The sequence below is a fragment of the Lolium perenne genome, chromosome 6 (genome assembly GCF_019359855.2).
Source record: "Lolium perenne isolate Kyuss_39 chromosome 6, Kyuss_2.0, whole genome shotgun sequence".
Taxonomy (NCBI): domain Eukaryota; kingdom Viridiplantae; phylum Streptophyta; class Magnoliopsida; order Poales; family Poaceae; genus Lolium; species Lolium perenne.
In genome coordinates this window covers 184,725,556-184,797,644 of record NC_067249.2, presented here as the reverse complement: position 1 = coordinate 184,797,644, position 72,089 = coordinate 184,725,556, and the positions used below count along the sequence as shown (strand labels likewise).

The 72,089-nt window shown below is 44.3% G+C and overlaps 3 protein-coding genes across 4 annotated transcripts; 1 reads left to right on the top strand and 2 right to left on the bottom strand.

The window, feature by feature from the left end:
• The first annotated feature begins 33,118 nt into the window (after positions 1-33,118).
• On the top strand, positions 33,119-37,688 carry LOC127306707 (probable serine/threonine-protein kinase WNK4). Of its 2 annotated transcripts, XM_051337395.2 has the most exons (7): positions 33,120-33,735; positions 34,126-34,163; positions 35,015-35,242; positions 35,325-35,545; positions 36,093-36,250; positions 36,330-36,720; positions 36,793-37,688. In XM_051337395.2, the coding sequence occupies exons 1-7, from the start codon at positions 33,658-33,660 to the stop codon at positions 37,515-37,517; spliced, it is 1,839 nt and encodes a 612-aa protein (XP_051193355.1). In that variant the 5' UTR covers positions 33,120-33,657; the 3' UTR covers positions 37,518-37,688. The 2 variants fall into 2 exon arrangements, with proteins under 2 accessions (XP_051193356.1, XP_051193355.1); XM_051337396.2 differs by lacking the exon at positions 34,126-34,163 and having other exon boundaries at positions 33,119-33,735.
• A 2,219-nt stretch (positions 37,689-39,907) lies between these two features.
• LOC127306709 (uncharacterized) lies at positions 39,908-41,815 on the bottom strand. Its single transcript, XM_051337397.2, has 3 exons — positions 41,614-41,815; positions 41,372-41,504; positions 39,908-40,265 (listed from the first exon to the last, which is right to left on the bottom strand). Exons 1-3 carry the CDS (start codon positions 41,725-41,727, stop codon positions 40,258-40,260), a joined length of 255 nt encoding a protein of 84 aa, XP_051193357.1. The 5' UTR covers positions 41,728-41,815; the 3' UTR covers positions 39,908-40,257.
• A 427-nt stretch (positions 41,816-42,242) lies between these two features.
• Positions 42,243-52,514, bottom strand: LOC127306710 (probable N(6)-adenosine-methyltransferase MT-A70-like). Its single transcript, XM_051337398.2, has 7 exons — positions 51,359-52,514; positions 44,842-44,940; positions 44,058-44,141; positions 43,625-43,974; positions 43,066-43,282; positions 42,748-42,827; positions 42,243-42,656 (listed from the first exon to the last, which is right to left on the bottom strand). The coding sequence occupies exons 1-7, from the start codon at positions 52,466-52,468 to the stop codon at positions 42,464-42,466; spliced, it is 2,133 nt and encodes a 710-aa protein (XP_051193358.1). The 5' UTR covers positions 52,469-52,514; the 3' UTR covers positions 42,243-42,463.
• Positions 52,515-72,089: the final 19,575 nt, after the last annotated feature.

Sequence of the window (72,089 nt, the reverse complement as noted above, 5' to 3'; positions counted from 1 at the left end):
CACTTGGATTGATATTGTTCGCTGCAAATTCTCCATCATGGGTAAATCTCGTGATCCTAAAGTCGCCATATTACCATCCACTACAAGAAAAGGTACAACTCTGAGTACCTATGCTACTCTTGATTCACCATCTGTGATAAGTCAACTTGTTTCACCACCACAAGCTTCACTTGCTGGTACTTCTGCTGAATCTGAAAATTCTTATAATATTGATAATGTTTCTGCTGTACTTGATGATAGTGGTTCATTGGGATCTTTTCTAGATGCTACAATTACTAGGTCTAGACAAATTGAAAATACTGAAACTCCTAATGAAAATGCTGCTACACCTGTTAATTCACCTGAGCTTGAATACTCTAGTGATGATCCTGATGAGGATTATGTGGAACTTGATGATGGTTTTATTGGTAGATGCAATCCTACTATTGATGCAAGAAAAATTAAAAAGTTTCTCGCACAACATACTGTTAGATATAAGTTGTCTCCTGATCCTAAATTTGTCACATCTCCTATAAGCATTAAGGATAAAGATTATGATTTTTCTCTTGATCTATCTCATATAGCTATTGTTGAGAAAACACCCTTTTGTGGTACTGAAAAAGAAAGTGCTGTAGAACACATGAATGAACTTTCTACTTTGAGTAGCTTGTTTTCTGATGATGTCAAGATGCGTACTTATTTTGTTGCTAAAAATTTTCCTTTCTCATTAAAGGATGATGCTAAAACTTGGTATAATAGTTTGCCTCCTGGTTCTATTAATAGTCCAGGTGATTTGCTTGATGTTTTCTTTCGGAAATACTTTCCTGCTAGTGCTCAACATGCTGCTTTACAGAAAATTTATAGATTTGACCAGGAAGATGGAGAGAAATTGCCTGAAGCTTGGGCAAGATTTTGCTCTCTTATCAGAGCTCGACCTGGACATGATTTGGAAAAGCATGATTTACTTGATATATTTTATAGTGGACTAACCGTTGATTCTAGAGCATATTTGGATAGTTGTGCTGGTTGTGTTTTCAGGAAAAGAACTCCGGAAGAAGCTGAAGAATTATTGGCTAAAATAGGCCGGAATCATGATGATTGGGCTACACCTGAACCAACCCCGACGCCGATATTGAAGAAGAGGGGTTTAATTAAATTAAATGATGAAGATATGAGGGAAGCCAAGAAATCTCTTAAGGAGAAGGGTATTAAATCCGAAGATGTGAAAAATTTACCTCCCATAGAAGATTTATGCAAGATAATTCCCCCTTCATCCATGATTGAGGTAAACTCTCTTCAACACTTTACTAGGGAAGATATTCCGTATTCAAAATCTCCTGCTCAATGCTTAGATGAGTTTGATAATTATATTGTTAAGCAATAAAATTTTAATATGAGAGTAGAGAATCATTTAATGGAAAATTCTCAAGCTATTAGCAATTTGCATGATATTGTGGACAGAACCTCCAATGATGTTAAGATGCTTGTTAAACATTTTCATATGGTTCAAACTCAAATTGATCAACTCACTAAAGTGCAAAATGACTTGTTAAAAAATAATTCTAAAGAGAAACATGCTTATGAAGTAACAACTAGAGCGGTGTTTCTACCCAGGATCCTCTATATCCTGAGGGGCATCCCAAAAGAGTTGAACAAGATTCTCAATGAATTGAACCTAGTGCTCCTTCTAAGAAAAAGAAAAAGAAACATAAAAAATGTTGTAGAATCCTCTGAACCTGTTAATGATCCTAATAGTATTTCTATTTCTGATGCTGAAACTGAAAGTGGTAATGAACATGATAAAGATAATGATAAGAATGATGCTTCTGATAAAGAAGAGGTTGAAGATGAACCTGAAAAGCATGCTAAAAATAAAAAGTTTACTAAAGAAGATTTTATTGCTAAGAAACATGGTAATGAAAGGGAACCGTGGGTTCAAAAACAAATGCCTTTTCCTGCTAAGAAACTAAAATCAAAGGAAGAAGAACATTATAATAAATTTTGCGATTGGATGAAACCTTTATTCTTGCAAATCCCTTTGACTGATGCTATTAAATTGCCTCCTTATTCAAAGTATATGAAAGATATTGTCTCTAACAAAAGGAAAATTCCTAATGAGGAGATTTCCACTATGCTTGCTAATTACTCTTTTAATGGCAAAGTTCCAAAGAAGTTGGGCGACCCAGGTATACCGACTATTCCTTGTTCTATTAAGAATAATTATGTTAGAACTGCTCTATGTGATTTGGGAGCAGGTGTTAGTGTTATGCCTTTTTCTCTATATAAGAGAATTTATTTAGATAAGTTGATACCGACTGATATATCTTTGCAAATGGCTGATAAATCTACCGTTATTCCTGTTGGTATATGTGAGGATGTTCCTGTTCAAGTTACTAATAACTGCTTGATATTAACTGATTTTGTTGTGTTGGAAATGCCTGAAGATGATAATATGTCTATTATTCTTGGGAGACCTTTTCTTAACACCGCAGGGGCTGTTATTGATTGCAATAAAGGAAAAGTTACTTTCAATGTCGATGACAAGGAGCATACCGTTTATTTCCCCAAGAGGATTGATAAAGTATGTGGAGTTAATACCATTTCTAATGTGAGAACTATCAAAGTGGGAGCTATTGATTGTCCTATATATGAACCTAAAGAAGGATATCAAAATATTATGATTGGATCCATATCAATACAATTCAAGGTAACATGATTGATTTGAGGTTTATTTCTTCTTATGCTATGTAAAATTTATTTGGTGGCAAGACTTGATCAACCTTGTTAACAAATAATTTTTATATGCATAGAGGAGGTAAACAACATCTCTTTCTTCCTCCACTTGTTCTATTTGCTGTAGCACTTTTGTTTTGCAAAGTTCTTTAGTCAATTAGAGATTTCAAAATCTTTTTCTGCCAAGTAATAATAAATTTAATACCCAGAAATGTGCATTTTTCAAAGTTTTCAAAAATTAACAAAAATTATACCGTTGGTCTTATTTTTCGAAGAGGCACCTGGGAGCACCTGGGGATGACCAGTGGGGCACCCCAGGGTGGCACCCCACAGGCCGGCGCGGCCAGCAAGGGGGGCGCGCCACCCTGTTGTGTGGGCCCCTCCTTGCCCCACTACTTCATCTCTTTCTTCCATCTCATTCTCTCTCCCAAAAAAACTCGCACCAGCTTTCTCTCACTCGTGTTTCTGCTCAAGAGCTCAAGATTTCTCGATCTCTTTGCTCAGCCCAGATTTCTGTGTGAAATTTGACACATTTGCTCTCCGGTATGTGACTCCTCCGATTATCCAAGTATAATTTTGTTTGGTTGAGTATATCTTGAATATTTTGCTGCTGTAGGTAACATGTTTAGTGAGCTTGCATGCTTGTTCTAAGTTGTAAAAACTAGTTTTGATGCATGATTAGTACTCTAGCAAGTTCCTATAGTAGTTTCCCTCAATTATATGTCACCAAATCAAATTTTATATTGTTTGTTGAAAAATTTCAGAAAATGGAGTGGAATAGCCATCAACTAAATCAACAAGAATTGGAGGTGCAACAAGTTATGAGAGTTAACCGCAAAGAGGGAGTATTCCCCTCTTACTACCCGTGCACAGATTTCATGAGAAGTGCAGGAATCTTGCGAGATGTTCAAAATCTAATTTCCCGTGCAGGGTTGGATGATTTTTTTGTTGGTGAACCATGCCAATATGAAAAATTGACTATGTCTGTAGTGCAGGATTTTGAATTCAATTGGTCACAATCTAACCCCATGGTTCGGTACAAAATTTATAATAAAACTGTCAACTTGCCTTTCGATGATTTTTGTGCAGCAATTAGAGTGCCGCAATGGGGATCATGCGAGAAGATAAGGGGATCGCCGCAAGAGCTCTTGAATCTCTACAAGATGATTTGTCAAGGAAGAAGCTTCTCAGAGGATGGTGGTAAAATCAGTAGTATTCAACTCCCCGCTATTCGTTACTTTGCTTATTTCATCACCAAGTGCGTTCTTGCTAGAAAGAATGCAAGTAAGTTATCTATCCAGGATTTAGCTTTTCTAGCTGCTGCATTGCAAGGTAATAAGACCTATAATTTGGGTGCTTTGATAACCTATAGACTTGCTACTAACCGTGAGAAGGGCGGAATTTGTGGAGGTCTCATCGCCTCTCGTTTATTAGCTATGCATGGTGTAGAACCTCACCATCTTGATATTCAGCTTCCCATAGAGAAACTTGACATAGTCTCCATGATTAAACATGAATTTGTTTCTGATTCGTCTAATTTGGGGAACCTGTCTTACAAGATAACATTTTACAAGAAAACTTGGAGAACAACTAAGAAAACTGAAAAACTAGTAGGATTGCCTGCACCTGTTCTATTTAACCTTGATTTCAGGGAGGATTGGTCAGTCACGGAAGGTGAACTGAATGCATACATAGAGGGAGGTGGCCATCATGCAAGAGACGACACGGAGGAGGCCGAGGAACACCTCGACTCGTCATCCGATGCAGCAAGCTCTTCGCATCAACATTTTGGGCATGTGGAGCCTTCACCCTTTTCTTCTGCACCGGGACCTTATTATGACTACGCCATGTATGATCCACCGGCGTGGAACAGCGACCCTCGCTGGGGTTGATCTCCACTTAGGCCAAAAGCCTAAGCTTGGGGGGAGGTATACCGGCATCACTCATTCTTTGCATATTATGATTGCTGGATACTTATATATATTTGTTTAGTTTCTTAAAGTGGTTTTCTAATAAGAGGGAGATGATATTTGGGGAAGTGCTGCCTGAAAATAGATTCTGGACTGATACCAAAAAAATTCTCAAAAACAACCAGAACGTTATTTTTTGAAGCCAATATTTGTGCATGTTCCCCAGGTTGTTATCTAACTTTCATTAGTTGAACACTTTTCGATTTGGGCAGCGGAAGAATTTCTTAAAAATCGATTACTGTACTGCTATCAAGTTTGACGAATTCCTGCTGCTTTGTGTTTATGTGACTCTTCTAGTTTTCATTTTCTTGTTTTTACTTTGTTTCTTTCCTAAAACACAAAAAGACCAAAAATATTTCTGTTGTTTCTCTTCACCATTTGCTTATTTTGGTTTCTTGCTTTTATTTTGCTTGGCTTGCTATCGTTGGTTTGCTATAAGAAAATCCAAAAAGATTTTGCTTTGCTTGCTTGTTTCCTCTTGTTCTTGTTTACAATTCGAAAACACCAAAAATATTTGCTGTTCTTCTTTGGTTTTGTAAAGTTCATTTTGGATTTCAATGGTCTTCGGTGGCTGGAGCATGGTTTTTATTCCATATTATTCAAGCTGCACAAGTGAAAGGCAATAATGACGATCTACGATAATTCGACTGTGGTGAGAGGCTGGTATGAACTCTATTTGTTTTCATTTTTGTACATATACTCATCCAAGTGAGCATGCTTAGTTAGTTCATGTGAGGTATATGTCATTTAAGAAAGTCTAGTAGTTCATGATCTCTCATGTTTAGCTCCAGTTTATTAATATGAGTGGCATGTCATGGATGTTTGCTTGCATTGTTTTATTCATAAATAGGTATGACATTGTGGTATCCTCCTCTGAATAATTGATTCGAATCAACTTGGCACATGCTCACGCATGCATATGACTGAACAAAAGTCAATTAAGCCTCGATGATTTACTTTGCCTCAGAGTTCTTGTATCACTTTTATGCCTCCGTTAATTTATTTTGCCGCAAGCATGATTATGACAGTGACTGCTCTCTTGATTGTCGCTCCCCAGTCTATTGCTAGCCTTCACTTGTACTGAGCGGGAACGCTTCTCGTGCTTCCAAACCCCTGAAAACCAAGTTATTCCAAAGTGTCCACCATAAATACATATGCATGGCATTTCAAACCATTCCAGGTAAATTCTCATGTGCTACCTTTAAACCTTCAAAATGCTTCTCAATTTGTGTTAATGTTTTTTATAGCTCATGAGGAAGTATGTGGTGTTTATCTTTCAACCTTGTCATTTACTTTTGACAGACTTTCATAATAAGAGCTGGCAACGGGGTGCCCAGCCCCAACTAATAACTTCATTAATAATTCTCTTCACATGTTTTGCCCTGATTCATCAGTAAGCAACTTAATTTTGCAAATAGACACTCCTCCATGGTATTAGATTGATGGAAGGCACCCCGAGGATTCGGTTAGCCATGGATTGTGTAAGCAAAGGTTGGGAGAAGTGTCACTCATAATAAAAACTAAAGTACATGTGTAAACAAAAGAGAAGAGGGATGATCTACCTTGCTGGTAGAAATAACGTCCTTCATGGGAGCCGCTCTTGAAAGTCTGGTTGACGAGGTAGTTGGTGTACCCATTACCATTCGTTGACAACAACAAACACCTCTCAAAATAATTTTACTCCTATTTTAAAAATGAAAAGCTCTAGCGCATGTTAATCCCTGCTTCCCTCTGCGAAGGGTCAATCTTTTACTTTCATGTTGTGTCACCATCCTTTCTTTGAGCACTTTCTTGAGAGCACAACTGTCATTCTTAGTATAATATGGTTGTCCCAAAATGTGATTGACTGTGGTATAATTTTGATGCTTTTATCTTTGACAATCTCTATTTCTAGTCTTTCCATGAACTTCAGAGGTGCCTGAGCATTTATGTTTTGCTGTTCAAATACGGGCAAGCGAGATACCACTTTATCATATCCTTTTATGAACATTGCAATCCTGCTGATAGACATGATTCATGATGCTTATTATTAATTTGTTGTTACCTTTTCCATGATTGACATAGCTATTAGATGATTTTATTTGCATGTATCTTATTATGAATTGCCTAAGTACTTGTCCATATCATGAGAATATTTACATCATATGAACAAATGTGTTCGTGAAAGTTCTTTTATCGCACTCAGTTGTTAACTAAATTGCTTGAGGACAAGCAATAAGCTAAGCTTGGGGGGAGTTGATACGTCTAAAACGTCTCTACTTTCCCGAACACTTTTGCTATTGTTTTGCCTCTAATTTGTGTATTTTGGATACAACTAACACGGACTAACGCTGTTTTCAGCAGAATTGCTCTGGTGTCTCGTTTTTATGCATAAATTCAACTTTCAGGAAAATCCCCGGAATTTATGTCGAAGGGCCTATTTTTCCAGAAGAATCACGGAGCCAGAAGGGCAGGCCTGGGGGAGGCCCAGGGCCCCCACACACTAGGCCGGCGCGGCCTGGAGGGGGGGCGCGCCGCCCTAGCGTGTGGCCCCCTCGATCAGCCTCTGACGCCCTCCTCTGGACTACTTAAGGGTTTCGATCTAAAAACGCGAAGAGGGAAGTCGAAGTCGCCAGAAACCATCCAGTACGCCGCTACCGTCGTGAAACTCCGTCTCGGGACCAGAAACTCCGTTCTGGCACTCCGCCGGGACGGGGAATTGGAGGAGATCATCGCCATCATCACCACCGACGCCTCTCCATCGACCAACAATGTTACCCCCATCCATGTGTGAGTAATTCCCCCGTTGTAGGCTGAAGGGGATGGTAGGGATTGGATGAGATTGGTCATGTAATAGCATAAGATTGTTAGGGCATAGTGCCTAGTGTCCGTAATTGGTACTTTGATGATATTGTTGCAACTTGTTATGCTTAATGCTTGTCACTAGGGCCCGAGTGCCATGATCTCAGATCTGAACATGTTATTGTTTCATGATGATATGCATTGTTTTATGATCTTACCTGCAAGTTGTATACACATGTCGCTGTCCGGAACCCGAGGCCCCAAAGTGACAGAAATTGGGACAACCGGAGGGGAAGGCAGTGATGTGAGGATCACATGTGTTCACGGAGTGTTAATGCTTTGCTCCGGTGCTCTATTAAAAGGAGTACCTTAATTTCCAGTAGATTCCCTAGAGGCCCGGCTGCCACCGGCTGGTAGGACAAAAGATGTTGTGCAAGTTTCTCATTGCGAGCACGTACGACTATATACAGAACACATGCCTATGGATTGCTTAGTACTTGGACACCGCTTTATTATTATCTGCAAATGCCCTGCTTTGATTGTTACATGAGTTTCTCTCATCCATGCAACGCCCGTTCATCCATCCATGTGCCTACAGTATTTTAATCCTGCTGTTTACTATAATCACTACTGCTGTCTTTGCTACACTGCTGCTGATATTTCACCACTGTTACTGCTATAAAACTGTTACTACTGATAAACTCTTGCGAGCAAGTCTGTTTCCAGGTGCAGCTGAATTGACAACTCCGCTGTTAAGGCTTTCAAGTATTCTTTGTCTCCCCTTGTGTCGAATCAATAAATTGGGTTTTACTTCCCGCGAAGACTGTTGCGATCCCCTATACTTGTGGGTCATCTAGACTATTTTCTGGCGTCGTTGCCGGGGAGCATAGCTTTATTTGGAAGTTCACTTGGATTGATATTGTTCGCTGCAAATTCTCCATCATGGGTAAATCTCGCGATCCTAAAGTCGCCATATTACCATCCACTACAAGAAAAGGTACAACTCTGAGTACCTCTGCTACTCTTGATTCACCATCTGTGATAAGTCAACTTGTTTCACCACCACAAGCTTCACTTGCTGGTACTTCTGCTGAATCTGAAAATTCTTATAATATTGATAATGTTTCTGCTGTGTGATGACGCGTAAAGCACACGCTCGTTGGGAACCCCAAGTGGAAGGTGTGATGCGTACAGCAGCAAGTTTCCCTCAGTAAGAAACCAAGGTTTATCGAACCAGTAGGAGTCAAGAAGCACGTTGAAGGTTGATGGCGGCGAGATGTAGTGCGGCGCAACACCAGGGATTCCGGCGCCAACGTGGAACCTGCACAACACAACCAAAGTACTTTGCCCCAACGAAACAGTGAGGTTGTCAATCTCACCGGCTTGCTGTAACAAAGGATTAACCGTATTGTGTGGAAGATGATTGTTTGCAGAAAACAGTAGAACAGTATTGCAGTAGATTGTATTTCAGTAAAGAAAATTGGACCGGGGTCCACAGTTCACTAGAGGTGTCTCTCCCATAAGACAAACAGCATGTTGGGTGAACAAATTACAGTTGGGCAATTGACAAATAAAGAGAGCATGACCATGCACATACATATCATGATGAGTATAGTGAGATTTAATTGGGCATTACGACAAAGTACATAGACCGTCATCCAACTGCATCTATGCCTAAAAAGTCCACCTTCAGGTTATCATCCGAACCCCCTCCAGTATTAAGTTGCTAACAACAGACAATTGCATTAAGTATGGCGCGTAATGTAACTAGTGACTACATCCTTGAACATAGCACTAATGTTTTATCCCTAGTGGCAACAGCACAACACAACCTTAGAACTTTCACACCTTGTCCTGTGTCAATGCAGGCATGAACCCACTATCGAGCATAAGTACTCCCTCTTGGAGTTACAAGCATCTACTTGGCCAGAGCATCTACTAGTAACGGAAAGCATGCAAGATCATAAACAACACGTAGATATAACTTTGATAATCAACATAACAAGTATTCTCTATTCATCGGATCCCAACAAACGCAACATATAGAATTACAGATAGATGATCTTGATCATGTTAGGCAGCTCACAAGATCCGACAATGATAGCACAATGGGGAGAAGACAACCATCTAGCTACTGCTATGGACCCATAGTCCAGGGGTAGACTACTCACACATCACTCCGGAGGCGACCATGGCGGTGTAGAGTCCTCCGGGAGATGATTCCCCTCTCCGGCAGGGTGCCGGAGGCGATCTCCTGGATCCCCCGAGATGGGATCGGCGTTGGCGGCGTCTCTGGAAGGTTTTCCGTATCGTGGCTCTCGGTACTGGGGGTTTCGTCACGGGGGCTATTTGTAGGCGGAAGGGTAGGTCAAGAGGCGGCACGGGGGCCCCACACCACAGGGCCGCGCGGCCAAGGGGGGGGCCGCGCCGCCCTAGGGTGTGGCCCCTCCGTGGCCCCTCTTCGTCCCTCCTTCGGACTTCTGGAAGCTTCGTGAGAAAATAGGCCCCTGGGCTTTGATTTCGTCCAATTCCGAGAATATTTCGTTACTAGGATTTCTGAAACCAAAACCAGCAGAAAACAGCAACTGGCACTTCGGCATCTTGTTAATAGGTTAGTTCCAGAAAATGCACGAATATGACATAAAGTGTGCATAAAACATGTAGATAACATCAATAATGTGGCATGGAACATAAGAAATTATCGATACGTTGGAGACGTATCAGCATCCCCAAGCTTAGTTCTGCTCGTCCCGAGCAGGTAAAACGATAACACGAGATAATTTACGGAGTGACATGCCATCATAATCTTGATCATACTATTTGTAAAGCATATGTAGTGAATGCAGCGATCAAAACAATGTATATGACATGAGTAAACAAGTGAATCATAAAGCAAAGACTTTTCATGAATAGCACTTCAAGACAAGCATTAATAAGTCTTGCATAAGAGTTAACTCATAAAGCAATAATTCAAAGTAAAAGCATTGAAACAACACAAAAGAAGATTAAGTTTCAGCGGTTGCTTTCAACTTGTAACATGTATATCTCATGGATATTGTCAACATAGAGTAATATAATAAATGCAATAAGCAAGTATGTAGGAATCAATGCACAGTTCACACAAGTGTTTGCTTCTTGAGGTGGAGAGAAATAGGTGAACTGACTCAACATTGAAAGTAAAAGAATGGTCCTCCATAGAGGAAAAGCATCGATTGCTATATTTGTGCTAGAGCTTTGATTTTGAAAACATGAAACAATTTTGTCAACGGTAGTAATAAAGCATATGCATCATGTAAATTATATCTTATAAGTTGCAAGCCTCATGCATAGTGTACTAATAGTGCCCGCACCTTGTCCTAATTAGCTTGGACTACCGGATCATCACAATGCACTGTTTTTACCAAGTGTCACAAAGGGGTACCTCTATGCCGCCTGTACAAAGGTCTAAGGAGAAAGCTCGCATTGGATTTCTCGCTATTGATTATTCTTCAACTTAGACATCCATACCGGGACAACATAGACAACAGATAATGGACTCCTCTTTTATGCATAAGCATATAACAACAATTAATAATTTTCTCATTTGAGATTTGAGGATTGTTGTCCAAAACTGAAACTTCCACCATGGATCATGGCTTTAGTTAGCGGCCCAATGTTCTTCTCTAACATATGCATGCTTAACCATAAGGTGGTAGATCGCTCTTACTTCAAACAAGACGGACATGCATAGCAACTCACATGATATTCAACAATGAATAGTTGATGGCGTCCCCAGTAAACATGGTTATCGCACAACAAGCAACTTAATAAGAGATAAAGTGCATAATTACATATTCAATACCACAATAGTTTTTAAGCTATTTGTCCCATGAGCTATATATTGCAAAGGTGAAGAATGGAATTTTAAAGGTAGCACTCAAGCAATTTACTTTGGAATGGCGGAAAATACCATGTAGTATAGGTAGGTATGGTGGACACAAATGGCATAGTGGTTGGCTCAAGTATTTTGGATGCATGAGAAGTATTCCCTCTCGATACAAGGTTTAGGCTAGCAAGGCTTATTTGAAACAAACACAAGGATGAACCGGTGCAGCAAAACTCACATAAAAGACATATTGAAAACATTATAAGACTCTACACCGTCTTCCTTGTTGTTCAAACTCAATACTAGAAATTATCTAGACCTTAGAGAAACCAAATATGCAATCCAAATTTTAGCATGCTCTATGTATTTCTTCATTAATGGGTGCAAAGCATATGATGCAAGAGCTTAAACATGAGCACAACAATTGCCAAGTATCACATTACCCAAGACATTTATAGCAATTACTACATGTATCATTTTCCAATTCCAACCATATAACAATTTAACGAAGGAGAAACTTCGCCATGAATACTATGAGTAGAAACCAAGGACATACTTGTCCATATGCTACAGAGGAGCGTGTCTCTCTCCCATAAAGTGAATGCTAGGATCCATTTTATTCAAACAAAACAAAAAACAAAAACAAACCGACGCTCCAAGAAAAAGCACATAAGATGTGATGGAATAAAAATATAGTTTCAGGGGAGGAACCTGATAATGTTGTCGATGAAGAAGGGGATGCCTTGGGCATCCCCAAGCTTAGACGCTTGAGTCTTCTTAGAATATGCAGGGGTGAACCACCGGGGCATCCCCAAGCTTAGAGCTTTCACTCTCCTTGATCATGTTGCATCATACTCCTCTCTTGATCCTTGAAAACTTCCTCCACACCAAACTCGAAACAACTCATTAGAGGGTTAGTGCACAATATAAATTGACATATTCAGAGGTGACACAATCATTCTTAACACTTCTGGACATTGCATAATGCTACTGGACATTAGTGGATTAAAGAAATTCATCCAACATAGCAAAAGAGGCAATGCGAAATAAAAGGCAGAATCTGTCAAAACAGAACAGTTCGTATTGACGAATTTTAAAATGGCACCAGACTTGCTCAAATGAAAATGCTCAAATCGAATGAAAGTTGCGTACATATCTGAGGATCATGCACGTAAATTGGCATAATTTTCTGAGTTACCTACAGAGGGATTTTGCCCAGATTCGTGACAGCAAAGAAATCTGCAACTGCGCAGTAATCCAAATCTAGTACTTACTTTTCTATCAACGGCTTAACTTGGCACAACAAAACACAAAACTAAGATAAGGAGAGGTTGCTACAGTAGTAAACAACTTCCAAGACACAAAATAAAAACAAAGTACTGTAGGAAAAAACATGGGTTGTCTCCCATAAGCGCTTTTCTTTAACGCCTTTCAGCTAGGCGCAGAAAGTGTGTATCAAGTATTATCAAGAGACGAAGTGTCAACATCATAATTTGTTCTCATAATAGAATAAAAAGGTACCTTCATTCTCTTTCTAGGGAAGTGTTCCATACCTTTCTTGAGAGGAAATTGATATTTTATATTACCTTCCTTCATATCAATAATAGCACCAACAGTTCGAAGAAAAGGTCTTCCCAATATAATGGGACAAGATGCATTGCATTCAATATCCAAGACAACAAAATCAACGGGGACAAGGTTATTGTTAATGGTAATGCGAACATTATCAACTTTACCCAAAGGTTTCTTTGTAGAATGATCAGCAAGATTAACATCCAAATAACAATTTTTCAGCGGTGGCAAGTCAAGCATATCATAAATTTTCTTAGGCATAACAGAAATACTTGCACCAAGATCACATAAAGCATTACAATCAAAATCTTTAATCTTCATCTTAATGATGGGCTCCCAACCATCCTCTAGCTTTTTAGGAATAGAGGCTTCACGCTCTAGTTTCTCTTCTCTAGCTTTTATGAGAGCATTTGTAATATGATGTGTAAAAGCCAAATTTATAGCACTAGCATTAGGACTTTTAGCAAGTTTTTGCAAGAACTTTATAACTTCAGAGATGTGGCAATCATCAAAATTCAAACCATTATAATCTAAAGCAATGGGATCATCATCCCCAATGTTGGAAAAAATTTCAGCAGCTTTATCACATGCGGTTTCAGTAGTTTTAGCGATTTCGTGCAGTTTTTCGCGCTTTGCATTAGAAGTGGAAACATTGCTAACACCAATTCTTTTATTAGTATTAGTAGGAGGTGCAGCAACATGTGTAGCATTAGTATTACTAGTGGTGGTAATAGTCCAAACTTTAGCTATATTCTTCTCTTTAGCTAGTTTTTCACTTTCTTCTCTATCCCACCTAGCACGCAGTTCAGCCATTAATCTTATATTCTCATTAATTCTAACTTGAATGGCATTTGCTGTAGTAGTAATTTTATCATCTAAATCCTCAGGTTTAGCAGCCATTTTATTAATTAAAGAAGATTGTGATGCAGACATATATGAGATTCGGGTTTCAGCATTAGCAAGTTTAGTTTGCAACCCCGAGATCTCCCTATTCAGATTTTCAAGTTGATTCCCTATATTCTTCAACAAGGTAGATTGCTCATTCATAGTTTTAGTAAACAATTTATTTTGCTCATATTGTGATTGCATAAAGCTCTTAGTGGATCTTTCAATTTCTAGCATCTTTTCTTCATTAGATGAAGCATATCTACCATAAGAATTACCATTAACAGGGTATGGCCTAGAATCATTGTGATTGTTATTTTTAATGAAATTCACATCAACATATTCTTTTTGAGCAACTAATGACGCTAATGGAACATTATTAGGATCAATATTAGTCCTATCATTCACAAGCATAGACATAATAGCATCAATCTTATCACTCAAGGAAGAGGTTTCTTCGACAGAATTTACCTTCTTACCTTGTGGAGCTCTTTCCGTGTGCCATTCAGAGTAGTTGATCATCATATTATCAAGAAGCTTTGTTGCTTCACCAAGAGTGATGGACATAAAGGTACCTCCAGCAGCTGAATCCAATAAATTCCGTGAAGAAAAATTTAGTCCTGCATAGAAGGTTTGGATGATCATCCAAGTAGTCAGTCCATGAGTTGGGCAATTTTTAACAAGAGATTTCATTCTTTCCCAAGCTTGAGCAACATGTTCAGTATCTAATTGTTTAAAATTCATTATGCTACTCCTCAAAGATATAATTTTAGCAGGGGGATAATATCTACCAATAAAAGCATCCTTGCATTTAGTCCATGAATCAATACTATTCTTAGGCAGAGATAGCAACCAATCTTTAGCTCTTCCTCTTAATGAGAAAGGGAACAATTTTAGTTTAATAATATCACCATCTACATCTTTATATTTTTGCATTTCACATAGTTCAACAAAATTATTAAGATGGGCAGCAGCATCATCAGAACTAACACCAGAAAATTGCTCTCGCATAACAAGATTCGATAAAGCGAAAGGTGTTTAATTTCAAAGAATTCTGCTGTAGTAGCAGGTGGAGCAATAGGTGTGCATAAGAAATCATTATTATTTGTGGTTGTGAAGTCACACAACTTAGTGTTTTCAGCGTTGGCCATTTTAGCAACAGTAAATAAAGCAAACTAGATAAAGTAAATGCAAGTAAACTAATTTTTTTGTGTTTTTGATATAGCAAACAGGATAGCAAATAAAGTAAAACTAGCAACTAATTTTTTTGTATTTTGATTTAGTGCAGCAAACAAAGTAGTAAATAAAACTAAGCAAGACAAAAACAAAGTAAAGAGATTGAGAAGTGGAGACTCCCCTTGCGGCGTGTCTTGATCTCCCGGCAACGGCGCCAGAAATTTAGCTTGATGACGCGTAAAGCACACGCTCGTTGGGAACCCCAAGTGGAAGGTGTGATGCGTACAGCAGCAAGCTTCCCTCAGTAAGAAACCAAGGTTTATCGAACCAGTAGGAGTCAAGAAGCACGTTGAAGGTTGATGGCGGCGAGATGTAGTGCGGCGCAACACCAGGGATTCCGGCGCCAACGTGGAACCTGCACAACACAACCAAAGTACTTTGCCCCAACGAAACAGTGAGGTTGTCAATCTCACCGGCTTGCTGTAACAAAGGATTAACCGTATTGTGTGGAAGATGATTGTTTGCAGAAAACAGTAGAACAAAGATTGCAGGTAGATTGTATTTCAGTAAAGAAAATTGGACCGGGGTCCACAGTTCACTAGAGGTGTCTCTCCCATAAGACAAACAGCATGTTGGGTGAACAAATTACAGTTGGGCAATTGACAAATAAAGAGAGCATGACCATGCACATACATATCATGATGAGTATAGTGAGATTTAATTGGGCATTACGACAAAGTACATAGACCGTCATCCAACTGCATCTATGCCTAAAAAGTCCACCTTCAGGTTATCATCCGAACCCCCTCCAGTATTAAGTTGCTAACAACAGACAATTGCATTAAGTATGGCGCGTAATGTAACTAGTGACTACATCCTTGAACATAGCACTAATGTTTTATCCCTAGTGGCAACAGCACAACACAACCTTAGAACTTTCATCATCTTGTCCAGTGTCAATGCGAGGCATGAACCCACTATCGAGCATAAGTACTCCCTCTTGGAGTTACAAGCATCTACTTGGCCAGAGCATCTACTAGTAACGGAAAGCATGCAAGATCATAAACAACACGTAGATATAACTTTGATAATCAACATAACAAGTATTCTCTATTCATCGGATCCCAACAAACGCAACATATAGAATTACAGATAGATGATCTTGATCATGTTAGGCAGCTCACAAGATCCGACAATGATAGCACAATGGGGAGAAGACAACCATCTAGCTACTGCTATGGACCCATAGTCCAGGGGTAGACTACTCACACATCACTCCGGAGGCGACCATGGCGGTGTAGAGTCCTCCGGGAGATGATTCCCCTCTCCGGCAGGGTGCCGGAGGCGATCTCCTGGATCCCCCGAGATGGGATCGGCGTTGGCGGCGTCTCTGGAAGGTTTTCCGTATCGTGGCTCTCGGTACTGGGGGTTTCGTCACGGGGGCTATTTGTAGGCGGAAGGGTAGGTCAAGAGGCGGCACGGGGGCCCCACACCACAGGGCCGCGCGGCCAAGGGGGGGGCCGCGCCGCCCTAGGGTGTGGCCCCTCCGTGGCCCCTCTTCGTCCCTCCTTCGGACTTCTGGAAGCTTCGTGAGAAAATAGGCCCCTGGGCTTTGATTTCGTCCAATTCCGAGAATATTTCGTTACTAGGATTTCTGAAACCAAAAACAGCAGTGACAAAGAATCGGCACTTCGGCATCTTGTTAATAGGTTAGTTCTAGAAAATGCACGAATATGACATAAAGTGTGCATAAAACATGTAGATAACATCAATAATGTGGCATGGAACATAAGAAATTATCGATACGTTGGAGACGTATCACTGTGCTTGATGATAGTGGGTCATTGGGATCGTTTCTAGATGCTACAATTGCTAGGTCTAGACAAATTGAAAATACTGAAACTCCTAATGAAAATGCTGCTACACCTGTTAATTCACCTGAGCTTGAATACTCTAGTGATGATCCTGATGAGGATTATGTGGAACTTGATGATGATTTTATTGATAGATGCAATGCTACTGCTGATGCAAGAAAAATTAAAAAGTTTCTCGCACAACATACTGTTAGATATAAGATGTCTCCTGATCCTAAATTTGCCACATCTCCTATAAGCATTAATGATAAAGATTATGATTTTTCTCTTGATCTATCTCATATAGCTATTGTTGAGAAAACACCCTTTTGTGGTACTGAAAAAGAAAGTGATGTAGAACACATGAATGAACTTTCTACTTTGAGTAGCTTGTTTTCTGATGATGTCAAGATGCGTACTTATTTTGTTGCTAAAATTTTTCCTTTCTCATTAAAGGATGATGCTAAAACTTGGTATAATTGTTTGCCTCCTGGTTCTATTAATAGTCCAGGTGATTTGCTTGATATTTTCTTTCGGAAATACTTTCCTGCTAGTGCTCAACATGCTGCTTTACAGAAAATTTATAGCTTTGACCAGGAAGATGGAGAGAAATTGCCTGAAGCTTGGGCAAGATTTTGCTCTCTTATCAGAGCTTGACCTGGACATGATTTGGAAAAGCATGATTTACTTGATATATTTTATAGTGGACTAACCGTTGAGTCTAGAGCATATTTGGATAGTTGTGCTGGTTGTGTGATGGCGTGTATTTCACACGTTCGTTGGGCAACCCCAAGAGGAAGGTATGATGCGCACAGCAGCAAGTTTTCCCTCAGAAAGAAACCAAGGTTTATCGAACCAGGAGGAGCCAAGAAGCACGTTGAAGGTTGATGGCGGCGGGATGTAGTGCGGCGCAACACCAGAGATTCCGGCGCCAACGTGGAACCTGCACAACACAACCAAAGTACTTTGCCCCAACGAAACAGTGAGGTTGTCAATCTCACCGGCTTACTGTAACAAAGGATTAACCGTATTGTGTGGAAGATGATTGTTTGCAGAAAACAGTAGAAACGATATTACGATGATTGTATTTCAGTAAAGAGAATTGGACCGGGGTCCACAGTTCACTAGAGGTGTCTCTCCCATAAGACGAACAGCATGTTGGGTGAACAAATTACAGTTGGGCAATTGACAAATAAAGAGAGCATGACCATGCACATACATATCATGATGAGTATAGTGAGATTTAATTGGGCATTACGACAAAGTACATAGACCGCCATCCAACTGCATCTATGCCTAAAAAGTCCACCTTCAGGTTATCATCCGAACCCCCTCCAGTATTAAGTTGCAAAGCAACAGACAATTGCATTAAGTATGGTGCGTAATGTAACTAGTGACTACATCCTTGAACATAGCACTAATGTTTTATCCCTAGTGGCAACAGCACAACACAACCTTAGAACTTTCATCCTTTGTCCTGGTGTCAATGCAGGCATGAACCCACTATCGAGCATAAATACTCCCTCTTGGAGTTACAAGCATCTACTTGGCCAGAGCATCTACTAGTAACGGAGAACATGCAAGATCATAAACAACACATAGCATAACTTTGATAATCAACATAACAAGTATTCTCTATTCATCGGATCCCAACAAACGCAACATATAGAATTACAGATAGATGATCTTGATCATGTTAGGCAGCTCACAAGATCCGACAATGATAGCACAATGGGGAGAAGACAACCATCTAGCTACTGCTATGGACCCATAGTCCAGGGGTAGACTACTCACACATCACACCGGAGGCGACCATGGCGGCGTAGAGTCCTCCGGGAGATGATTCCCCTCTCCGGCAGGGTGCCGGAGGCGATCTCTGGATCCCCGAGATGGGATCGGCGGCGGCGGCGTCTCCGGAAGGTTTTCCGTATCGTGGTTCTCGATACCGGGGTTTTCGTCACGGAGACTTTTTATAGGCGAAAGGGCAGGTCAAGAGGCGGCACGGGGGCCCCACACCACAGGGCCGCGCGGCCAAGGGGGGGCCGCGCCGCCCTAGGGTGTGGCCCCTCCGTGGCCCCTCTTCGTCTCTCCTTCGGACTTCTGGAAGCTTCGTGAGAAAATAGGCCCCTGGGCTTTGATTTCGTCCAATTCCGAGAATATTTCCTTACTAGGATTTCTGAAACCAAAAACAGCAGAAAACAAAGAATCGGCACTTCGGCATCTTGTTAATAGGTTAGTTCCAGAAAATGCACGAATATGACATAAAGTGTGCATAAAACATGTAGATAACATCAATAATGTGGCATGGAACATAAGAAATTATCGATACGTCGGAGACGTATCAGCATCCCCAAGCTTAGTTCTGCTCGTCCCGAGCAGGTAAAACGATAAATACGTATAATTTCTCGGAGTGACATGCCATCATAATCTTGATCATACTATTTGTAAAGCATATGAGCTGAGATCAAATCATTCAAAGCAAGTATCTATATTGACATAAGAGATGATAATGCAAGAGTTAGACAAGCTAAAAGTTTTCATGAACTATTGCTTTAAAGACATGCAACCGTACAAAGTTCATTAAAGATGTATTAAGTATTCAGCATAGAAGTTCTATCCTTCATTCCAAGCATCAAGTAAATTTTCACAACATAAGAAGGATTCAGTCAAGTAAACATAAACATGAACATCATGAATCAACTGTTTCGAAGTCTACTCAACCGGTGAGCGCAAGCATTTGGTATTAGCACCAGGATGTTATGGCATAAAGAACGTTAATGGGGGTTTGGAAGGCCAAATGGAAGAAAGGCTTGCAAAGCTGTAAATGACCATTAGACAAGAGGAAACCTTATGATCGAAGCTATGCAAGGAGTAGTGATTGCCATGCAACGGATGCACATAGAGCTATATGTGTATGAAAGCTCTCCAATGGAACTAGTGGGGGTGCATCCAACTTGGTTGCTCACGAAGACCTAGAGCACTTTTGAGGAGGCTCATCATTGGAATATACAACCCAAGTTCTATAGTGTAAATTCCCCACATAGTTATACTAGTAAAACATGAAAAACTCTCTCATATGAATGTAGGTGCTGAACATGAGCACAAATGATGACTATGAATAATGCTGGTGCTAAAACATGAGCACAAGTGTGGATAAAAGATAGTAATGCTGCCCCCTTTTTCTTTATTCTCTTTTTTTCTTTTTTTTTTCTTTTTTTTTTTCTTTTTTTTTTGTTTGTTTTCATTTTCTTTTCTTTTTGTTGGCCTCCACGGCTCTTTCCATTTTTAGGGGCAACATCCTAATATGACAACACACTTTTTGGTACAAATAACTCATAATGAATGAAACATGATGTATGAAACTGTATGCCTCTGCCAGTGTAGCAGGATGTGCAATGATCTAGCGTAACATGGGTAAACCACACATCAGCTGTATATGATCATGCAAAGCAATATATAAATAATAAATGACAACATGGCATGTAATGAAAAAAAAATGGATGTTGCATGGCAATATATCTCGGAACAGCTATGGAAATGCTGTGGTAGGTAGGTATGGTGGTTGTTTTGAGGAGATGTATGGGCTTATGTGTAGGAGAACAAGAGAAAGTTCTCCCACGGGTTTGGATGTACCGGCGAAGTATGCACAATTCTCAATGTGAGCAAAAGGCAATGCACAGTACCGAAGAGGCTAGCAAATTTGGATGGTGGAAGTGCCAAAAACCGTAGCTTAACATTAGTCAAAAAGAACTCACAAGCTTATTGCAAACAACTAGCAGGTTCATCATTAAGAGCATGATTAAAATTTACTCCAAGGAGGGCCGTTCACGGTGGCACAAGTACCCCGCTAGCTCCCTCGACCTTCAGCACAACTTAGTTATTACGATGAACTCTCAGACATGGAAAGCTATCAAGTCCAACTACGCCTTCAACTATTTAAATAGAGTTTGTAGTACGGCACAAGCTTAAAGACAACAATCCACTACTAATTTTAACTCATTTATCCAGCAAGCCTTACCATCTAAATATCTCAAAACATTTGCAAAGAATCAAGTTATCAAAGCTCAATGTTCTACAAGTATTTTATTATACACTACCACATGCAACATTTCCCGTTTCCAACCATACAACAATTTAACGAAGAAGAAACTTTGCCATGAATATTATGAGTAGAAACCAAGGACATATTTGTCCATATGCTACAGCGGAGCGTGTCTCTCTCCCACACAATGAATGCTAGGATCCATTTTATTCAAACAAAACAAAAAACAAAAACAAACCGACGCTCCAAGAAAAAGCACATAAGATGTGATGGAATAAAAATATAGTTTCAGGGGAGGAACCTGATAATGTTGTCGATGAAGAAGGGGATGCCTTGGGCATCCCCAAGCTTAGACGCTTGAGTCTTCTTGATATATGCAGGGGTGAACCACCGGGTGCATCCCCAAGCTTAGGGCTTTCACTCTCCTTGATCATGTTGCATCATACTCCTCTCTTGATCCTTGAAAACTTCCTCCACACCAAACTCGAAACAACTCATTAGAGGGTTAGTGCACATTATAAATTGACATATTCAGAGGTGACACAATCATTCTTAACACTTCTGGACATTGCATAATGCTACTGGACATTAGTGGATCAAAGAAATTCATCCAACATAGCGAAAGAGGCAATGCGAAATAAAAGGCAGAATCTGTCAAAACAGAACAGTTCGTATTGACGAATTTTAAAATGGCACCAGACTTGCTCAAATGAAAATGCTCAAATTGAATGAAAGTTGCGTACATATCTGAGGATCATGCATGTAAATTGGCTTAATTTTCTGAGTTACCTACAGGGAGGTGGACCCAGATTCGTGACAGCAAAGAAATCTGGAACTGCGCAGTAATCCAAATCTAGTACTTACTTTTCTATCAACGGCTTAACTTGGCACAACAAAACACAAAACTAAGATAAGGAGAGGTTGCTACAGTAGTAAACAACTTCCAAGACACAAAATAAAAACAAAGTACTGTAGGTAAAAACATGGGTTGTCTCCCATAAGCGCTTTTCTTTAACGCCTTTCAGCTAGGCGCAGAAAGTGTGTATCAAGTATTATCGAGAGATGAAGTGTCAACATCATAATTTGTTCTCATAATAGAATCAAAAGGTACCTTCATTCTCTTTCTAGGGAAGTGTTCCATACCTTTCTTGAGAGGAAATTGATATTTTATATTACCTTCCTTCATATCAATGATAGCACCAACGATTCGAAGAAAAGGTCTTCCCAATATAATGGGGCAAGATGCATTGTATTCAATATCCAAGACAACAAAATCAACGGGAACCAGGTTATTGTTAATGGTAATGCGAACATTATCAACTTTACCCAAAGGTTTCTTTGTAGAATGATCAGCAAGATTAACATCCAAATAACAATTTTTCAGCGGTGGCAAGTCAAGCATATTATAAATTTTCTTAGGCATAACAGAGATACTTGCACCAAGATCACATAAAGCATTACAATCAAAATCTTTAATCTTCATCTTAATGATGGGCTCCCAACCATCCTCTAACTTTTTAGGAATAGAGGCTTCACGCTCTAGTTTCTCTTCTCTAGCTTTTATGAGAGCATTTGTAATATGATGCGTGAAAGCCAAATTTATAGCACTAGCATTAGGACTTTTAGCAAGTTTTTGCAAGAACTTTATAACTTCAGAGATGTGGCAATCATCAAAATTCAAACCATTATAATCTAAAGCAATGGGATCATCATCCCCAATGTTGGAAAAAATTTCAGCAGCTTTATCACAGGCAGTTTCAGCAGTTTTAGCAGTTTCAGGCAGTTTTTCGCGCTTTGCATTCGAGGTGGAAACATTGCTAACACCAATTCTTTTATTAGTATGAGTAGGAGGTGCAGCAACATGTGTAGCATTAGCATTACTAGTGGTGGTAATAGTCCAAACTTTAGCTATATTCTTCTCTTTAGCTAGTTTTTCATTTTCTTCTCTATCCCACCTAGCACGCAGTTCAGCCATTAATCTTATATTCTCATTAATTCTAACTTGAATGGCATTTGCTGTAGTAGTAATTTTATTATGATGATTCTCATTAGGCAAAACTTTTGATTTCAAAAGATCAACATCAATGACAAGACTATCGACTTTAGAAGCAAGTATATCAATTTTCCCAAGCTTTTCTTCAACAGATTTGTTAAAAGCAGTTTGCGTACTAATAAATTCTTTAAGCATGGCTTAAAGTCCAGGGGGTGAATTTCTATTATTGTTGTAAGAATTCCCATAAGAATTACCATAGCCGTTGCCATTATTATAAGGATATGGCCTATAGTTGTTACTAGAATTGTTCCGGTAAGCATTGTTGTTGAAATTATTATTTTTAATGAAGTTTACATCAACATGTTCTTCTTGTGCAACCAATGAAGCTAATGGAACATTATTAGGATCAATCTTAGTCCTATCATTCACAAGCATAGACATAATAGCATCGATCTTATCACTCAAGGAAGAGGTTTCTTCGACAGAATTTACCTTCTTACCTTGTGGAGCTCTTTCCGTGTGCCATTCAGAGTAGTTGATCATCATATTATCAAGAAGCTTTGTTGCTTCACCAAGAGTGATGGACATAAAGGTACCTCCAGCAGCTGAATCCAATAAATTCCGTGAAGAAAAATTTAGTCCTGCATAGAAGGTTTGGATGATCATCCAAGTAGTCAGTCCATGGGTTGGGCAATTTTTAACCAGAGATTTCATTCTTTCCCAAGCTTGAGCAACATGTTCAGTATCTAATTGTTTAAAATTCATTATGCTACTCCTCAAAGATATAATTTTAGCAGGGGGATAATATCTACCAATAAAAGCATCCTTGCATTTAGTCCATGAATCGATACTATTCTTAGGCAGAGATAGCAACCAATCTTTAGCTCTTCCTCTTAATGAGAAAGGGAACAATTTTAGTTTAATAATATCACCATCTACATCTTTATATTTTTGCATTTCACATAGTTCAACAAAATTATTAAGATGGGCAGCAGCATCATCAGAACTAACACCAGAAAATTGCTCTCGCATAACAAGATTCAGTAAAGCAGGTTTAATTTCAAAGAATTCTGTAGTAGCAGGTGGAGCAATAGGTGTGCATAAGAAATCATTATTATTTGTGGTTGTGAAGTCACACAACTTAGTGTTTTCAGCGTTGGCCATTTTAGCAACAGTAAATAAAGCAAACTAGATAAAGTAAATGCAAGTAAACTAATTTTTTTTGTGTTTTTGATATAGCAAACAAGATAGCAAGTAAAGTAAAACTAGCAACTAATTTTTTTTTTGTATTTTGATTTAGTGCAGCAAACAAAGTAGTAAATAAAACTAAGCAAGACAAAAACAAAGTAAAGAGATTGAGAAGTGGAGACTCCCCTTGCAGCGTGTCTTGATCTCCCGCAACGGCGCCGGAAAAATATGCTTGATGGCGTGTATTTCACACGTTCGTTGGGCAACCCCAAGAGGAAGGTATGATGCGCACAGCAGCAAGTTTTCCCTCAGAAAGAAACCAAGGTTTATCGAACCAGGAGGAGCCAAGAAGCACGTTGAAGGTTGATGGCGGCGGGATGTAGTGCGGCGCAACACCAGAGATTCCGGCGCCAACGTGGAACCTGCACAACACAACCAAAGTACTTTGCCCCAACGAAACAGTGAGGTTGTCAATCTCACCGGCTTGCTGTAACAAAGGATTAACCGTATTGTGTGGAAGATGATTGTTTGCAGAAAACAGTAGAACAGTATTGCAGTAGATTGTATTTCAGTAAAGAGAATTGGACCGGGGTCCACAGTTCACTAGAGGTGTCTCTCCCATAAGACGAACAGCATGTTGGGTGAACAAATTACAGTTGGGCAATTGACAAATAAAGAGAGCATGACCATGCACATACATATCATGATGAGTATAGTGAGATTTAATTGGGCATTACGACAAAGTACATAGACCGCCATCCAACTGCATCTATGCCTAAAAAGTCCACCTTCAGGTTATCATCCGAACCCCCTCCAGTATTAAGTTGCAAAGCAACAGACAATTACATTAAGTATGGTGCGTAATGTAACTAGTGACTACATCCTTGAACATAGCACTAATGTTTTATCCCTAGTGGCAACAGCACAACACAACCTTAGAACTTTCATCCTTTGTCCCAGTGTCAATGCAGGCATGAACCCACTATCGAGCATAAATACTCCCTCTTGGAGTTACAAGCATCTACTTGGCCAGAGCATCTACTAGTAACGGAGAACATGCAAGATCATAAACAACACATAGCATAACTTTGATAATCAACATAACAAGTATTCTCTATTCATCGGATCCCAACAAACGCAACATATAGAATTACAGATAGATGATCTTGATCATGTTAGGCAGCTCACAAGATCCGACAATGATAGCACAATGGGGAGAAGACAACCATCTAGCTACTGCTATGGACCCATAGTCCAGGGGTAGACTACTCACACATCACACCGGAGGCGACCATGGCGGCGTAGAGTCCTCCGGGAGATGATTCCCCTCTCCGGCAGGGGTGCGGAGGCGATCTCTGGATCCCCCGAGATGGGATCGGCGGCGGCGGCGTCTCGGAAGGTTTTCCGTATCGTGGTTCTCGATGCGGGGTTTCGTCACGGAGACTTTTTATAGGCGAAAGGGCAGGTCAAGAGGCGGCACGGGGCCCCACACCACGGGGCCGCGCGGCCAAGGGGGGCCGCGCCGCCCTAGGGTGTGGCCCCTCCGTGGCCCCTCTTCGTCTCTCCTTCGGACTTACGGAAGCTTCGTGAGAAAATAGGCCCCTGGGCTTTGATTTCGTCCAATTCCGAGAATATTTCCTTACTAGGATTTCTGAAACCAAAACAGCAGAACAACAGAATCGGGCACTTCGGCATCTTGTTAATAGGTTAGTTCCAGAAAATGCACGAATATGACATAAAGTGTGCATAAAACATGTAGATAACATCAATAATGTGGCATGGAACATAAGAAATTATCGATACGTCGGAGACGTATCATTGTGTTTTCAGGAAAAGAACTCCGGAAGAAGCTGAAGAATTATTGGCTAAAATAGGCCGGAATCATGATGATTGGGCTACACCTGAACCAACTCCGACGCCGATATTGAAGAAGAGGGGTTTAATTAAATTAAATGATGAAGATATGAGGGAAGCCAAGAAATCTCTTAAGGAGAAGGGTATTAAATCCGAAGATGTGAAAATTTTACCTCCCATAGAAGATTTATGCAAGATAATTCCCCCTTCATCCATGATTGAGGTAAACTCTCTTCAACGCTTTACTAGGGAAGATATTCCGTATTCAAAATCTCCTGCTCAATGCTTAGATGAGTTTGCTAATTATATTGTTAAGCAATAAAATTTTAATATGAGAGTAGAGAATCATTTAATGGAAAATTCTCAAGCTATTAGCAATTTGCATGATATTGTGGAGAGAACCTCCAATGATGTTAAAATGCTTGTTAAACATTTTCATATGGTTCAAACTCAAATTGATCAACTCACTTAAGTGCAAAATGACTTGTTAAAAAATAATTCTAAAGAGAAACATGCTTATGAAGTAACAACTAGAGGCGGTGTTTCTACCCAGGATCCTCTATATCCTGAGGGGCATCCCAAAAGAGTTGAACAAGATTCTCAACGAATTGAACCTAGTGCTCCTTCTAAGAAAAAGAAAAAGAAACATAAAAATGTTGTAGAATCCTCTGAACTTGTTAATGATCCTAATAGTATTTCTATTTTTGATGCTGAAACTGAAAGTGGTAATGAACATGATAAAGATAATGACAAGAATGATGCTTCTGATAAAGAAGAGGTTGAAGATGAACCTGAAAAGCATGCTAAAAATAAAAAGTTTACTAAAGAAGATTTTATTGCTAAGAAACATGGTAATGAAAGCGAACCGTGGGTTCAAAAACAAATGCCTTTTCCTGCTCAGAAACTAAAATCAAAGGAAGAAGAACATTATAATAAATTTTGTGATTGGATGAAACCTTTATTCTTGCAAATCCCTTTGACTGATGCTATTAAATTGCCTCCTTATTCAAAGTATATGAAAGATATTGTCTCTAACAAAAGGAAAATTCATAATGAGGAGATTTCCACTATGCTTGCTAATTACTCTTTTAATGGCAAAGTTCCAAAGAAGTTGGGCGACCTAGGTATACCGACTATTCCTTGTTCTATTAAGAATAATTATGTTAGAACTGCTCTATGTGATTTGGGAGCAGGTGTTAGTGTTATGCCTTTTTCTCTATATAAGAGACTTTATTTAGATAAGTTGATACCGACTGATATATATTTGCAAATGGCTGATAAATCTACCGCTATTCCTGTTGGTATATGTGAGGATGTTCCTGTTCAAGTTACTAATAACTGCTTGATATTAACTGATTTTGTTGTGTTGGAAATGCCTGAAGATGATAATATGTCTATTATTCTTGGGAGACCTTTTCTTAACACCGCAGGGGCTGTTATTGATTGCAATAAAGGAAAATTTACTTTCAATGTCGATGACAAGGAGCATACCGTTTATTTCCCCAAGAGGATTGATAAAGTATGTGGAGTTAATACCATTTCTAATGTGAGAACTATCAAAGTGGGACCTATTGATTGTCCTATATATGAACCTAAAGAAGGATATCAAAATATTATGATTGGATCCATATCAATACAATTCAAGGTAACATGATTGATTTGAGGTTTATTTCTTCTTATGCTATGTAAAATTTATTTGGTGGCAAGACTTGATCAACCTTGTTAACAAATACTTTTTATATGCATAGAGGAGGTAAACAACATCTCTTTCTTCCTCCACTTGTTCTATTTGCTGCAGCACTTTTGTTTTGCAAAGTTCTTTAGTCAATTAGAGATTTCAAAATCTTTTTCTGCCCAGTAATAATAAATTTAATACCCAGAAATGTGCATTTTTCAAAGTTTTCAAAAATTAACAAAAATTATACCGTTGGTCTTATTTTTCGAAGAGGCACCTGGGAGCACATGGGGATGACCAGTGGGGCACCCCAGGGTGGCACCCCACAGGCCGGCGCGGCCAGCAAGGGGGGCGCGCCACCCTGTTGTGTGGGCCCCTCCTTGCCCCACTACTTCATCTCTTTCTTCCATCTCATTCTCTCTCCCGAAACAACTCGCACCAGCTTTCTCTCACTCGTGTTTCTGCTCAAGAGCTCAAGATTTCTCGATCTCTTTGCTCAGCCCAGATTTCTGTCTGAAATTTGGCACATTTGCTCTCCGGTATGTGACTCCTCCGATTATCCAAGTAGAATTTTGTTTGGTTGAGTATATCTTGAATATTTTGCTGCTGTAGGTAACATGTTTAGTGAGCTTGCATGCTTGTTCTAAGTTGTAAAAACTAGTTTTGATGCATGATTAGTACTCTAGCAAGTTCCTATAGTAGTTTCCCTCAATTATATGTCACCAAATCAAATTTTATATTGTTTGTTGAAAAGTTTCAAAAAAGGAGTGGAATAGCCATCAACTAAATCAACAAGAATTGGAGGTGCAACAAGTTATGAGAGTTAATCGCGAAGAGGAAGTATACCCCTCTTACTACTCGTGCACAGATTTCATGAGAAGTGCAGGAATCTTGCGAGATGTTCAAAATCTAATTTCCCGTGCAGGGTTGGATGATTTTGTTGTTGGTGAACCATGCCAATATGCAAAATTTACTATGTCTGTAGTGCAGGATTTTGAATTCAATTGGTCGCAATCTAACCCCATGGTTCGGTACAAAATTTATAATAAAACTGTCAACTTGCCTTTCGATGATTTTTGTGCAACAATTAGAGTGCCGCAATGGGGATCATGCGAGAAGATAAGGGGATCGCCGCAAGAGCTCTTGAATCTCTACAAGATGATTTGTCAAGGAAGAAGCTTCTCAGAGGATAGTGGTAAAATCAGTAGTATTCATATTGCTCGTCGATGCGTGTCTCAAACAAGGTGAGTTGCTCCTTGAACTCTTGGCATTGTGTCCATAGATTGTGTTGGGTAGCCAACCTCTCGGTGTTGCGTAGGACTTCACCTTCCCTTGCTTCGTCTCCGTTCCTATCCATGATATCAAGGCAAGAGCTATATGGTGGTGGTTAGTGGAGAGACTACCTTCGGGTCTTACCTTGAAGTGATGGAATTGGATCAACTAACGATACCGAGAGCAAAATGATTTGTGTTGGGGTACTCACACAAAAACACATGCAAAAGCTAGCAAATATGGTGGTAGGTTAGGATGGTGGGAAGCCAAATTGGAAAATCCAAGATCAAGCGTATTTTTAAAAGTGGGTAAGCTCCAAAAATCAAATGTCCAAATGGTGATCACGAAAACACAAAAGATGTGGAACGCACACACAAGATAAGTGGGGTTAGTGTGACCAAGGAATGGGCGGAAAAAGATAAAAACCAACCAACAAGGTGGTGCCCGGTGTTACACTAACACAAGGAGAGACAAAGCTTTAGTTGCGAACGGAGAGACACCAAGATTTACACGCGTCCTCTCTTCTCGTGTCTCTCTTTTGCTTAAAAGCTTTTTGCTCTTTTGTGTTTGGTGGCACTTGACACTCTTTTTGATTGTAGCACGTGGACACTTTTTGTGTTTTGTCGGGCTTTTTGTCGCACTAGATTAGCGTTAGCCTCGCTTTTGCTATTTTGCCACACGAGTTTTCTTATAAGCTTGACTCAACACTACGCACACACTTCACAACGGGGACACGTGCAATGTCTCGCAACACTTGACACACAATGCTCGGGAGGTTTGGATCGCAAAAGGAGAGGGGACTTGCAAGTTATACCTAGATGTGGCGTAGGCGGTGATGATCACTCTACTTGCAATATGGTGGTGGGATCAAGAGTACGTTTGCAAGTCGGGGTGCCGAGAGTGTCGTCGCTTGCGTCGGAGCTGCGGGTTAGTGTTACACACAAGGCACTCAAACCAGAAAAGCAAACACAAAGGTGAAGTCGTGGTCGAAATTGGGGCTGGCGATCTTGGCTTGTTCTTGGCGGAAGTGCCGGCCTGGTTGGGGCGGCAGTGCCGGCCTGGATGCGGCGGCAGTGCCGGCCTAGCAGGGGCGGCAGTGCCGGGCCCTGATGAACAGCTCGAACTGTTCTTCGCGATTTGTGGACCAGAATCGACCAAAACGTCAAAACTCGATGGAATTGAGGTCTAGAAAGTGGGGGAAACGTAGATCAACCAGAGGGGCACGAAATCCATGGATCAAAACCACTAAAAACGCAACAAAATCACAGATCCGACCAAAGGCAATTTAGGGCTATTTTTGGGGAATTTTTTGGAATTTTTTTTGGGGAAAATTGGATGGATGGGGGTCAAATCCGGACTAACCAAGAGCTTCTGATACCATTTGATGTGGCCTAAGAGCTAGGATGTGCCTAGATCCCACGAATTTGACCAAGTGAGTGGATGGGAGAGATGGGAACGGGGAAGAACACACACAAGATCCAAATACAAACACACACAACCCAACACAAACCAAATTTACTCCCTTGGTAGGTTAGACCAAGCCAATAGAACCACTTCTTAGAGAGACCCTTGGGTAGAATCTAACAAGTGGGAGATTGGTGAGGAGATCTCAACTAGAACTTGGATGAGAGAGGGGGTAGCCTTGAATCATCCATGAAGAGCAGAAATCCTTCAAGAGTGCCTTGGATACAAAGAACTAGGTTCTAGGGAGACAAAGCTCAAAGTAGTTTAAGCCAAATCTTGTCTAACCCTAATCTGGGGAGAGGGGTGAGGTACTTATAGGTCCAGATTCGTACAGGGGTAAAATGGGCATTACATAAATTATCCTGGTCCATAGATGGGAAATCAACGGCTGTGATGAAGTCAACATAGGTGGGGCCGGCAGTGCCGACCCTGGTCTTCTTCGCGTCTTCGACGGGTGGGGCAGCGATCTTGGCGTACGGAGGCACGATGCCGGGGTGAGCAGCCGGCGATCTTTGGCATCCGGCCGAGCGATCTTGGGGTGTCGAGGCCGGTAGTGCCGGTCCTGGGCGTTTGTCTCCTGCTGGCGTCCTTCTTCTCCTTCTTCCTTGTCCAACATCGGGTCTCCAGTGACGTACTTCTTTCGAGGCTCGTATCTGATGACACAAAGCATATCGGCTTGAGGTAGCATCCCATCCAAAGTAGTTCCAAGATTGAGCGTCGAGAGGATTGAGTTCACCTTTTCATGTAGGGCTTTCACCCGAGCTCGAGTCATAGGTCCACTTGGGGGAGTGGTTGGTTTTGATGTAGTGTCATCCTTAGGCGGGGCTGCATCAATATTTTCCTTGCTAAATGTGTTTTGGGTGTTCATTCTTAACCAAAGTGTGTTTTGTTGTGTGCTAGTTTTTTAGGTAGATTTGATGTAAAGCACGAGACCGTGATCGACCCCTCAAAAGTGGAAAGATCGACAAAGGGATTTGTAGTTTCTCTAGTTGTTTAGAGTGCTAGGATTTTGAACTATGAGGAGGGCATGAATTTTCGAGAAAGAGCGTATATTAATATCACGAGAATACCAGTTACATCCAGCCTCTGCAACAACGCATTGCCCTAGCGGCATTACGGATGCACATATAAAAAATACAATAAAAGAAAAGTCCTGCTACATTGATCTATTACTTTTAGCATCCGTAATAACACCACCTAGACAGCACCATAAGTCTAGCTTCTCCAAAAGAGATACCTCCAAGAAGGGAATAGTGCTAAAGCGACGTCGCCCGATTATAGATCTTAAGTTTTCACCCTGGAGAAAATCCTCCTCACAAAACAATGCCTTCAACAAGCCTATTGCCAGGAACAACCAATTAAGGCCATACCTTGGATTTTCACCATGAAAGGTAAAACTTTTAACTTCTCATGTGCAATCGCCCTCTCTTATGATACCGATGCTCCAAATCTCGAATAACCAAGCCAATTCCTCATCGCCACAAAAACTCGAACCACCATTGCTAGTCCTCAGACCTAGGCTTCCATGACATTCTCCGCCAACTGACTTCACCATGGAACAATAAAGCGTGCCCCATGATAGTAACAACAAGCAGAGCTTCGCAACGCTCACTCTGAACCAAAGGATTATAGAAAAACATGGGTGTGCACGACCGAATCCCAGCCGATTCGGCTATTTTCATGCATGAATCGCCCAGTGGAGTTTGCCGGCGGTGCTTAAGACACTCCAACCAGGTAGTGGGGACAGACATCCGATAGATCATCATCTTGGCGCAAGTTGGAACCCTAGGACCGCCACCTTTATTCAAACCGAGCTAGTCGCCCCCACGCCACTCGCCGGCACCCTATTGGATCTGCCGCTCCAAACCTCACCGGCTAGGCCAATCGAAGAAGAAGATGGTAGAACATGTCGATCTTCTGCCAGATCCATCCGAACCATGCAGCGAAGAGGAGCCCCCGTCGTCGGTTAAAGCGTCGTCGTGAAAGACCTCCGCCACCACCCATGCTCCACATGCGCCGCCCCCATTGACGACCCGTCTTGCGCATAGGAGACCGTCGGAGCTCGCCCGCCCTCAACCCCCATCAGTGAGGAGGGCTTGAATAATGGAAGGTAAGGGTGAAATCAAGACGTACACAAAACATTTATGCACCCACAAACCTTACCATGATCATGAGGTGATGACCCGCAAACTCAAATGTTGTTGGCTTTGCGATAAAGATTTCGAGCCAGTCAACACGGAAAGTTCTAGTGTGTATTTATTCTAGATAAATGATATACTTTTTGTGTTTATACTTGTTGTACTGTTCCCTCCGTTCCTGAATATAAGTCATATAGTTTTTCAAGAAAAAATCTAGAATATAGTCTTTAGTGCGACACTATGTAATTTTTTTAAGAATTTGATTATATTTTCTTATCTTATGGAAAGTCCTCTATTATCTCATGTCAAATGTATAGGGGTAATCCCGCCCAAACCTGGTGTAATTTTATCTCAATATGTGTTATTTAATTTCCGTGCCAAAAACTATATGGCTTGTATTATTTAAGAGGCTTGTATTATTTAAGAAAGGAGGAAGTGATAAATCTGGATTAGCTGATAGTGCATACAATTTGCTGTAATTTCCATGAGCGCCTATGCATAACAACTAATCTACATGAAAAACAAATGAAGGCAAAACTCATTTTACATTTTCTAAATTTCGTTTCAAAATCTTCAAAATTTTAAAAATCAATATCTCCTCTTTTGTTTCTCAAAAAACAATCTCATCCTTTTGTTTTAATCTCCTCTTTTGTTTTAAATAAACAGAAAGCTCTGCCACCCTAACCGAGCAGTTGCTATTTCTCCTCTTCCCACATTTTCCTCCTCACCACCACCAACCTCCCTCTTATTCCTCCTCGCCTCCATCCTCGGACATCTCTGCGCAACTAAATCGCTAATCCAATCCCACCTTCCATGGCCGCCGCCTCCGCCTCCCCTTATCCCTAGCGCTGCATCGGGGAAGCCGCCATGATGGGTTCTGCATACGCCGCCGGTAGGAGACCGACCGCCGGAGAATGAGGTGCAGCCCCGGGAGCGTTCCATCTGCCGGTTGCCGGGCCATGGCTGCCGTAGGGCGGGTGAATCTGACGTCGCTGGGCAGCCGCCCACGAAGAATGCGGCCTTCATACGCGCCGTTCTCCGAGCCCTTCACTGAATGTCCGGCCCTGGACGCGCCGTCATCCCCTTCCAGACAGGCGGCCTGCTGTGCATAGCAGGCGCTCCGTCCAGCTTTCTCCTGCGATCTTGTTTTCCGTTTCTTTCCGGTTCCTGTCTGCTGGTGCGTCTGTAGATTCGTTTCTGTGTGAGGGTGATCCGAAATGGAAGTGTTTGGTGATCGGGATGAGGCGGCCGATGCTGAATACGTGGAGGTGGATCCGACCGGGCGATACATGCGTGTATGTTTTCCTTTAGTTGATTTATTTTCTGATTGATCTCTCTTGCACTTCGATTTATTTAATTGGTACATGATAATGTAGTTTATTTAGCTTGGAGTGAAATTGTGCATGTAGTATGAATTTTCATGTTTACAGTCCGTTATGCAAAACATATATTTTCAGTATTATTGTTGCTTCATGCTAGTCTGTTGGTGGATTTGGGCACACTGCCAAATAGTTAGTAATTAAAAGTTGGATTGGAAGTTCAGAACTATATCAACATATGCACTATGAAAATGTTGCCAATCAGTCTTTTCATTTTAAAAATTTAGCGCATAAAGGCGTTTATAAAATGATCAACAAACCAATCTCTGCCTGCTGTATTATCTGAATTACTTTTCCTTGGTGCAGTACAATGAGGTCTTGGGAAGAGGAGCTTTCAAGACTGTGTATGCCCTCATCGTCATATATATTTTTTCACTTCATGTTTCTTTATCAATGAGAACTCTTTTGATTACGGTTCGCAATCGGCCATCTCATTTCTATTCACAAACTGAAAAAGATTGGCATTAACCATTATGAAATAGTGTTGTTAACACATCGAAATAATCAATAGCTTCTACTAAGATAATTTATTTTGTCACATTTAACAAGATGTTGATTCAGTCATTATCACCATAATGTGTATTGTTCGCAATTTATAAGTCATTCCATTTTATATGGAGGTGTTACAGTTATTAATATTTTACTAATGCACATGCTCAATTGTAGGCTTGTAGCTACTAGCCATAGCTACATGAATCGTTTGTTGCTGTTTTACTTTGATTAAAACAACCAGAAAGTTCTCAATCATGTTATTTCTAGTAATGTAGTAGTTCTCAATCATTTTCTGGCCTCCTGGCAGCCATTTTGTAACCATATGTGCCAAACGAGTACATAGGAGATAATATAGACTGAATCTCATTTTCTGGCCTCCTGCCAGCCATTTTGTAACCATTGGTGCCAAACGACTACATAGCCACATAGGAGATAATATAGACCGAGCAGAAAACTACTGATCAACCTTTGGTTTGGAAGTTATTTGGACCGAGGGTACTATCATCATTTTAGATAGATGTAGTCTCTCTAAAATATTTTGGACACTGTAGCAGCTTCAAGTGAATATATTGATATTGAACAAAATAACTGCACAATTGTAATGCTACATTTACTTATTTTTCTGTTCTACTTATCTACAAAGCCCTCCGGACTCGTACATAGGCCTGTTGTAACTTGCGTTTCTTTCTTAATTTCGGTTTAGTTACAAGGCATTTGATGAGGCTGAAGGTATCGAAGTTGCATGGAATCAAGTCAACATAGATGAGGTGATGCAGTGTCCAGATAATCTTGAGAGACTGTACTCAGAAGTTCATCTACTGAAATCCCTCAAGCATGAAAATGTAATGAAGTTCTACAACTACTGGGTTGATGATCAAAAGAAGACAATTAATGTTATTACGGAGTTGTTCACATCTGGAAGTCTTAGGCAGTAAGTAACGATTGACAACCGTGATCTTCTGCTACTTCCATGCTTATTGAGGAATGACACTGTTACAACTTTGCGTCTCTAGTTACCGTCGGAAGCATCCACGCGTTGATTTGAAGGCGATAAAGAATTGGGCAAGACAGATTCTTCATGGATTAGACTACCTGCACAGCCAACAACCTCCTGTTATCCACAGAGACCTGAAGTGTGATAATATTTTTGTTAATGGCAATCATGGAGAAGTTAAGATTGGAGATCTTGGGCTAGCTACAGTTATGCAAACGCCTAAAGCAAGAAGTGTTATTGGTAATAATCTTTTGGCTGTTTGTTGTTTCCTATGTTATTTCCAAACAAATATGTTATGAGCCTTTGATCTGGCGAGACAACTTTGTGACCATGTTAAGTTTTGCCCCCATCCACAGCCAAGAAGTAGCTAATGACCTGACTTGACTTGTGCGTATTTAAACCTCGTGTCTTACGATCTCAAGTACTCAACGTGGCCAAATTATGGTCTGAAGTTTCCATTAACTGATGTGGTTTCTTTTGAAATCAACTTGCACCTATGGTCTTGAATTATTCTCTTGCATAACTGTAATAACCTATCCTTATACCCCTGTAAACCATGGTCTTAATCACATGTTGATCTTGTGCTACTCTTACAGTATCTTCTACAGAACGTGGGTGCTGTATGAATTACGAAAACCAAGTTGGCATCTGTTTTTCTCAGTTAGACATGTTATTTGGCTGTGGATTTCTAGCAGCCTGTTCTTAAGCTTAACCCATTCTCTCTACAAAATTTTGCATCGCACCTGATATACCCCTACAGCATGAGAACTTATCTTTCTTTTGGCAGGCACTCCTGAATTCATGGCACCTGAGCTATATGATGAGAATTATGATGAACTGGTTGATATCTACTCATTCGGTATGTGCATGTTGGAGATGTTCACACTTGAGTATCCCTACTGTGAATGTAAAAATCCAGCTCAAATCTTTAAGAAAGTATCCAAGGCAAGTGTGTCTTGATTTATTTTTGTTGAGTTTTGCTTTAACCCAACATCCTGTCTAAATTACTGCCCCTGATGTTTAGGGTGTGAAACCGGCTACCCTGTCTAAAATTGCAAATCCTGAAGTGAAGCATTTCATTGAGAAATGTTTAGTTCCTGCTTCTCAGAGGTTGTCTGCAAAAGAACTATTGCAAGACCCATTTCTTTGCGCCAATAAGGAAAATAGCTTTGTTGACACTATGGTTCCGTCATCAACACCCAAAGCAGTAGAAATCTCTCTGGATTCTTTGCACATGGACGTTGACACTCGCGAATCAATATGTGCTAGCCCATGCAAGAAAAATGTTCTTATTGCTCCACATACATCTGTGTTGGAGTTCACCAGAACTAACAGAAACACAGAACTAAATCTGAAGGGCGAGAAACTTGATGACAGTTCAGTCTCACTGGTTCTGCGAATTGCTGATTTGTGTGGTAGGTCTGATGTTTTATTGTTTGGAACTCAGGTTGCTGTTTTTCTATACATCGTCACCTTCTCTTTTGCAGGGCAAGCAAGGAATATTCATTTCCTCTTCTACCTGGAATCTGACACGGCTATGTCTGTTGCTTCTGAAATGGTTGAACAGTTGGAGTTAGCGGACTGCGATGTTACTTTCATTGCTGATTTTATTGACCTTTTGATAGTAAATCTTGTTCCTGAATGGAAACCAGCAGTAAGTCCATATATGGAATCTAAAAGAGGTGAAAGCGATCAAGCAATTATCTCCCAACAGAACCTGCCAGCGATGGCACCTGGTTATGTGCTAGTTCAGAGTATGATGCATTCTGAAGATACCGGTCCATTATCGAGTAACTATCTTGATTCTGTATCAAGTGCAACTAACCTAAGGGGACCAAAGGGCTCTGAAGGGTCGGACCTTTCTGTGCAGCTTGTTGGGAGTTCTGGAAGTCCAAGTTATGATGAGACCGATGACACTGGGACTATGCATTGTGGTGGGTACAAAGAGGGAATGGTTAAACTAGACCGTACGCATGTATTAGGTGACGGGTCAAGGAACATTTCAATTTTCCAAATAGGTGAAGCATCACCTGGTTCGGAGCTGTTAAGTGGTTGCTCTTCAATTTCCATTACTGATAGTCAAGATGCGCCAACTGGGGATTTTGATTTTATTGAAGACCAGTACAAGCATTGGTTTGATGAAATAGCAAAGATACGGGAAGAAGCAATGGAAGGAGGCCAGGAAAAGTTGTTACCAGATAATGATGGTTAAATTCAAGTATTTTGTCTCATCTGAACTTCATAAAAATGTTCAGATGTTACTTCCTCATGTTCTACAACTTTTTTTTTTGCCTCGTACAGATGTAGGTTCTAATAATTAGTAGGAAATGTTGGCATTAATGTAGATTGGACTGTTGTGAAGTTGTTTAGATAGCTTTGAATATTCGAGTGCGGACGTTTGGAGCACAGGGCTCCATGTAGCCCTTTTTTAACAATTCAAGAAACAGCTTTTCAAAATTCCAAAAATTCTAGATATAGGAAATAATGTAATCTACCAACATGAGAAAATCTCAACTTAAAATACCCAGTATTTGGGGCAGCACAAAAATGACAAAACTCTGACATCTAAAGTAGTTAAGCCCAAAATCTAAGTACATTATTATCTATATAACTTTTTCCAGAAATTTTTGAAACTTCAAATTCGTGTTTTCAGATTTTGAAAAATAAAAGGCTCTATGTAGCCTGAGCTCTAATGTGAATTTTGGTTATTCCTATTTCCTAGCATTATTAATGGGTCTTCCCAAATGCAATGGTTGGTGCCATACCCATACGGCTGTAGAAGGTTTTAGCTTTGGAGTAATTTCCTAACTATTTCATAGTTTTGGGGCCTCTTGATTCAAACGATTTGCATAGGAATTTTGTAGGATATAAATTTTAAAGAATTTTTTCTATGATGGTTGTTTGATTTGTAGGATTACATAGGATTTTTTTTAAAGGAATCTTTTGCACTAGATTTCATAGGAAATCTAATATCCATTCCAACCTCTTTTTTAGAATCTTTTGCTTTTTCTGTGATGTAATCAAACAAACTTTTATGCAATTCATTTAAGACTTGAGTGGGTATGTCATTGCAATCTTACGTTTTTCTAGCGTACGAATCAAAGAGAGCAGTTGTGCATGAAACATTCAGTTATCTTTGCATGTTGGTTAATCCCTGTGGGTGTTTTTATTTGTCCCATTATTGTTTTACGTGTCATTAACAAGTGGTCCCAAATTCCACATCAGCCGAAAATGCAATGGTTGTGATATGGGATGGCCCGATCTTCTCAGTAAGCAACGGTGGTGATGATGATCACGGGGGTGATGGCAGCGGAGAAACACGACGATGTAGTGGATGATAACTTGTATGACGCAACGAGATCTCTCGATTGGTCCCTGTCACCAATGCAACAGCTCTCAACCCTGCAGGATATTCCCAACTCCACACACTTGCGCACGTAGCCGCCGACCACGAAGCGGTAAGTTGCAACCGTCTAATTCCCAATGGAACAGCAGATCACACAAGACTTTTTCAGGGTCTACACAATATCAAGCAATATGGTGTAGGGATTCAATAGTTTTGCTAGAGCAAACAACTAAGAACTAGGGTTTATCTTAAACGTGGTCTAAAGCAGCTAGGGGGCGTCCTGGGGACTTATATAGGCGTCCGGGATGACTTCTGGTCGAAAAGATACAAGAATAACCGACCCAGAATAGATCTGGTCGAGACAGACTCGGACGGATCCGGTCTGGAATCCGGTCAGCCGGGCCAGGGACCGGGCCGGCCGGTCTGGCATCCGGTCAACCGGGCGGCAACCGGAAAGTTCGCAAAACTTCGTCCGGTTTGGCTCGGGTACGATGCGTCCGGTTGGCGCCCGGTCAACCGGGCCAGGGACCGGGCTGGCCGGTCTGGAGGCCGGTCTAACCGGATGCTGGACCGGCCTGGACGTCGACTTCTCCTCTCGCGCATGCCTCCCGCTCCCCCCTCGCGCGTCCATGAGATATCTTCATGTCCAGCTCCATGTCCAGCTTCACGTCTATCTTGACGTCCGTCTTCATGTCCAGTTGCTCCTCTACTCCTCGTGCGATGCTCGTCTCCTCTTGATACCTGATGATACATAAGTAATAGGACTTAGGCAGTATAAAGTTCTCATCAATCAAAGTACCGTTTAGAAACATGTTCACCTGTTGTTTAAGTAGCTTCGCACGAGCCCTTGTAATTGGTCCAATCCGAACTTCATTGGACTTGAGCTTCACAACAGGTTCATCTTCATTTATCAATGACGGAGGTAGTGGTGTAGTAGGGATGTCCTCATCAGGTTGTTGACATGATCCCAAATCGTCTATCGCTTGGCAAAAACATCCAATAGTTGCAGCATCCGATAGTTGCTGAAACATTCAATCTTCCTTGATCGTCAATTCCCAGTATCTCTTGGAAGTTGATATTCTATTCCAGAAATCTCTTTCCTACAGACTCCTTTAGAAGGTACAAATTTGTTCCAATTTTGTGAAGACTACAAAATTCACTGCACTTGTAAGATCGTGATACGAATATTTTTTTTTAAAAGGAAACGGAAAGATCAAAATTCTTGCAAACCCATACATGCTTCAGGTTGCAAGACAGACAGGAAACCCAATGTGGCATCAATTTGGCAATGGTGGTTGCATAGGAATTCAATACACCAAATGAACACCTCTAGCACCAAAATAAATCCAGTTCCACATAAGAAAACGTGTACAATGACCAAACTAACATTGAAGGGAAATTCTCCACAGCAGCACAACAAGATGTATGACTTTGTTTTCCAGAAGATTGATGGCCTTTGACAAGTTATATGCCACATCATAAGTTGACTAGCAGAAGCTTTACATGTCCGCATGTCTAATACTTTGAAGTTTCAGAACACTTGTAGATACGGTCCTAATAGTACCTACATCTGTCAAAAGTATGTTTCTCCATTGTGGCAATCTGATCATGTACCTGAAAAGCAAATTCATCATGTGTATATTAGAACAAATACCCAAGGCTACTGGTGTGTAGTCGGTACATTGTAATTTTGTACAACGTCAGCCATGTTTACAAAAAGTATTATCTAAGATCACAGTCGAAAAGAGAGAGAAGGAATTAAGCAAGTCATTGCGTGCATGATCCATCTACAGTGTGCCACTACCTCAGTAACAACCAGCAAGGTAGTAGCAGTGTAGCACCCACAGCAGTTCAGTGGCCTCGATATGCAACTTGAGAGTACAGTGCTCTACTTGAAGGGGACCAGTTGGTGTGATTTACTCTCAAGTTTAATGACTTTACGCACACATTGCGTATAGGGACCGGGCACGACAGTGCTCGTTTGCCACACCAATTTGTTTGAGTGGCCATGCCTATGGGCAGCTAGGCTGGCTGCAATATAAGTAGCAATGGTCGTCGTCAGGTGCCAATCAAACGCACCACATGCCAGTGTAGCATGAGTAAATATATGCCATGGCGTCTGTCACCCAGGGGATGGCTTTTATTTGCGGGGAGGGATTACATACTATTAGTCTAGAGAGAAACACTTCAATTTTAACGATATAGACCCGCAACTTGGGAGTTCCATGTCCCAAGTCAGGTCACCCACAACACCATCAACTGTGTATAAAAACAAGTATAAAATTGCCTGAGCCATGGGGGTAACAGGATCATGCTTCCAAATAAGCTAGGTGTGAACTATACTCTTTAAAACAATAGTGCACAGGAAACGTTTCTAAGTAATAAAAAGTTCCTAAGCTATATTTGCATAACAAAACAACTACACTGAACTTTTGGTAAATTATTCAGTATATAGTATAATTCATCCAAAGAAGAACCGTGAAGAAAATCCCTTTAGTGGTGCCAAATTGAGCATGAGAACCAATTATTCCAAGGAGTTTGCAACAAAAATGAACAATGAATGCTAAATTTCTAAATAAAAAAAAACAGTTTGTATAAAACTTCTGAATAAAACCGGTAGAAGAATCAGCAATCCCTACTTACGCAACCAGTTGAATATAGAGCAAAAAGAACAATCGATTATCCCAATATATAGCTAAGCTAAAGGATGAAGAGCTCACCCTCGGTCTTGGGGGCGGATTGCTTGGGCTCAGCCTCAGTCTTGGGGGCGGACTGCTTGGCCTCACCGTCAGTCTTGGGGGCAGATGCCGCGGACTCCACCTCCCTCTTAGCCAGCCTCGCCTTCTTCACAATCTGCACCAGACGAGCGTCAAACCAACTCAATCGAGGCACCGGAATAAAACGAAACAAGGGGAGCAAGGAGGCGGAGTTGGGGTGGCGGCGGCAAAGACTCCGGGCAAACCTTGTTTTTGATGGGGCAGACGTACGGGCAGGTGGGGCAGAAGAGGCGCAGGCGGTGGCCGCCGGTGGCCGGCTGGATCTGCAGCAGCATCCCGCACGCCGGGCAGAAGTCCATCGCTCGCCGCCCTTGTCTGTCGCTTCCGCCGGTCGTCGGCGGCTGAAACCACCGCCGCTTAAACCCTACGACAGAGGAGTTGGGGGCGTTTTAGGTTTGGGCCCGGCGTGACGGCAGTGGACTTCAACTAATGTGAAGTTCAGCCCATAGATTGTGGGCCCGTCCATCAAATGGGGAATTGTTGGCTCATGGGAATCACATGTGGATGTTTTTTTTTTTGTCTCAAAAAAAACATGGGATGTTTTTCTGAGAGAGAAAAAAAAGTCAAGTTTGATGTTATTTCGTTCCAACGTGAGGTCATATACGACCAAGTGCAAACATTCCTCTGCCAACTCAAGTTGAACTTTCATGTAAAAAACTGAACTCATATGAAATTTAGATTAAATCGTTAGATGTTTATGTCATTATAAAGCTTAAGCTTTGCGGTCAACCAAACAAACACGTATGCAAAGGGCACTCTCAGTCAATATAAAATGATCTCAAAGAAGAGAAAGACAAAAAAAAACTGCAATTCATTCTATATGAACTTAGGTATATTGAAGTTGGACTGATGAGCGTGTACAGCCACACGGGCAAGCATGTTGCCAATGTATCGCTGAAGGAATTACACTTGCTCCTTCTCTACAACTACAACACAAAAAGGATACAGGTGACAAAGACTAGTTAAACAACAGTAGATCCTTGCGAGATGATTCCTCAACGTCAAGCACAGTCAGGACCACAGAAGGTGCCAGCATCAGGTTGGGCGCTCACCATCTGATACAGCGGGCTTCTGTGATGGAGTATTTTGATCAGCATCCGTAGGTGCGCTTGCTCTGGGAGGTGATGGCGGCTGCACTTCGAAATCAGGATAAGCAGCTTTGTACCTTGCCCTTAGCCCTTCATCCACAAGCCTTGTTCCACTTACCTGGTTACCGAGAGAAAGCCATCTGACAAAAAAAAAGGTAAAAGGTAAGTACACAATATGTAGAGCGCATAAGAGAACTATGGGTTGGAGAGGGAGAAATAACTAGTGCGCACCCAGATTGTGTATTATGCATCCTTGCAAACAGTTCGAGCTTCCTTGTTCTTGGGCTTATCCTTTCTAGCATGGCGTACATCTGCACAGTATAACAGACTTGAAGCAGTGTTTTCGGGAAAAAAACTATCAAAAGAAAATAAAACCTACAGATTTTCGGCTGTAGAATTCAAATTAGTATGTGCATGTTTATTATTAGGAGATGCAAATCTGTGCAAGGATCTCTAGGTACAAACACAACCAGGCCATGTTTTTTGTAAGTAATATAGTTGCACTTGTTCTGAACAAGCTAGTGTGAACCATTGGAGCGGGTGTATTACCTCATCAGGTTTTCTGCTTGTTTCGCGCACTTCAGCAACAATAACATCAGTGTCTATATTCCTGTTCACTAAGGGGCTCCCTTTTATTCCAACAAGACAATGTTCTTTACTGTGATTCAACCAATGGCCAGTACGGCCGGTTCGGATAATGCGTTGAAGTTGATTGGTCTTCACCCAAATAATTTCCTCAACACGCTTGTATCCCCAGAGCTCCAAACTGAAGAATAAAAAAGAGGTGCAAGTGGATCAGTGAAAAACAACTGTTTTCCAAAACAAAACAAAATCACCACAAACCAATAAATAACATTGCATCCTGAATAGTGGGCACTAAAGTATAAAAACAATATATAAAGTGCAGAATACCAATTTTGCCAACTAGCATCTGTTGAGTTACAAGTATGAAACATAATGAAAACCCACCAAATGGCAAGACATATCATTGGAATGGAAAACAATGTCAAATATGTGTTATGAAGTACAAAAAAAAGGCACCCAATGGCAAAGGATTTTACTCCCCTGGCAATTTTTCTGAAGAAAAGTTAAAAGTTTGACAACTTACCACTCCCGACCAAGTTCCATTGCACGACCAGTGACCCATAAGAAAATCAAACCATCTGTTTGTAAAGCAGGAACATTAAGAGTCCTCATTTCATCGTCTGCCATTGTGCCATATGGCAGTTCCATATGAATATCCCACGGGGGGTCAGCCATGATTACACCAAATTGTCCCAAGATATCCATTCTGAAGTTCCGAATGTCACAATTTATCCATTGTGATTCTCCAAGCTCTATCTCTGAACAATATTCAGCTCTATGGGGCTTTATTTGCCTAGGGGGAGCAAGGGCGCCAGCCATCATTGGAGCTATATCAGGTGTTTGATCAAGCTCGTAGTGGACATACTTGCAAGTCTGCAATGTAGGATACATGTAAGATAAAACAAAATGGGTGTTTGAGAAGGTATTAATAAAAGGGTTTATGCCTCTATGACAACCTTAGTGTGACGGCAGGTGTCCAGAAAAGAGCAATCTCCTAGATTTGTATCAGTATGTGGAGCAATAATACGCCGAAAGTGAACCTGTTCAGAATGAAATAAAAGTTGGACACGTATTGTCATTAGTAGCTATAGAACATGTACTGAACTAGTAAAGTGTTCAAACATAGTACCAAGAAAATTTATATGAAGATCTTATTGTAAAAAACATATATGGTACTATATTGGCACCTCCCAATTCAACAAATATTTAACAACCATATTATTTTCCGGTTCATATAAATGTGTTAAAATAACTACTCCCTCTGATCCAAATTACTTGTCGCAGATTTAGGTAAAATGGTGAATCTGCAGCAAGTAATTTGGATCAGAGGGAGTATTTAACTTACTTCATTATATTATTTAAATTGCTTCTCCAAATCATTAACAAGAAACTGACGAAAGGATTGTCCTTGAGTCCTGACATGGATTTGGAGCAATGAATGCCAACTACGATTATACCTACTCCAGTTCAGTTTCAATTTACTGAGCCTAGAGAAGCTCTAAAGTAGAAATTTCACATAATATGTTGATGAATCAGATAATTCTAGGGAAAATATGTGCGACCTTATGCATTAGACAAGCTGGAACCTGAGAAACGTAAGGAAGTATTGCGTTACATATACAAGATATATATACGCCTAAAAGAACCAGTCAGAACTCTGAAGGCAGTTAACTGCCATGTAGGTTAAAAAAATCTCAGGAAGTAAACATTGAGTAGGCAAAACAAGTGTAATAACATTACCTTAGCACAGGACACAAAGGAACCAGATTGGCGTCTGCAATCTTCTTTAGTTAAATTTGTGCAATACTCCTTTAGCTGGGAACCACCCTTTGTTTTGAACTGCCAGATAAAAAGCAAGGTTAGTAGATAACTAAAATTAGATGACACTTAAACAACGGAAGCCCGAAGATGCCAATCAGACTGAATGATTTAGTATCACTCATAAAACAAATTAACGCGTAAAAATTACTCTATTAATGATTTCAGAAAGTTGGCAACAGGAACTCAGGAAGATCATACTGAAAATGTCTAAAAAAAACAATCTTGCTTGTCTTTCACATTTATCCAGTGCAGCAAATAATACTCGTGTTGCCCAATGTCTTAACCCACCAAAGTCTCAATTCTCTACTAGCTACTGTGGTAGAAACTAGGGTTCTACCGAGGCGAGGGCGTAGATTGTAGGGGTGGAAGTGCGGAGAGCGAGAGGGAGGAAGGCGGCGCCGGCGGCAGGGCGCCGTCGCGAGCACGCGGTGGCGGCGGCTAGGGCTTGGGCGGCGCGGACGGGAGAAGGCCGACTCCTCTGGGAGTCGGCAATAATGATATCTGATTATTGCTTGATTGATTTAGTCTATTACAACTTGTATATATAAGAGAACTAGCGAAACCCTAATCGCTAATCGGGCTAAGCCCCTAACTAAGCTTGGCCGGTTGGGCCAATGGGCCCCCTCCGGCGGTAGACCAGGCCGGTCATAACATCTCTCCCCGCCTGCGCAAACAGCTCGTCCTCGAGCTGGTAGTCTGGGTAATGCTGCTGGAACTCCTCGCGGGGCTCCCAAGTCGCCTCTTCCTCGGAAAGGCCCTCCCACTGCACCAACAAGTGCCAAACATCACGACGTAGTTGAGCGCGGAGCACCTTGGCCGGACTGGGCAGCAGACGACCCTCGGCCGTCGGCTGAAGTGGTGGAGTGGCCACCGGCGGGGCACCGCGATAGGGCTTCAGCAGGCCCACGTGGAATACGTCGTGAATGCGAGCCCCTCCCAAGAATCGAAGCCTGTACGCCATGGTCCCAATCCGCTCGACGATGATGAAGGGCCCCGCATAGCGCGGACCAAGTTTACGCTTGGCACGCGGGTTGAGGGACTGATGAGAGCGGTGCAACAGGCGAAGCCACACCCAGTCACCCACCGCGTACTCAACCTCCCGATGTCGCCCGTCATAGTAGTGCTTGGCGACCTGTTGAGCTTGGACAAGACGCTGCCGCACCTCGGCCAGCATCTCGTCGCGAGCGCGGATGAGCTCGCCATTTGCCTCCGTCCGCGTTGTCGCTTGGATCCACCGGTAGGATAGGTGGTGGAGGTCGACCGTAGACCACCTCGAATGGCGTGGCACGCGGGGCGGAGTGGTAGGAGGTGTTGTAGCGATACTCCGCCCATGCAAGCCAATCCACCCAAGCGCGAGGACGATCACCGTAACACGAGCGCAAATACATGGCGATCACCTTATTGACCACCTCGGACCGGCCGTCCGTCCGAGGATGGAACGCCGTGCTGAACCGGAGTTGGACCCCGGCCATGCGGAAGAGGTCCCGCCACACGTGCCCCGTGAACACCGGATCTCGATCACAGACGATGGACGAGGGAAACCCGTGTAGGCGGACGATACCGTCGAAGAAGGCGCGGGCCACAGACGCCGCCGTGTAGGGATGGCCAAGCGCGATGAAGTGGGCGTACTTGGAGAAGCGGTCAACCACCGTAAGGATGACAGATTTGCCGCCCACCCTCGGAAGGCCCTCGATGAAGTCCATGGAGATGTCGGCCCACACCTGCGAAGGAACGTCAAGCGGCCGCAAGACACCACCGGACGCAAAGTCTCCGTCTTGTTGCGCCGACACGTCTCACACGAACGCACCCAATCCTGGACCATGGCCCTATCGCCGGGATGTAGAAGTCCGCGCGAAGACGATGGAGGGTCTTCTCGGACACCCTCATGATCGGCGGAGTGCGCCAAGAGCAGCACGATGGCGAAGGTCATCATGGTCGGGGACGAACACTGCGGCGCCCGTGGAGGAGAAGGCCGTCGGTGATGCGCCAAGGGTCGTCCAGCTCACCCGCGTCGAGGCCGCCGCCGCAAGGCCGGGCATCCGGCGCGGACACCGTCGCTGGCGGATGCGGTCGAAGAGGATGAAGGAGGGACCCGAGCGGATGCGAAGCGAGCGTCCGTCCGAGTCTCCCTCGATGGCGTCGGGATCGGCGTCGCGGCGGGACAGGCGTCGGCCACCGTGTTGAGGCGCCCGGACGATACTCCACCGTGAAGTCGAAGCCAAACAGCTTGGCCGATCCAGTCGGGGGCACCGTCGACGCCTCGCCGGTCCAAGAGGAACTTAAGGCTGTAGTGGTCCGTACGTACGCGGAACGAGCGCCCCCATAGGTAGGGGCGCCAGTGGCGACGGCCTGGACCAAGCCAATGAGTTCTGCTCGTACGCCGCAAGCTTGAGGTGGCGTGCGGCAAACGCGGTCGGCTGAAGTAGGCGAGCGGCCCGTCACCCCGGTGAAGGACGGCACCGAACCCCGCCCGGAGGCGTCACGATCGACGATGAACGGCTTGTCGAAGTCCGGCATACGGAGAACGGGGCCCGTCGTCGGGGCCCCCTTGAGGGCCTCGAAGGCAGCGGTAGCCTCGTCGTCCCAAGCGAAGGCCTCGTGCCGCAGCAGGCGCGTGAGCGGCGAGGCGATGAGGCCAAAATCCCGGATGAACTTCCGGTAGTAGCCGGCGAGGCCCAGGAACCCGCGGAGGGCGCATGGTGAACGCGGCGTCGGCCAGGCGGCGACCGCTGCCACCTTGTCCGCATCCATTGCCACCCCGTCGGCGGAGATGACGTGACCGAGATAGGCCACCGAGGTCGTCGCAAACGAGCACTTCGAGCGCTTGAGGTGAAGTCGATGCGCTCGAAACTCGTTGAAGACGATGGCGACATCTTGCGCAGTGCTCCGCCCATGATGCGCTGTAGATCAAGATATCATCGAAAAAACCAACACAAAACGACGTAAGTATGGGCGAAGGACATCATTCATCAGGGCCTGGAAGGTCGCGGGCGCGTTGGTGAGGCCGAAAGGCATCACCACGAACTCGAAGTGGCCATGGTGTGTCCTAACGCCGTCTTGGCGATGTCCTCGGTGCATGCGCACCGATGATAGCCCGAGCGGAGGTCGAGCTTGGTGAAGAACCTCGCGCCGTGGAGCTCGTCAAACAGCTCGTCAACCACCGGGATCGGGAACTTGTCCTTGAGCGTGAGGGCGTTGAGGGCGCGGTAGTCGATGCAGAATCGCCACGTGCCATCCGACTTGCGCACCAAGAGCACCGGCGCGGAGAACGGGGACGTGGAGATCCTGATGATGCTCGCCGCCAACATGAGCGCGCACTGGCGCTCCAGCTCGTCCTTCTGCGGTGGGGGTAGCGGTATGGGCGCACCGCCAGCGGCGCCGATCCGGGGAGCAAGTGTATGCGATGGTCACATGCTCGTGGGGCGGCAGCCCTGCGGCTCCTCGAAGATGTCGCCGTCTTCTGCAGGAGGTGCGTCGGGGAGGGGTGGTCGGCGTCGTCGGCCCCGGAGACTAGCCGGAGGCTGCGGCGCGGGAGATGTGCCTCCAAGACCCTCCCGGCGAATGTGGCGTCCACGGCGCCCGAGAAGGTCATCGTCGGGCGTCGAAGTCCCCGGAGGATGGGTCCGAGCGTCCGCGAAAGTCGACGCCAAGGATGAAGTCGAAGCAGCCCAAGTCGATGCCGGCGCACGTGATGACGAAGTGCTCGTCGCCGATGGTAAGGGGACGTCTTTGGACCACCCCATGGCGATGGAGGCGGTCACCGTTGGCCACGGTCACGCGGAGGGTATCCCCACTGTCGGGCCGTAGCGCGAGGCGGCGCATAGTGGCGGCGGGGAGGAAATTATGCGTAGACCCCGTGTCGATGGCGCCACCCGAGGCTCGCCCTGGATAGTGACCGGAAGCAACATCGTCCGCTCGTGGCGGATGCCGGCGAGCGCGTGGAGGGACACGACGAAGGCCGTGGCAGGCTTGCGTCGGTCGGCCCGGCCATCTCGGATGCCGCGGCAACCGGCCCGGCCATCGGGTCGCCTCCTCTACGTCGACGGTCTCCGTGTAGAAGAGGCGAGGGCACACGTGTCCCGGCGTGTATGGGTCGTCGCGATTGAAAGCGAGTCCCGAGCGGCGGCGTTCGAGCTGCTCCGCCGGGGGTGAGGCGGCGGAACGTGCGTGTAGTCGCGGGGGCCGGCCGGTCGGTCCAGTGGGGCGGGGGCGGGTGGCGGCCGCGGCGGAGGAGGAGGTCGGGCGGCGCGGTTGCCGCGGGCCGGGCCGTCTGGCCGAGCCGCACGGGCGCGACGCTCATAAGCGCGCGCGTAGTGCATCGCCGTACGGAGGTCCCGCGGGGCCCGTGGCTCGACATCCACGCGAATATGGTCGGGAGGCCGCCAATGAAGAGCTCGGCGCGGCTGTTGGCCCGTCACGCCGGGCGCATGGCATGCGAGGGCTGGAAGCGGTCGGCGAAGTCTGCGCACCGTGGTGGTGAACGCCAAACGCCCAAGTTCCGCCAAGCGCGTGCCGCGGGCCCGGAGGCAGCGGAGAAGGCAGAGCTCACGGAACCGGTCCCATGGAGGCATGCCACCCTCGTCTGCTCCGGGAGTAGTACCACGTACGGGCGGCGCCGCGGAGGTGGTACGAGGCGAGCCACGTCCGGTCCGGCTTCGAGTACGTTGTCCCCGGAAGAAGCGCTCGCCTTGGTTGAGCCGATTGAGGGTCCTCGACGCCGTCGTATGTGGCGAATTCCGCCTTGGCGTAGCGTGGGGAGCGAGGCCGGTGGCGCCACGGGCGGGGTACTCGCGCGACCGGCGGACGGCTCGGCGAAGCGGGCGGGCGGCGGGTGCAGGAAGGACGGGCGCGGAGGGTCCCCGGCGGTGGTGTAGACGGGGGATGGCGCCGGTGCGGCCGAGTGGATCGGCGGGGCTCCGTCGCGGTCACCCACGCCGGGAGTCGGGAGGGCGATGGCGGGAAGCGGACCCGCCGGATGGGCACCCCCGGGGCAGCGAGGCGGGGCCCGGCCGGGGGCCGGCGGCCGGGACGCCCATGGTGGCGGCGGCGGTGAGGCCGGGGGCGGAGTGGGCGCTCCCCGGCCGGGGAGGGCTGTCGGCGCGGCCGGGTATGCGGCGAGGGTGGCGACAGACCGGCGTAGTCATCCCTCGCGTGCAGATGATGAGGTACAGCGGATGCCCCGGACGGCGGTGGCGAGGTCGCGGATGGCCGTCGGCGGCTCTGGCTGCGAGAGGAGGGGCGGCGCCGGCGACATCTGCCGTGGCGCCGCGGCGCCCGTGGAGGCGGCAGCGATTGCGCGCGCGGCGGAGGAGGCCGGCGGCGTCTCGGAGGCGGCGGCGGAGGTGGCGGTGGTCTGGCCCGAAGACATGATCGTAGATGTCTCTGATACCAAATTGGTAGACACTCGGGTTCTACCGCGGCGAGGGCGTCGAGTGGAGGGGGGGAAGTGCGGAGAGCGAGAGGGAGGAAGGCGGCGCCGGCGGCAGGGCGCCGTCGCGAGCTCTGTGATGGCGGCGGCTAGGGCTTGGGCGGCGCGGACGGGAGAAGGCCGACTCCTCTGGGAGTCGGCAATAATGATATCTGATTATTGCTTGATTGATTTAGTCTATTACAACTTGTATATATAAGAGAACTAGCGAAACCCTAATCTGCTAACTGGGCTAAGCCCCTAAGGCTTTGTTTGGTAACAGTGGATTTCTGTGTTTGGTAGCGTATTATTTAACGTGTTTTGGGTGGACACCCAATTCTCTTCTCCAATCCACAAAACACGAGTGTAAAAAACGCGATGTCCACCTCGCGTCTGTAAAACTGGTCAATCCGACGTGTTTTCACGAGTTTATCTGGGCTTACACTACTAGACACCGGCCTGCCAAACAGAAGTAGGGTGTATTTTCGAGTAACTGGATGGGCTGGTGTAATACACGTGTATTTGCTTAAAAACCGGCCTGCCAAACAAGGCCTAACTAAGCTTGGCCGGTTGGGCCAATGGGCCCCCTCCGGCGGTAGACCAGGCCGGTCATAACATACTGCCTCCTAAGTGCAGATATTAATAATTCTTGTGTTGTCAAATGCCTTAGCCTACCAAAGTAATGATTCTTTACTAGCTGCTGCCTTCTAGTCATATTCCCTAATCCCCAATCACACGACTAGAAAAGCAATCTTTGATGGCTTGGTATGAAATCTTGTGAACACTTTATATATACTAGCCATTCTCTATGGATTCCATGGTTTCAAATTCTAGTGAGACTATTCCAGAGGTTTACTGGTTTAGTACTTGTGTATTGTTGCTTAGCATTAACCAAACGATCCACCTCTTGATTTGGAGCAATGCTCCTCCCATGAGGCCATGACTAACAATATAGTGAGACTTTTAGTCATCTCAAACTACACAGACCAACAGTACATATCCGGAGCTGGAGGTTGAGTGAAAACAAACCTTTGCTGCAACAGCAGTCTCCTTTGCTGTTGGCCTGTGAATGAGATCCAGCAGCTCCTCCCCAGTTTTGGTGTTCTGCTTCTCCTTATATGTCTTTTTACTGAGCAGCACCTCAAGGTCCTTGAGGTCCTCCTCCTCGGTCCTCTGGTTCTGCTGAGTAGGCATAGGCCCCGAAGCAGGGCCCATGGAGATAACTCCGCTTGGTGCCATGAACGGACGCATCAACCCTGGCATCATCCTCTGCATCCCCGGCATTGGCATGCCCCTGGGCCGTGGGAACATCGGCGGCATTGAGTGCGCCCACATATCCTGCTGCTGTTGCTGCTGCTGCTGCTGCTGCTGTGGTGGTGGTCTTGGCACGATTGCAGTGCTAGTATCGGTCTCCGACGAGGTTGGCTGAGGAGCGGGTGGAGGTTGGGGCGGCAACAATGTGGTGGACTCCGGTAGTTCTTTGAGGAGCTTGGTCCGGTCGATGGCCCAGACCATCATCATCTGCTTGCCCCCAATCATGGCCTCCTCGATCTGCACGCCGCCGCTGTCCTCAGCGATGCGGCGGAGCGCGAGGGCGACCGCGGCGGGGACGGAGCCGCCGAGCTCCGTGGCCAGGTCCGCGAGAGCCGCCCGCTCGGCGTCGGTGGCGGAGGAGGTGTCCGCCTGCAGGCGGCGCGCGAGCACGGCGGCGTCGGTCTCGGCGAAGGGGACGAGCTCGAGGAGGAAGACGGCGACCATGGTGCGCACGGCGTCGAGGCCGCCGGGGGCGGGGGCGGAGGAGGCCGGGGAGGAGCCCGGGGAGGTCTTGCGGCGGGTGGAGCGGGCCGGGTCGGGGGCGGCGCGGCGGTGGTGCGGCTTGAGGTTGCTGCTGGGGTTCTGCGGGTCGGCGGCGTTGGGGTTCGGGGTGGGGGCGAAGGGGCGGGCGTTGAAGGCGGCGACGAGGCGGAGGGAGCGGTCGAGGGTGGGGACCAGGTCCGGGACGAGGCGCTGGAGGGAGCCGACGAGGGCGAGCTGCGCGTCGCGGCGGAAGGTGATGGCCTCCTCCATGCTCCGGCACTGCTCGCGCATGGCCGCGAGATCGTCGCCGCCGCCGGGAGCTGCGTCGGCCTTGGTCCCCATTGTTTTGGCCTTTGGTCGACGACGACAAGGGGGTTGGAGATTTTGGATCGAGGTCGCTGCGAACTCTGATTCTGGGCTAGCCAGGCCGGTGGAGTCCTGCTCAGACACGTCTCCCAGGCCGGTTGAGAGGGCTTTGTGGGCCGTGAAGATCGCCAAGTTTAAATTGTGTGATGGTAAAAACTACTCTCTCCCCTTGAAAATGTAAAATGTTAAAAGCATTTTGTTTGGTTTATCTACTTTAATTTTTATCTCGTCTATTCTAGTACAAGTTCACTGACTTAGGATTATATCTAGTTTATTTCAAAAATACCTGAAATATCTTATATTAATGCATAGAGGGAGCCGTTCCCGGTTCATACGAATTAAGCGTATTCTAGGTCGTAAATTTAATCAAGGAAAAATAAGATATATATATTATAAATATATATATTTAGGAAGCTTCGATGTTCTACTTTTTAATAATATAATTTTTGTATTGTTCAATTGATCTTATGTTGACCAAATAAAAAACCTAGAGATACACACAAACCCTATGAACTGAAGACAGTGGGATTAGTAAGAAAGTCTAGGAATGAATGGTTTAGTACTCGATGGCCGAACGAAAGCTATTGACGATTTGATGATACTGCTATTACTCAACGGTTTCAAACCATGAAGAATATGAAAAACTTATAGCCCTAGGTTAACTATCACATCATTGTTACTACATCGATACTTTCCCATTACCTCACGAATCACAACATATTTTGAACGCATGGTCATATGATTTACTATCCATCTTTCTTTGTTATCTTGTAGATATCATTGTGGGTGCATTTGGACATTTCAACTTCTATCGTCGAAGTTTCATTAATATCCTTTCTAGAGTTCTTCCTAATTGGTATCATGTCTAATATTAGCACATATGAATATTTCAATGAGTTGTTAACTTGTGAATATTTGAATGTGTTGTTAATTTGCAGCGTATTATATCCATTTTTCTACATTATAACTAGAAGAATACCCCGCGCGTTGCAGCGGATATATCTTTAAAATTTTAATTTTTAAATAGAATAGTATACAATGAAACATGAAATAGATTTAGTTGTGCAATTACATAGCACGGTGGTGTGATTTCATAAGTCAAAGGGATGAAATAAATGACATGTATGATTTCGATGGTGCCATCTGATAAATCAAACGGCTAAAAGAAATGACATGAATGATTGGATTTCTAAAATAATTAATGATATCGATAGCTTACGTGTAAAGATGTGGAGATGAGGTGGAAAATTGAATGGTTCAAAAAATCATGATATGGATAACTTGTAGGTTAAAATAGACCACAATTAATAAATGTTAGTAGATGACGTGAAAAGATTGTTGAAAATATATGTATGTGTTGCTACAAAAGTTTATAAAAAATTGTTAAAGTAAACAAAGTGAGACCATATAAAATATAGGAGTATGCGGATAGCACAAAACATATACGTTCTCAAGTTATTTGGCATGAAAGAGAAATTTTTAGACATGTAGCAAAACATGACTCAGCAAATGTCCAAGACGCACGGACATGTCATATCACAGTTTTTCAGTCTATGCGTATCACCTTATTATTAGAGAAACTGCAGAATATTTTAATTTTCAAAATATTTTCTCAAGCAGCACAGATATCCCCATTAGAATCCGACTGCAAGAAAAATTGTGAACTTGTTAGATGCTGCTTTTGAGTTCCAATAAAATTGCACTTATGTAGTGCAATGTGAATAATGATGTCCCACACAGTACAGAAAAACAGAGACGGGTAATTATGGCACATGTGGAAGAACAATTGAGTATTTTCTAGCGCAAGAAAATGAAGAAAGAATTGATACCTCGGGACCCCAGCTTGAAAGATTGATGCAACATATATTCTTTCAAAGTTTAGAAGTGCTGCTTATACGGATGCGATCCAAGAAATAATGGCTAGAAGCTTCGCCGGGATGCATATTTGAAAGGAATAATCCCAACTTTGAACCGGATATAACATAGAAGTAGTACTCACTACTCAGACGCACCATCTAGAGGCAAACATCCATGATCAAATCGAGGAGGTAATGGTGTACTGCTGCTGACAATATACACAAAACTCAGATGAGATAGACTGCAGAAAGCCACGGACCGATAGCAGGTAGACAAATCCATAGGTAGGAAGAACATAAGATAGAGCCAACAATTCAAGATCATGAATCCATCGCCACCTTCCTTGCGGCCTCACAATCCCTTCCCTCATCCCATGTGTACACAGAGATTTGGTGGAGAGAATGTGGCTCCCGAATGGATGTAGAAGGTCAAGACCAAGATAAATACTAATCTCATCTCAGTTCTCAAAAAGCGGACAAAGCATATCATGAAGTTTTGTTCGGTCTAAAGTTGCAATGCATGGTTCGAGGAGGGTTAGCTGAGCTATAAATGCCTTCAATATTGTAACTGATGAGAAGATCAAGGGCCAATTGAGGCATCTCTTACAACAGCCAGGAGGAGACATACGTACTCCCTCCGTCCCAGTTCGCAAGGCAAATTTCCAAAAAATATTTGTCCCAAAATCCCTCACCTTCTAGGCACATTTTGCATTTAATGTGGGAGTAAACTAATTCATTTTTGCATGCAAACACTCCTCTTTTCATCTCCCACCACGCACTAGTACTCCATGCATGTGAAACCACGGCGCACTAGTACTCCATGCATGTAGAAATCTTGGCCAATGAAATTTCACCTTGGGCCAAGATATTGGCAAATTTTGCCCTGCGAACTGGGACGGAGGGAGTACGTACCATGTACATGCACCATTTAAAGGTGGCGCTCCATCTCTACCGCAAGAAATGAAAAGAAAAAAACAATAATGTTGGTGACGTTTCGTTTGCTGAGTTGGCATATCAGTGAGTGGAAGTCTCGGCCGGCCTGAGCATGTCACAATGGATGCAACACAATCGGACGGATAGATGAATACAGTCGAACGGCTGTGATTAATTGATGATGTGGCTAGGTTGCATGTTAAGATAGACAAATTAAATGACCCTCTAGTGGGGTTTTGCTTTATAAGAGATATAGATTGTCGTGAAAATAATGTTTGCTCCACATGATGCTTATATTATGTCTGAGAAAAAATTAATTGTGTTGCGTCAAGATTCCACAAATTCCTAGGTCCGCATTTGCTTAGAACTACACCTTTTTCATTTTTCTATAGATCGAGATACAAAGTATTTTAAAATTCAGATTTTGCATCGATGGCTACATAAAGGTTTTTTACAGACTTTGTGAAACTCATAAATATAATTTCCAAATATTTAAAAATAAAGGGATCACTAGATCTGGCAAGCTAAAAATCTTCAAACTAAAAAAGCTACACAATTGTTTGTGTATATCTGTAATAAAGAGAAGCGAGGTCATATATGGGGAGTTGGGGACGGTTCGAACATTAATATACTGTTGGATACCCACTGATTGTTCCAGGAAGATTATCACTCCTCGAGGTAATACGGTCCTTACAAAAGTATCTGAACTCATTGATCCCGCTACAAGATCATGGGATGAACCATTGATCGTATCCATTTTCAGAAGTGTGGATGTTATGAGAATTCTAAGAATTATTTTCAGTTCGATCTGCTTATCATTTGGAATGGGATCACCAACATAGGGAGAAGCTTCGCATAACAATGCAACAGGGGTCGGTGGGTGTGAATCCAGTCTGGCTAAGGTTTGGTCTCTCCGAATCCCAGCTAAGATGAATTTTTTTGCTTGGCGGTTCTTGCATGGGGCTATTTCTTGTAAGGCAATTTTTCCTAATAGACACATTATTACCAGTAGTGTATACCCAGTATGTTTGGTGTACTGTGAGGATACTCAATATTTGTTTTTTAAGTGTCAAGGGCTGTTGAGATTTGGGAAAATCTGGGCATAACTAATGATATTTTGGAGGCCTGTAATGAAGATAGAGCGGGTTTTGGAGCTTTTGAGACCATGCTAAGACAACCAGACAAGAACTCGCCTCAGATCCCAGAACTCGGATTGAAAGAGCTAATTACTATAGCTTGTTGGTATATTTGGTGGGAGAGAAGGAAAATAGCTCATGATGAAAAAGTGCAGAAACCTGCCAGATCAGCGCAGGCAATAGCGGCTATTGCTCTTAATTACTGGCGTGCTTTGAAAAAGAATGTAAGAGATCGATATCTCGGGTGGGAGAAGCCAAAGGAAGACTATGTGAAACTAAACGTCAATGCGGCCTTCTTTCCGGTTTCTTGTTCTGGTGCTACGGGGGCAGTGATTAGAGATGAGAAAGGAGTCTTTATAGCCGGCAGTAGCTGTGGTCTCGAATTTATTAGTGATGCTACTACAGCTGAGGCAAGAGCAGTCCGGGATGGATTGATTTTGGCGGGCCAGGTCAGATGTACCAAGGTGGAGGTCGAGAGTGATTATTTAGAGGTGATTGATATTATGAGGGACAACGGCAATTCAGCGGGGGTGGCAGCAACGATCTTTGAGGAATGTGTTTTTCTAGCTAGGGGCTTTGCTAAGGTGTGCTTTAGTTTTTGTCTGAGAGAGAATAATCAGGTTGCGCATAGGTTAGTTGCAAATGCCAGTGGGTTTCAATCTGTCATTTGGATTGATGAACCACCTGATTGTATAGGGGCAGAGTTAGCAAACGATGTAAACCTCTTCACGATGTAATCTTTGTGTTGGTGAAGCAGCAAGTACCAGACGCACTCTTTTCCTTCCAGGGTACCTAAGGGGACTGGAAGGTTTTTAATAAGGCGGCTTGCTGGTTCAATATATATGATTTCAAAAAAAAAAAAGAGCTATACATTTCACCGTGCTTTGGCGTGTGTGTTCCACCATAAAACTTGACACAGTGCCGAGACACAATATGAGGAAAATGGACGCGAAGTGGGACGAAACTTGTCGCGCCGTACGTTGCGACCACCTTGACCCCTCTCGTCGGCAAGCTCGGCTGCATTGTATCTCGGCGATTTTCATGGCATTGACCCATCCTCCATCGACCTACATAGAACTAAAGGTACGATTGGCGTCATGATCCCCGCATGTTAGTTTACTACCCGCCTATAGATCTAGTCGACACATTGTCGACCCACATATTGCACGATTCACGAAAATCATTAGCAAACGACACCACAAGCATTGGTGCTGGCCCCCGGTACCTCATGAATAGGATAAGATGGAACCGAGTTGACCGTGAAATACCTCTCCATATTGGGTGGAACCGAATTGGTATGAACCGACCAACCCACCATCGGCATTGCTACACTAGAGGTCATGTGTCGCCTGCTGCTGCACATGCCTACACTCACGCGCCACCTAAAGCCTCACGGGATTCTCCTTCCCCATTGCCACCGCAGTCTAAAGCCACGCCTAAAGGAAGTCTGCTGCCAATACTAAATAAATTTAATATGAATCGGAGCAAGTAACATATTTTTCTATAACTTAGGTCAAACTTGAAAATATTTGACCATGGAGACTTTAATTTTGTTTTTTTTTTTGCGGGCTTTTTTTGCGGGCTTTTTTGTTGAAGTGAGAAACTTCTAGGGATGTGGCGAATTAGGCTGACGAGATGAAAAATGACATCTGGGAGATCTACCGAGACGCTACGCTCCAAAAGGGCATCCAAAATAGCAGTTCGATACAAGATCAGGCAGGCCAAGTAGTATATACTCCAACAATCAGTAGTAGAGGATGACAATTGCTTCATGGTGTTGTGGACGTTCGTCGGTAGTACAGATCAGAATATGCATGGCAAGGATGCTCCAAGATACCTTCTTCAGTGACCCTTCACCACCGTAACAGGTAAAAATAATTTAGCTGCTGAATTTGATGCAGAAGTAACCTGCTACGAGAACTAATCGCCGGCAATTTCCATTCCATTCAATTTTTGGGCTCGAACTGTTTTTGAGTAAAGAGCGAAGCAAAGACCCCTCTGACTAACAATTTTCCAAAGAGGCCATCTTCAACAAGTATATTACAATCCAAGTAGATTCTTACGATATGAGTACATTCTCATATGCATCAGAGTGGGAGTATATTTTCCTCTCCTTTTCCTGAAATGAAAATATCTATTTTTCCTTGAGGAATAAGTAGCACATTCAGCACGGACACAAGAATGACGTGAAGGGTTCTGAAGAATTAATATCATCAAATACTCTTTAGCTGAAGAAAAATGTCGCTCATAAAGGAAATTATTCCAAATGATAAAGGCAATCCGAAAGGGGGAAAATCAGCTCTAGTTTTTTTTTTACGAAAATTCAACCGATTGATAATCATCCACATAAGTACAAAGAGGTTCAAAAGTAATAAAAATTACAAATCAGTCACTAGACCACCTAGTGACGAATACATACATAAGCGCGAGGTATAGGCATGCCGCCATCCCCTTCCTTCCATTACCGGATTTAGGCAAAGCTTGTTGTAGTATACAGATGGAAAATCGGCGTGCTAAGCCCCCAAAGGACCAGCACAACTATCGCTAATGATGGCAACTTTGGATCGAAAGAGACTGACATGAAACCACAACAGCGAACACGAAAACCCGCTGGACACACGACTCCACGCGCCCTCCACCGACGTTAGACGCACCAATGGAGCGAGGATAGGGCGAAGAGATCTTATTCTGGCTTCAGCACGTAGCCGCCTCATCATCTCGAGAGAAGACACCGAAATAAAACTAAACGAAGAACTGAGACCTTCCCCACCGGCGAGAGGCCATGGTCCGCCAAGAAAACCAACTCTAGTTAACTCTTTGAATCATTCATGATAAGAGACTTACAGTCTTACAGACTTACCACCGAGAAGTGGAGTTATCTGAACGAAGAATACATGAGTGATGTTGGTTCGGCTCACCTCTCGCCTTGCGATCTCCTCAACAAGGACATGAGCCGAAACAACATCACACCGTGTCGTCTCATTCTTTCCTTCTTCTTCGTCCTCCCATGTCGTTATGAGACGCATGCCAGCTATATATATACGGGGGGTTATTTGTGTCTGCCTTCTTTGTGGAGACCTCTCAAGTTTCTTCATGTGCGAATGACAAGGTCGATATAACCGACGGCAGGCTTGTTCAGTTATGTAAAATGGACTACCTATATATACCACCAGTCTAGCACCCTTTCCAATCTAATACTCCATTATTATATTATCATAAGAAGATCATGTAGCTCCTGGATATGCCCAAGGAACAAGAGAAACTTGACAACATATACACGTGAAGTCGCCGAGAATCTTGGTAGAAAGTATGCTCCAATCAATGCATGTGTTGTTATGTGTTGAATTGTGGCGCCAAGGTGGCCACCTCATCGGAAACCAGAGCACACGATTAACAAAAGAAAACCATCCCTAGTTTAATCATACTTCATCGGTACCAGTATACACAGCAAGGCTGCAAGGGTGTCGTGCTGGACCTGAGGATGCCGCCACCAAACCGTCTAAAATCTAAACCAAACAGCTCACATTGCTTCAGTACATGATGCTGCACATCACATCACGGCTAATTTTGAAATCTTCCATTCAGCCATTAATAAATTGGATGCAATTGGGTCTTGTTTGGTTTAGTGTTTATAGTGATTAATGAGCATTCTCCGCTGGGATTTGGCGAAACCTCTCTCTCCACACAATCATGTCAAATCCTCCATTCCTAATTTCAATTCGCAAAGAAATGGTAGTATTGGATCTTGAGGATAATACACTTGGATTTGAGAAATTCGGAGAAAAAGTGGGACTAAAACCAACCCAATAGACCAATACACTGGAGCCAATGGTGCTTTAAAAATACGTGGGGATTTGAGATTCGATCTGGATAATCTCCACAAATGTCTAAAAACACACTAGCACCAAACAAGACCCTAATAATGTTACTGCAATACACCCCCAAAGAAAGAAAGAATAAACACCAATGGATCGATCACACATGGACCGCAGTTGCAAGAGTACCCATACAATTACCAGTTGCGGCAGTGCGTATCGGCCCCACACTGGGGCCGTCGGTCTAAATTAGGCCAATTAGAACTTACTCCAGCCGCGCTTTACTTTGTGCTTTACATTTTTTTATAGTACATCGTTTTCATTTTTTTTTATTATGACTTAGTTATTACTGCAAGTAAGAAAGAGACCTTTCTTGCAACAAGCTCTACATAGGAAGGGATTTGCACAACAATGGTGTGAATGGATCGCTCTTTTTGTGCAAGGGTAGAGTTTTTGTAGAAGAGTTATTGGAGATTGCACAGCACCAATAGGGCCGGCTGCTCATGTATATATAGGCGGACACATGTACAATTATAGGTACAACCCTGAGAAAACACGGGGACCTATACCTATACAATATGTTACTCAACACCCCCCGCAGTCGAAGGGTCGGCACCGACACATAGACTGGAGCGAAACTCAGGAAATGTCGTGGATGGCAATCCCTTCGTCGTGATATCGGCAAACTGCTGTGACGTCGGTACGTGAAGAACTCGAACGCGACCGAGGGCAACTTGCTCACGAACAAAGTGGATGTCCAACTCGATGTGCTTGGTGCGCCGATGATGGACGGGGTTGGCGGAGAGGTAGACGGCCGACACGTTGTCGCAGAAGACCACCGTAGCCTTGTCAACAGGACAAGAGAGCTCGAACAGAAGCTGACGAAGCCATGTGCACTCAGCCACAGCGTTAGCCACGGCGCGGTACTTGGCCTCAGCACTGGAGCGAGACATGGTGGGCTGCCTCTTGGAGGACCAAGAGACGAGCGACGAGCCGAGGTAGACGCAGTAGCCGCTGGTGGAGCGGCGCGTATCCGGGCAACCCGCCCAGTCCGCGTCCGAGTAGGCGACAAGGTCAGTCGACGTCGAGGGCGAAGCATGCAACGACAAGCCGTAGCCCATGGTACCACAGACGTAGCGGAGAATCTGCTTCACCGCGGCCCAATGAGCATCACGAGGAGCATGCATGTGCAAGCACACCTGCTGCACGGTGTACTGGAGCTCCGGACGCGTCAGCGTCAAGTACTGAAGAGCACCGACGATGGAGCGGTAGAACGGCGCGTCGGACGCCATCGACCCATCACTGGCGGAGAGCTTGGCCTTCGTGTCGACAGGAGTAGGCGTAGGGTTGCAGTTAAGCATCCCTGCACGCTCGAGAAGCTCGTGGGCATACTTCCGCTGATGGAGGAAGAACCCGTCCGCACGCCGGACAACCTCGATGCCGAGGAAGTAGTGGAGCGGGCCAAGATCCTTCAACGCAAACTCAGCGCGAAGACGGTCGGTGAGCTGTCGAAGAAGACCAGCGGTGGAGGCCGTCAGGATGATGTCGTCGACGTACAGCAGCAGGTATGCCATGTCGTTGCCGGTCCGGTAGACGAACAGCGACGCATCGGAGCGCGTGGAGCGGAAGCCAAGCTGATGCAGGAAGCCGGCGATGCGCTGGTACCAGGCGCGGGGCGCCTGCTTCAGTCCATACAGGGACTGAGAGAGCAAGCACACGTCATCGGGGCGCTCGGTGTCGACGAAGCCGATGGGCTGCTGACAATGCACCTGTTCCTACAGATGCCCATGAAGGAAGGCGTTGGAGACGTCCATCTGATGCACCGGCCACGCACGAGACGCGGCGAGGTGCAGCACTGTGCGGATCGTGCCCGGTTTGACAACCGGGGCAAACGTATCCGTGAAGTCGACGCCAGCGCGCTGCCGAAAACCGCGCACAACCAGCGCGCCTTGTAGCGCTCGAGAGTACTGTCGGAGCCGAGCTTGTGCTTGAAGACCCACTTGCCGGTGATGACGTTGGCGCGAGGGGGCCGGGGAACGAGCTCCCAGGTCCTATTACGCTGCAGCGCGTCGTACTCCTCCCGCATGGCGGCGCGCCAATGCGGGTCGCGCAAGGCAGCGCGAGCCGAGGTGGGCACCGGCGAAGGAGCGGTCGCCGGGCCGGTCGCGGAGCCGGTCGGACCGGGCGGCAGGCCGGGTCGGTCGGCCGGGGGCCCGGCGACCGGGCGGCAGTCGGGTCGGCCGGCCGGGGGCCGGTCTGGCCGGGCGTAGAACCGGGTGGCGCGCCGGGCGGCAGGCCGGGCCGGCCGGACCGGGTGTTGGGCCAGGTCGGTTGGTGAAAGGGACGCCGCCGTCGTGCGGCAAGATGCTGTTGCCGCTGGCCCAGAAGGCAGACGCGGTAGACGGAGACGCCGCGCAGACGTACTGGTCGGCGGGGTAGTGTGTAGACGGTCGCCGCACGCCTGCGCGGGCGTGGGTGAGCATGGGCTCAGGAGCCACAGCGGCGGGTGGCGAGGCGGGCAACGAAGCAGACGACGAAGAGGCAGCCGAAGGGGACGCCGCGGGCGATGGCGCCTCGGGCGGCGCGGGCGACGGGGCGCCGGTGGCGCCTCGGGCGTCGCGGGTGCGGGCGACGGGGCGCCGGGCGTCGCGGGCGACGGGGACGCCGAGGACAGGCGGGGCCGGCGCAGAGGGGGTCGCCGCGGTCAGTCGTCGGCGCGCGGTCGCAAGAGGGCCAGCGAGCGCCGGGGGCGTCGTCGGAGGTGTCGCCATGAGTCCCTGCTGAAACGGAAAAACCAACTCGTCAAAGTACACGTGCCGGGAGGTGAGGACACGATGGGAGACCGGGTCGTAACAGCGGTAGCCTTTGGTGTTGGCGGGGTAGCCGAGAAACACACAAGGGAGAGAGCGCGGCGCAAGCTTGTGCGCGGCGGTGGCAGCAGTGTTAGGATAACACCGGCAGCCGAAGATGCGAAGGTCATCATAGGTGGGCTTCGCACCGTAGAGGAGATGATGCGGCGTGTAGGACCAACACACACGACACGGGCGGATGTTGATGAGGAGAGTCGCCGTGGCAAGGGCATCCGGCCAGAATCATGGAGGCATGGAGGCGTGGAACAGAAGGGTGCGGACGCAGTCGTTGAGGGTACGAAGCATCCGTTCGGCACATCCGTTCTGTGAAAAAGTGTATGGACACGTGAGGCGGAAGATGGCGCCGTGGGTGGCGAGAAGTTAGCGAATGGTGATGTTGTCGAACTCCTTGCCGTTGTCGGTTTGTAAGGCGTGAATGGGGCGACCAAACTAAGTGGAGACGAAGGCGAAGAAGGCGGTAAGGGTGGTGGCAACATCTGACTTACGACGAAGTGGAAAAGTCCATACAAAATGCGAGTAATCATCAAGAATCACAAGATAATAGTTATAACCAGAGTTACTCGGAACCGGCGAGGTCCAAACATCACTATGAATAAGTCGAAAAGGAAAAGACGCGACTGTGGAGGATGAACTAAATGGAAGGCGAACATGTTTGCCTAGACGACATGCTTCACAAGAGTGGGCATCCCTTTTATTACAAGTAAAGGAGAAGCCTTGCATTATTTGACGCAGAGTGGCGGAGCTAGGATGGCCAAGACGGGCGTGCCAAAGGTCGACACCAGCGGAGAGGCCGAGTGGGCGGCCGGTGGTGGTGGAGGCCGCGCCAACGGGGTAGAGATCGCAGGGGCTGTCACTGTTGGAGATATGCCCAAGAGGCAATAATAAATGGTTATTATATATCTTTGTGTTTATGATAAATGTTTATATACCATGCTATAATTGTATTAACCAAAACATTGATACATGTGTGTTATGTAAACAACAAGGAGTCCCTAGTAAGCCTCTTGTATAACTAGCTTGTTGATTAATAGATGATCATAGTTTCATGATCATGAACATTGGATGTTATTAATAACAAGGTTATGTCATTATGTGAATGATGTAATGGACACACCCATTTAAGCGTAGCATAAGATCACGTCATTAAGTTATTTGCTATAAGCTTTCGATACATAGTTACCTAGTCCTTCGACCATGAGATCATGTAAATCACTTATACCGGAAGGGTACTTTGATTACATCAAACGACACTGTGTAAATGGGTGGTTATAAAGGTGGGATTAAGTATCCGGAAAGTATGAGTTGAGGCATATGGATCAACAGTGGGATTTGTCCATCCCGATGACGGATAGATATACTCTGGGCCCTCTCGGTGGAATGTCGTCTATTTAGCTTGCAAGCATATGAATGGTTCATAAGAGACCACATACCACGGTACGAGAAAAGAGTACTTGTCATGAGACGAGGTTGAACAAGGTATAGAGATACCGATGATCAAACCTCGGGCATGTAAAATATCGCGTGACAAAGGGAATCGGTATCGTATGTGAATGGTTCAATCGATCACTAAGTCATCGTTGAATATGTGGGAGCCATTATGGATCTCCATATCCCGCTATTGGTTATTGGTCGGAGAGAAGTCTCAACCATGTCTGCATGACCGTAGGGTGACACACTTAAGGTTTGATGTCGTTTAAGTAGATATGGAATATGGAATGGAGTTCGAAGTTTTGTTCGGAGTCTCGGATGGGATCCAAGACATCACGAGGAGGTCCGGAATGGTCCGGAGAATAAGATTCATATATAGGAAGTCATATTCCAAGTTTGGAAATGATCTGGTGCATTTATGGAAGGTTCTAAAAGGTTCTAGAAAAGTCCGGAAGAAATCACCATGGAAAGTGGAGTCCCGGAGGGACTCCACCTTGCATGGCCGGCCAACCCTAAGGGGGAGGACTCCCAGGTGGACTCCCCAAAGGTGGCCGGCCAACCCCCCCAAGGAAGGGGTGGGAGTCCCACCTTGAGTAGGATTCCCCCCTTGGGTAGGTTTTGTCCTTTGGTAGGTTTTGGTTTCGGGTCTTATTCGAAGACTTGGATACCAACACTTGGGGATTTCCACCTATATAATGAGGAGCAAGGGGAGGGGGCCGGCCACTCCAAGCCATGAGTTGGCCGCACCCCTCAAGGCTGCTCTAGCCGGCGCCCCCTCTCCTAAACCCTAGCCGCCCCTCCTCCTCCACCTCTCCCGCAAACGCTTAGGTGAAGCCCTGCCGGAGATCTCCACCACCACCGCCACCACGCCGTCGTGCTACCGGGATTCCGAGGAGGATCTACTACTTCCGCTGCCCGCTGGAACAGGGAGAAGGACGTTGATAACCCACAAGTATAGGGGATCGCGGCAGTCTTCGAGGGAAGTAAAACCCAAATTTATTGATTCGACACAAGGGGAGGTAAAGAATACTTATAAGCCTTAACAACTGAGTTGTCAATTCAGCTGCACCTGGAAAAGCACTAGTAACAGGGGTGATGTGAAAGTAGCAGTAATATGAGAGCAGTAGTAACAGTGACACAGCAGCAGTAGTAGTAACACAGGAGCAATGGCACCGGAAAATAGTTGATACTACTTCCAATGACATATAGAACGACTATATGATGATGAGAGATGGACCGGGGTTCCCAGCGATCTACACTAGTGGTAACTCTCCAATAACAAGTGACAAGTGTAGGGTGAACAAATTACAGTTGAGCAATTGATATGATTGAAATAGCATTAAGACAGAACATCAAGATTATTAATCATGTAGGCATGTTTTCCATATATAGTCATACGTGCTCGCAATGAGAAACTTGTACAACATCTTTTGTCCTACCAGCCGGTGGCAGCCGGGCCTCAAGGGAATCTACTGGATACTAAGGTACTCCTTTTAATAAAGTACCGGAGCAAAGCATTAACACTCCGTGAAAACATGTGATCCTCACATCACCGCCATCCCCTCCGGTTGTCCCGATTTCTGTCACTTCGGGGCCTTTGGTTCCGGACAGTGACATGTGCATACAACTTGTAGATACAATCTAAGCAATACATATAGAGCTTAAATCTAAGATCATGCCACTCGGGCCCTAGTGACAAGCATTAAGCATAACAAGATTGCAGCAACAATAACTTCACAAACTTTATAGATAGGCTAATCATAATGTATCATCCATCGGATCCCAACAAACACAACACCGATTACATCAGATGGATCTCAATCATGTAAGGCAGCTCATGAGACCATTGTATTGAAGTACATGGAGGAGAGAATACCAACTAGCTACTGCTAGAACCCGTAGTCCATGGGGGAACTACTCACGGAGCATGATGGAGGCGGTGGCGTCGATGGAGATGGCTTCCGGGGGCACTTCCCTGTCCCGGCAGGGTGCCGGAACAGAGACTTCTGTCCCCCGAATTGGAGTTTCGCGATGGCGGCGGCGCCCCTGGAGTCTTTCTGGAGTTTCGTCAAAAGGTATCGATGATTTAGGTCGCGAGGGGTTAAATAGGCGAAGAGGCGGCGCAAAAGGGTTTCTAGGGGGCCCACACAGTAGGGGGGCGCCCCCCTTGGCCGCGCCGCCCTGTGGGGTGGGGCCCCCTGGCTCCCCTCCGACTCTTCTTCGGTGTTCTGGGGTCTTCCGGGAAAAATAAGATGTTTGGCGTTGATTTCGTCCAATTCCGAGAATATTGCCTGAACAGCCTTTCTGGAACCAAAAACAGCAGAAAACAGGAACTGGCACTGTGGCATCTTGTTAATAGGTTAGTTCCGGAAAATGCATGAAATCATCATAAAGTGCAAGCAAAACATGTAAGTATTGTCATAAAACAAGCATGGAACATGTTGGAGACGTATCAGCATCCCCAAGCTTAGTTCCTACTCATCCTCGAGTAGGTAAACGATAAAAAGAATAATTTCTGTAGTGACATGCTACTTACATAACCTTGATCATACTATTATAAAGCATATGAGATGAATGAAGTGACCCAGGGCAATGATCTATAGTTGCTAACAAATAGATAACATATAGCAAAACTTTTCATGAATAGTACTTTCAAGACAAGTATCAAAAGTCTTGCATAAGAGTTAACTCATAAAGCAATAAATTCAAAGTAAAGGCATCGAAGTAACACAAAGGAAGATATAAGTTTCAGCAGTTGCTTTCAACTTTCAACATGCATATCTCATGGATAATTGTCAACATAAAGTAATATGATAAATGCAAGTATGTAAGAATCAATGCACAGTTGACACAAGTGTTTGCTTCTAAGATGGAAGGAAGTAGGTAAACTGACTCAACATAAAGTAAAAGAATGGCCCTTCGCAGAGGGAAGCAGTGATAAAATCATGTGCTAGAGCTTTTCAAGTTTTGAAATCATATAGAGAGCATAAAAGTAAAATTTTTGAGAGGTGTTTGTTGTTGTCAACGAATGGTAGTGGGCACTCTAACCCCCTTGCCAGACAGACCTTCAAAGAGCGGCTCCCATGATGTTTTCATTTTTGGGTGACACTCCTTCCAACCTTTGCTTTCACAAACCATGGCTAACCGAATCCTCGGGTGCCTTCCAACAATCACATACTGATACGTCCAAAACGTATCTACTTTCCTGAACACTTTTGCTATTGTTTTGCCTCTAATTTGTGTATTTTGGATGCAACTAACACGGACTAACGCTGTTTTCAGAAGCGTTACAGTGTCTCGTTTTTGTGCAGAAATCCAACTTTCAGGAAAATCCTCGGAATTTATGCGAAAGGTCCTATTTTTCCAGAACACTCACGGAGCCAGAAGGGCAAGCCAGGTGGAGGCCCGAGGGCCCCACACCATAGGGAGGCATGGCCCAGGAGGGAGGCGCGCGGCCCTAGCGTGTGGCCCCCTCGGCTGGCCTCCGACGCCCTCCTCTGGACTACTTAAGGGGTTCGATCTAAAAATCGCGACCAAGAAGTCGAAGTCGCCAGAAACCCTCCAGAACGCCGCCACATCGCGAAACTCCGTCTCGGGGGCCAGAAGTCTCCGTTCTGGCACTCCGCCGGGACGGGGAATTGGAGGAGATCATCACCATCACCACCACCGACGCCTCTCCATCAACCAGCCATGCTTCCCCCATCCATGTGTGAGTAATTCCCCCGCTGTAGGCCGAAGGGGATGGTAGGGATTGGATGAGATTGGTCATGTAATAGCATAAGATTGTTAGGGCATAGTGCCTAGTGTCCGTAATTGGTACTTTGATGATATTGTTGCAACTTGTTATGCTTAATGCTTGTCACTAGGGCCCGAGTGCCATGATCTCAGATCTGAACATGTTATTGTTTCATCATGATATTCATTGTTTTATGATCTTACCTGCAAGTTGTATACACATGTCGCTGTCCGGAACCAATGGCCCCGAAGTGACAGAAATCGGGACAACCGGAGGGGATGGTAGTGATGTGAGGATCACATGTGTTCACGGAGTGTTAATGCTTTGCTCCGGTACTCTATTAAAAGGAGTACCTTAATATCCAGTAGATTCCCTTGAGGCCTGATGTCTACGGGAGCTTCTATTCTTGTAGACAGTGTTGGGCCTCCAAGAGCAGAGGTTTGTAGAACAGCAGCAAGTTTCCCTTAAGTGGATCACCCAAGGTTTATCGATCTCAGGGAGGAAGAGGTCAAAGATATCCCTCTCATGCAACCCTGCAACCACAAAGCAAGAAGTCTCTTGTGTCCCCAACACACCTAATAGGTGCACTAGTTCGGCTAAGAGATAGTGAAATACAAGTGGTATGAATATATATGAGCAGTAGCAACGGCACCAGAAAAGTGCTTTGCTATCCAGGACTGGCGTGTGATTGATGGTGGTAATATTGCGGACAGTACAGATGCAGTAGAACAGTAAACAAGCAGCGATAGCAGTATTTAGGAACAAGGCCTATGGATCATAATTTCACTAGTGGACACTCTCAACATTGATCACATAATAGAATAAATAGATAAATGCTCTACTCTACACTCTCTTGTTGGATGATGAACACCACTAGCTGTGTAGGATTACACGAACCCTCAATGTCGGAGTTAACAAGCTCCACAATATCCGATGTTCATATTTAAATAACCTTAGAGTGCACGACAGATCAACACAACTAAACCAAGTACTAACATAGCATGCACACTGTGACCATCACACTATGAAAGGAGGAATAGATCACATCAATACCATCATAGTAATAGTTAACTTCATAATCTACAAGAGATCACAATCATAGCATATACCAAGTACTTCATGATGCACACACTGTCAACATTACATCATGGAGGAGGAATAGACTACTTTAATAACATCACTAGAGTAGCACATAGATGAATTGTGATACAAAACTCATATGAATCTCAATCATGTAAAGCAGCTCATGAGATCATTGTATTGAAGTACATAGGAGAGAGATTAACCACATAGCTACCGGTACAGCCCCGAGCCTCGATGGAGAACTACTCCCTCCTCATGGGAGACAGCAGCGTTGATGAAGATGGCGGTGGAGATGGCGGCGGTGTCGATGGAGAAGCCTTCCGGGGGCACTTCGCCGTCCCGGCGGCGTGCCGGAACAGAGACTCCTGTCCCCCAGATCTTGGCTTCGCGATGGCGGCGGCTCTGGAAGGTTTCTCGTACCGTGGCTTTTTCGTATCGAGGTTTTAGGTCGAGGGGCTTCTTATAGGCGAAGAGGTGGCGTCAGAAGGGGTCTGGGGCCACCAGACAATAGGGCGGCGCGGCCAGGGCCTGGGCCGCGCCAGCCCCATGTGTGGGCCCCCTGTGGGTCCTCTCTGGCGACTCTCGGGTGTTCTGGAAGCTTCCGGGGATTCTAAGATGCTGGGCGTTGATTTCGTCCAATTCCGAGAATATTTCCTTACTAGGATTTCTGAAACCAAAAACAGCAGAAAACAGCAACTGGCCCTTCGGCATCTCGTCAATAGGTTAGTTCCGGAAAACGCATAAAAACGATATAAAGTGTGCATAAAACATGTAGATATCATCAATAATGTGGCATGGAACATAAGAAATTATCGATACATCGGAGACGTATCAGCATCCCCAAGCTTAGTTTCTGCTCGTCCCGAGCAGGTAAACGATAACAAAGATAATTTCTGGAGTGACATGCCATCATAACCTTGATCATACTATTGTAAGCACATGTAATGAATGCAGCGATCAAAACAATGGTAAATGACATGAGTAAACAAATGAATCATAAAGCAAAGACTTTTCATGAATAGTACTTTCAAGACAAGCATCAATAAGTCTTGCATAAGAGTTAACTCATAAAGCAATAAATCAAAGTAAAGGTATTGAAGCAACACAAAGGAAGATTAAGTTTCAGCGATTGCTTTCAACTTGTAACATGTATATCTCATGGATATTGTCAATGTAAAGTAATATAACAAGTGCAATATGCAAATATGTAGGAATCAATGCACAGTTCACACAAGTGTTTGCTTCTTGAGATAGAGAGAAATAGGTGAACTAACTCAACATAAAAGTAAAAGAATGGCCCTTCGCAGAGGGAAGCATTGATTGCTATATTTGTGCTAGAGCTTTGATTTTGAAAACAAGAAACAATTTTGTCAACGGTAGTAATAAAGCATATGTGTTATGTAAATTATATCTTACAAGTTGCAAGCCTCATGCATAGTATACTAATAGTGCCCGCACCTTGTCCTAATTAGCTCGGATTACCTGGATTATCATTGCAATACATATGTTTTAACCAAGTGTCACAAAGGGGTACCTCTATGCCGCCTGTACAAAGGTCTAAGGAGAAAGATCGCATCGGATTTCTCGCTATTGATTATTCTCAACTTAGACATCCATACCGAGACAACATAGACAACAGATAATGGACTCCTCTTTAATGCATAAGCATTCAACAATTATTAATTTTCTCATATGAGATTGAGGATATTTGTCCAAAACTGAAACTTCCACCATGGATCATGGCTTTAGTTAGCGGCCCAATGTTCTTCTCTAACATTATGCATGTTCTAACCATTCTAGCGGTAAATCTCCCTTACTTCAGACAAGACGGACATTCATAGCAACTCACATGATATTCAACAAAGAATAGTTGATGGCGTCCCCAGGAACATGGTTATTGCACAACAAGCAACTTAATAAGAGATAAAGTGCATAAGTACATATTCAATACCACAATAGTTTTTAGGATATTTGTCCCATGAGCTATATATTGAAAGGTAGAGGATAGAAATTTAAAGGTAGCACTCAAGCAATTTACTTTGGAATGGCGGAGAAATACCATGTAGTAGGTAGGTATGGTGGACACAAATGGCATAGTGGTTGGCTCAAGGATTTGGATGCATGAGAAGTATTCCCTCTTGATACAAGGTTTAGGCTAGCAAGGTTATTTGAAACAAACACAAGGATGAACTGGTGCAGCAAAACTCACATAAAAGACATATTGTAAACATTATAAGACTCTACACCGTCTTCCTTGTTGTTCAAACTCAATACTAGAAATTATCTAGACCTTTAGAGAGACCAATTATGCAAACCAAATTTTAGCAAGCTCTATGTATTTCTTCATTAATAGGTGCAAAGTATATGATGCAAGAGCTTAAACATGAGCACAACAATTGCCAAGTATCACATTATCCAAGACATTTTAGCAATTACTACATGTATCATTTTCCGATTCCAACCATATAACAATTTAACGAAGAAGAAACTTTCGCCATGAATATTATGAGTAAAGCCTAAGGACATATTTGTCCATATGCAACAGCGGAGTGTGTCTCTCTCCCACACAAAGAATGCTAGGATCCACTTTATTCAAACAAAACAAAAACAAAAACAAACCGACGCTCCAAGCAAAGCACATAAGATGTGATGGAATAAAAATATAGTTTCAAGAGAAGGAACCTGATAATTTGTCGATAAAGAAGGGGATTGTAATATCCCAGGTAATGGGGTTACAAAA

Bases quoted from the DNA above. Each gene is read 5' to 3' on its own strand.
- LOC127306707 (XM_051337395.2), top strand. From the start codon at position 33,658: ATGGAAGTGTTTGGTGATCGGGATGAGGCGGCCGATGCTGAATACGTG. The intron at 36,251-36,329 runs GCAAGTGTGTCT...CCTGATGTTTAG, and splicing joins TCTTTAAGAAAGTATCCAAG to GGTGTGAAACCGGCTACCCT. The intron at 36,721-36,792 runs GTAGGTCTGATG...TCTCTTTTGCAG, and splicing joins GCGAATTGCTGATTTGTGTG to GGCAAGCAAGGAATATTCAT.
- LOC127306709 (XM_051337397.2), bottom strand. From the start codon at position 41,727: ATGGACTTCTGCCCGGCGTGCGGGATGCTGCTGCAGATCCAGCCGGCC. The intron at 41,505-41,613 runs GTTTGCCCGGAG...CGTCTGGTGCAG, and splicing joins TCTGCCCCATCAAAAACAAG to ATTGTGAAGAAGGCGAGGCT.
- LOC127306710 (XM_051337398.2), bottom strand. From the start codon at position 52,468: ATGGGGACCAAGGCCGACGCAGCTCCCGGCGGCGGCGACGATCTCGCG. The intron at 44,941-51,358 runs GTTTGTTTTCAC...TTTATCTGGCAG, and splicing joins AGACTGCTGTTGCAGCAAAG to TTCAAAACAAAGGGTGGTTC. The intron at 43,975-44,057 runs GTTGTCATAGAG...CCTACATTGCAG, and splicing joins ACACCTGCCGTCACACTAAG to ACTTGCAAGTATGTCCACTA.